The 72,089-nt window shown below is 33.3% G+C and overlaps 2 protein-coding genes, 2 long non-coding RNA genes and 1 other non-coding gene across 21 annotated transcripts; 2 read left to right on the top strand and 3 right to left on the bottom strand.

Annotated features, from left to right (window-relative positions):
• Positions 1–17,031: 17,031 nt before the first annotated feature.
• LOC114264256 (uncharacterized) lies at positions 17,032–18,636 on the bottom strand. The gene is made up of 4 exons (XR_014347075.1): positions 18,444–18,636; positions 18,034–18,119; positions 17,722–17,867; positions 17,032–17,310 (listed from the first exon to the last, which is right to left on the bottom strand). It is a non-coding gene; the product is annotated as an uncharacterized LOC114264256 (long non-coding RNA).
• Positions 18,637–30,617: 11,981 nt separating this feature from the next.
• LOC114265551 (uncharacterized) lies at positions 30,618–43,646 on the bottom strand. Of its 8 annotated transcripts, none has more exons than XM_082899632.1 (7): positions 43,356–43,646; positions 40,673–41,907; positions 40,496–40,569; positions 40,148–40,349; positions 39,837–40,034; positions 39,320–39,446; positions 32,352–33,014 (listed from the first exon to the last, which is right to left on the bottom strand). In XM_082899632.1, the coding sequence occupies exons 4-7, from the start codon at positions 40,163–40,165 to the stop codon at positions 32,890–32,892; spliced, it is 468 nt and encodes a 155-aa protein (XP_082755758.1). In that variant the 5' UTR covers positions 40,166–40,349; positions 40,496–40,569; positions 40,673–41,907; positions 43,356–43,646; the 3' UTR covers positions 32,352–32,889. The 8 variants fall into 8 exon arrangements, 5 of the variants coding, with proteins under 5 accessions (XP_082755762.1, XP_082755758.1, XP_082755760.1 ...); XM_082899634.1 differs by having other exon boundaries at positions 40,778–41,907; XM_082899633.1 differs by having other exon boundaries at positions 41,688–41,907.
• Positions 43,647–44,897: 1,251 nt separating this feature from the next.
• Positions 44,898–67,428, top strand: LOC114275438 (K(+) efflux antiporter 2, chloroplastic-like). Of its 10 annotated transcripts, none has more exons than XR_014347068.1 (9): positions 44,898–45,034; positions 45,144–45,242; positions 58,354–58,397; positions 65,054–65,106; positions 65,247–65,337; positions 65,835–65,973; positions 66,083–66,142; positions 66,265–66,406; positions 66,564–67,011. XR_014347068.1 is itself a non-coding variant. In XM_082899627.1 (9 exons), exons 5-9 carry the CDS (start codon positions 65,537–65,539, stop codon positions 66,581–66,583), a joined length of 402 nt encoding a protein of 133 aa, XP_082755753.1. In that variant the 5' UTR covers positions 45,149–45,242; positions 58,354–58,397; positions 65,054–65,113; positions 65,247–65,337; positions 65,419–65,536; the 3' UTR covers positions 66,584–67,011. The 10 variants fall into 10 exon arrangements, 6 of the variants coding, with proteins under 6 accessions (XP_082755753.1, XP_082755752.1, XP_082755756.1 ...); XR_014347067.1 differs by having other exon boundaries at positions 65,054–65,133; XR_014347066.1 differs by lacking the exon at positions 44,898–45,034 and adding an exon at positions 67,150–67,428 and having other exon boundaries at positions 45,149–45,242; positions 65,054–65,113; positions 65,247–65,577; positions 66,564–66,785.
• On the bottom strand, positions 49,599–60,234 carry LOC145804725 (uncharacterized). Its single transcript, XR_014347070.1, has 3 exons — positions 59,989–60,234; positions 51,537–59,894; positions 49,599–49,954 (listed from the first exon to the last, which is right to left on the bottom strand). It is a non-coding gene; the product is annotated as an uncharacterized LOC145804725 (long non-coding RNA).
• On the top strand, positions 65,468–65,571 carry LOC114275843 (U6 spliceosomal RNA). The gene has a single exon (XR_003633881.2). It is a non-coding gene; the product is annotated as a U6 spliceosomal RNA (small nuclear RNA).
• Positions 67,429–72,089: the final 4,661 nt, after the last annotated feature.

Below are 72,089 nucleotides of genomic sequence, written 5' to 3'. Positions count from 1 at the left end.
AAATCAAATAATGCCAAAATTAAACTGCTTTACAGATACAGAGTCGCCACCTAAATATTTTGTTTTGAAAAAATTTAGGAAACCCTGACTCATGCCAAAGGCCACGTGTCATTATCACCAAAATTACCTGGGCTCGGGAGCTTAGGTACGAGAGGAGAAGGTCTTGAAATGAGCACCCCCGCTCGCCTGATCAAAAGATCGGCCTCTACTAATCATGATATGTCATTTATAAACATTTTGTGTTCTTATTCCAGTTTTTAGACTAGCTTTACTATGTGACGCACACATGCAAGTATAGGCTAGTCGCAAGACTTTGAACAATTTAACTCATGTTTGTTTGTGAAAATGGTTTGAGTTTGCCACCCTCAAGTGGGCTTAAAAATGCGGTTTTCCACCAAACACAGTGGGCTTAAAACGTGATTTGCCACAACAAAGTGGGCTTAAAACATACATTTGTTGAATCATTCCAAATCAAACAACAAGCCTTCATCCACAGGCATTCATGCAGTTTAGCATTTAAGCACATAGCCTCATGGCAAGCATGCGAAACATGGCATTATGACAATCACACTCATACAAGTATGCTAAAGCATAAAAACTTACCGAGTACTCCGAGCCAAAATAAAAACTAGTTAGAAAGGTGCATAATCCTAACTATGTGAGATGTCTAATGCAACACATGCAATAATGCAATTAATAGGCTCGGCTACTAATATGGCATATGATACAATTTGAATAACATGCGATTAAACACATTTTCAAAGAAGATATTGAAATTGCAATGTAGTTTGAATGATGCGTCGAGCCTCGGTGCATGCAAGACAAATGAATGGATGCAAACATGCAAGAATAAGGTATGCTAATTGAAATATGATCCATAATCTAACCATCAAAAGTGATTAAATAAAAGGGAGAAAGACGTGGGGTTGGAAGACATACACACACGCACGTACACTTATTACAACATTACGTCCTCGCGAAGGAGGGTCCGAATGAATACGCTAATTAAGCTAACTATTGCAAACCGAAACTAATTAATTATTTTAGTTAACTAATTATTACAATAATTGAAACAATTTAATTAACTTATTCTAAGTTAATTAAATATTACAAAACGAATTAATTAACTAAACACTTTAACTAACTAGTTACAAAGAAAGTAAATTAGCTACCATTAATTAACTAAATAAAGCAATTAAATGGCCTCGAGGGGCGAAGGATGCATGCATGCTCGGTTTCTCCACTCAAAAATGCCACCGCCTTATCATTGAACGCCTCTGTTTGCACATTTTGACCACTGAAAATTATGCCAACTCCCAGAACACCTCTGCTCCTCTCAGGAACACACTGAGCATCCTTCTTCATTGATGGCCGGTCGGCTACCCCTTCCCTGAACTTCTTTTTTTGCTGCAAGAGAGAGAAAATAGAGGCAAAGCAGTGTATTCTCAAGGAGTGTATGTACTGCTACCCTCCTTATTATCACACAAGCTCAAAGGAGTGTAGCTCTTGGCCCTCAAACCATCAACCAAGCATTTTCCATGCATGATGGCTGAGCAACCAAGCTTGTACAAGCTTAATGAATGCACAAACAAGACTAAAACAACCACCACCTTATCATACATGATCAAGGGTGATGGTGACCAAGGAAAGTGGCACATTTCATCACTTCGAGTATGAAATGTCTCATTTTCCTCGTGTTCAAATTAACGTCCGATTCGAACATATGCAATGCAACACAAAAGATTTTTATCTTGCCTCTTTTACTTGTTCATTTTTATTTACTTATTTTAAATTACCAATCCATTCTTTAATTGATTAGTCCAAAAGTGAGTGTCCTCTAATGGAAAATGGGCTTAAAGCACAAGTGCCTTGGGCATGAAAGAGACCTTATACCGTTAATAATGAACCCTCAAAGGGATTAAACCATTAAGCATGGATGTCTCAATTTCACATTTAAGCAAACAAGTGGTTTAAAGCAAACGAAAAAGTGAAGAATAGAGGGAGATTGCAGAGATTTCAGTGCTGAAATGGAGTGCAAAATAACACTAAAACATGCTTTCAACTCAAAAGAATGATGATCAAAGCATTAAAACACCAAGCTAATGAAAAACTTAACACCACAACCATGCCATACAAGGCTCAAAGGACTTAACCAGCCCAAAATAGAGCTAAAACAAGTCAAAACAGTAGCAGAAACATGCTAGACCAAAGCTAAGTTAGGTTATAAAAACATGCTAACATGTAAGGCAACTAGGCATGTAAGCAAGACAACAAGGAAGGGAGGCTCACCTCTCCAATTTGGACTTCAAAAGAAGGTTTTTGTCACTGAAAAGCCTCTGAATTTCAGTGGTAAAAAGGCCCAAAAATTTTGATTTAAAGGTGATGAATAATAGCACAAAAAGCTTCACAAGCTAAGGAGCAAAAAGAGGGGACAACCCCCTGACTCACAAAGACTCAAACTATCATTTTTATGCCTCAAAAACGGAGTTTTTTACACTTCAAAAATAGCCTCAAAACAGTAGAAAAAGATGGCAAAGCAAGCATGCACAATAAGCTTAAATAAGGTAAGTTCTATACCTTTGAAGCAAAGCACAATTCAGCCACAAATTCAAGCTCAAACCCCCTTTCAAGGCTCAAACACAACTCTGAGGGACCTCAGCTCAATGGTGGTCAAGTTTGGTTAAGGGTTAGTGTGCAAAAGTGTAGAGAAAACTAACTACAAAGCACAAAATATTAAGTGAGAGAGAGAGAGAAATTTTTGGTAAAAAATGTCTAACCCTCAAAAATGGGGGAGGGCACCCCTTATATATAGAAAATCAAGGTTTGAGCTTGTATACATCTTGTCATACACGTGTATGAAGATGCAGCTCAGTGAGCAATAGCTGGCACAGCTGGCAAACAAATAGCTGAAAAAAGGGACCAGTGGCCGTCGGCCACCACTAGTAATCCATGGCCAACAAGCCAGGAGGCTGGCCAACAGGTCACCCTCTCCTCCAAGCAAGAGGTATCAAGCTCTTAGTCCAAAAACATGCACAAAACAGACAAGATTTAGAGGCTCAAAGATAAGGCGTTCCGCCGAGGACTTCAGGCGCTCAAAATGAACACAAACAAGCACAATCATCAAGTGCACAAACAATGACGTCCAAGTCTTGAGGACGGTCAAAAATGGGGGTCTACACCACTGTAAGTAACAATATGGTAAAGCTATGTTCAAATATGATTGTTTTCTGAATGATTAGCTGTACTGCTTTTTGAAATAGTATCGTTTACTGAATGAATGTTTGTCCTAATTTATGAACTATACTCGTGGCATCCATAGCAATTGACTGTTATTGTTACTGTTACTGCTATTGTTACAGAGATCTCTGTCAATTCTAATTTTTAGAACTGCTGTTTACTGTTTGATGGCCATGGAATTGACTGTTCGGCCTTTTAAGACCTACTGTACTGTTTAGCTATTGGATGTACCACGTATAACTGCTATGATTCCTACATGATAGATATGATATGGAATATGAGATATTGATCAATTAAATGATTTATTGTTGTAATTGACTATTTTAAACACTGAAAGGACATTCATTCTTAACCCCTTTACGCATTTGTTATTCACTGGGCTTTAACTCACTATTTATATATATGTATGTAGGTGATCAGGCACCTGAGAGGAGTTAGCAACGTCGACCCAAATTCGTTTTGTCAAGCAAACCCGTTGCATCTCACTATGAGACTTCGATTCATTGTTGTCAAGGCTTTTTGGGTGATCTTTTTCAACCCTTTTTGGGAAAGCTTTTTAATGTCTAAGTTAATGTTTATGCTTTATTTTTTTTTGGCTTTGGGGTTTCAATTCCCTAACATGTCTTGAATGATTTGGACTTAAACTTTTACGTAAATGATGGACATAGACTCAAACTTATGTGTGCATTGGTATATATATATGGAGGCTGTTTGTTCATTTAAGCCCTCACAGCTCTTTGGACATCATGACTTAATTTGTACAGGCTTCCGCTGGCCCCTATTATTGGTTAATTATTATTACTGTTAAATAGGCCTTTGGTAATCACGGATTACTGGCTGGTTATGATGCTAAACGCTTAGGGGCGGGCTTGGGTCGTGACAAAGAATTTTCTTATTCATTGCAAAATGACGTGAGTCAGTGGGAATCAAGTCATGATTATGGTCAAGGTTAATTGTGGTTAACATAAATCTCTCATCCTTTTGTAAGGTCGCTCGTACCCTTGCTTTGCAATCAATTTTTGTAGATAGAGATGGCTTTAGAGGGTTTACTTCTGATTTTTTGGTTCTCTTTCCCAATCGAGAACATTCAATCCCAAAATATCTTAATTCCCCATCATCGCCACAAACTTGTTGTTTTATAAGCTATGGAAAATCGAACATGTTTAACATATTTGGCATAAAATGTGTACGTTTCTTGCTTTGAGCTAAAACACATACCCCTATTAGGTTCCTCAACTTCTTCACTCTCATTTAATAAAGGATTCTCACCACTATTCGAATCAATCTCCATTTCTACTCATTCAAAAATACCATATGAAAGCAAATGATTTAATAGATTAATAGAATAATAGAATAACCTATTACTAATTTGTTCAAAAATTAATCATTATTGAGGTTATTATGAATCTGTTAATAACAAATTATTATAATGATGCAAGCTCTTGAATGATGCAAGCTATTCATAACAGATTATTCATATGCTTATATAACAGATTATAATAGATTTTGAATGTATGTTTATATATATATATATATATTTCATTACAGAATACAACTACAAATTTGGCCATTCCATTGAGTGATTCTTTAAATAATAAACTTTCTTCATCAGTTCCAAAACATTAGGAAATAGAACAAGAATGAACAGGGGTAAGATCCTAGCTACAATCTTGGTCGTACTAGCTAGCACTTCACAGATCAAATCTAATGTAAAAAGAAAAAAAAATGAAAATATAGAAAAAAAAATCTGTTTGAACACAGATTTCCTATTGTGTATATATATGTATAAGAACATTGAAACAAAGAAGGACATAACATAGAGACACAAACTAACCTGGAGAAGCATGGAAGTCCATGTCGCAAGAAGACGTCGGACAGTGGAAGACGGAAAAGACGTAAGACAGTGGAGGAGAATGACGACAGATGGTGGAGGAGAGTGACGACGGATGTAGATCTGCAGATTCAGAGTGAGAGAGGGAAGACGGAGGAGAGGCAGACAGTGGACGCCGGATGGTGGAGGAGAGAGAAGACACCGGACGATGGACAAGAGGAACGATGGAGGAGAGATCTATAGCTGGTAGAGCTGGAATAGATCTTGAAAATGGAACATCAATACCTCTGTTTTACATTTGTGCAGGATTTCTAATTTTTTTTCTTCTTTTTTTTACATAGTGCGTGAGACACACGCACTGTATATGCAAATATTCTTCATCTTGCCTTGTTGGCTGCCAGCTTCTTAGTGGTGCTTTAGAGCTTCCGATTTAGTACTCTAAATCGGAACTGATAGCCAACAAAGATAATAAAGATAATAAATCATTTTTTTTTCCTACATACACAATAATAAAGTTATTTTAATTTCTTCCGAGTCTTCTTAATTTGAAATAAAAATATACTATTGACTCGTGCAAAATTATATGAAATTAATAAATTTTAACCAGCAACCTAATTGATCAATCAATTTTATCGCCCAACCAGTCTAACCCAACTCACTCACCTTATTAAACTACACAGGTTGAGTTGGTGCTAGATGTCTAGTTTTTTGGCACATCCCTACACGTAACTACTCTTCCAAAACATAAAAAATAAAAAAATAACCAAACCAACACAACCCAACAAATAAATAAATAAAACAACAACCAAACCAACATGGCCCAACAAATAGAAAAGGAAAAAAAAAAAAAAAACAATTTGAGGCCCCAAGCATTAGTCTAAATATAATGAAGAATTGAATAATAAACAAAGAAAATAAAAATAAAATGTGTTAAAATAATTACTAAAATAAATTATCACATTTAAATTATAATTATTTTATTTTTCTTTTATAATTATCAAATCAATTATATAAAAAAAATCAAATATCATCTTAAACATAATTTTTTTAGTCAGATTAAAATAGTCAAAAAATTAAAAAATTAATTAAAATAATCAAGTTTCCAAACGAATCTATTATAAAATGTGAAGTATAGAAGTTTTATAATAATAAAAAATATATAACTATCTAAAATTTTTAAAGTATTATTGTTCAGGACAGTATCAAATAATGACATAACCAAAAAGAAAAAAAATTACTGGTGAAATAATACATACTCATTTTTATTAAATAATTTGAGAGATAAAAAAGAAAGTCATTAGTGTGTTTTATAGTTCTTCATTTGTTAGGAGTTTCGGGAAAATAATATCGCATCGTACTCAACTTTGTTATATTATTCAAAACACTAGCATATGAGCCGGTGCACGGGTTTAATAAATAATTAAAAATAATTTTAAAATTAAATAATAATATAATTTTGTAAAATATATATATATATATATTGAGAAGGTAATTTATATGTAAATTAGGCCGAGCTATGTAATGGGCCGTTCTGTGAACCACAGTAAGAAAAGCCTTGTAGTTAGCCTGGTCCAAAGGAGTTTTGCAGTTAGCTCGGTCACCACGGTCAGAGTGGCAACAGTTAGCTCGGTCATACCATGCTGAGCCGAGGTATTTTTGACTTTCTTGAGGACCTTGCTCATTGATTAGCTCGGTTCAAGCTTGCCATAGGATAGCACGGTCTCTACGAAAGAAACCGAGGTAAAAGCAGTAAACGAAGAGCCGAGTTATTTGTAGCTCGGATAATTCTGCCAGTTTAGCATGGCCGTGTTATCTCGGTCGTTTTGTCATACCGCCGAGGTAAAACCATCTCACTTGGTTTAAGTAGTGAGGGGTGTTGAAGGATAAACATTATCTTTCAGGAGTGTGACTCCTAGTAGGACTCTACATGGAGGAATGAGAGTCCTACAAGGATTGTACCATACGGAACCTATAAGAGCTCACAACATAACCTTTGGAAGAGGTAACACAATTTTGATTCCTGAATACACAGAGCTTTTTGTCTATTTGTCTATTTTGCTGACTTAGGCATCGAAGAGGTATCCGGCATACACTCGCCGGCTAGCTCACGTTTGTGTTTTCAGAGAGTAAAGCGACGACGTTTGGAGGAGCGCAGACTTAGTCAACAAGATTATACGAGAAGAATATTTCTTGCTCGTATATATATATATATATATATAAATAATTTAGAATATATTAAATCTTAACTATTTTATTATAATATATATTGCAGTTATTATGTCATTAATTGTATATGTTAAATTCATAATAAAAAATAGATGTCATAATTTAATTGGCAATGATGAAAAAAAAAAGAATAAATTAAAAAAATTATATTTATGATAAAATAAAAATAATTTTTGTTTTGTAATTTTTTTAGTTTTATTTTTTTATATGTTAAAGCTTGTCATAAAACTTATAGAAATTGATCAATAAATCTCATATTTTGGACTTGTAATTTATATAGTTCTATATTTTTTCTTGTAATCCATTTAGTCATTTTGAATGTATAATGGCTCATTTGCAGACCACATTGGAGTATCACATTTGGAAAAAAAAAAAATACACTAAATTTTTATTGTGTCATATCATACCCGCCACATTGGAGTGTTACATTTGAGAAAAGTACACTAAACAGTTTTTAATTTTTTTAGAGTATTACATTACATCCGTCACATTGTCTTGTTTGGAAAAAGTATACTAAGGATTTTTATTTTTTTTTTGGGAGTGCCACATTATAGCCGTCACGTTGTCACGTTTGGAAAAAGTATACTAAGGATACTAAAAAGTTTTTTTAGTGTCCCAGCATATCTATCACGTTAGAGCGTTACATTTGAAAAAAATACATTAAAGAGTTTTTTTTTTTTTTAGAGTATCACATTATACCCGCCACATTATTACGTTTGAAAAAATACACTAAAGAGTTTTTTCTTTTTTTTTTGAGTAAAAGTTTTAGAGTGTCACATCATATCTGTCACGTTGTCACATTTCAGAAAAGTAAACTAAAGAGTTTTTAGTTTTTTTGGAATGTCACATCATACCATCCATGTTGTCACATTTAAGAATAGTACACTAAGGAAATTTTTTTTTTTTTTTGAGTAAAAGTTTTGAAGTGTCACATTATATTGGTCACGTTGTCACATTTGAGAAAAGCATACTAAGGAATTTTTTATTTTTTTGGAGTAAAAGTTTTGAAGTGTCACATCATACCCGCCATATTATCACATTTGAGAAAAGTATCCTGAAATTTTTTTAGCTTTTTTGGAGTGTCACATTACTGGAATGTTACGTTAATATCTGTCACATTGGAGTATCACATTATATATGTCACATTAATAAAATGGTATAACTATCCATTAAAACAATACCAAAACAAAAAATAGGACTACACGAAAAGAAACTCTTCAATAATAGAACTTAACATATCAATAAAAAAAAAATTGGGACTAATTATAGTACTTATTTGTAAGATGAGATTTGTTAGTAAATATGCCCTAAAACTTAGACATACCTTTTAGAGAGAAAAAAAAACAATATATATATTTTGATAAAATCGTTAAAATCGATCAAAAGATCAACCAACTTACACAAAAATTAATTAATTAAATTTTTTAAATTTTATTTTATTTTAAAATTTAAATTGTCTTCAACTGTAACATGCACAACACTATAATATTTAATGGGAGCATAGATTTACTTTATATAAGTGAAACAACTCACTTTTTTCTTATTTTCCTGATGTGGGATTGTGTAAAATAAAAATTAATAATTGTTCGGGCGAGAACTTTATTTTGAACTAAACAATATCAATCATTTAATCTTTAATTAGGCCAATTTTTAATTTATTTCGAATCAAATAAATCTAATCAATATATTTTGATAAATTGTTAAGATTACTTTATTTTGAATTAGACAAATCTAACTAATATATTTTGATAAAATTGCTAAAAAAATATTTTGATAAAATTGTTAAGATCACGGTTAAATTAGCGAATCAGTTAAACTGAAAACGGTTCAACCTAATCGGCTAGTAGGGTTAAGCAAGGAATCCGCGAAATTCGTAATCTGATCCAATTCAGTCCAATCCGGTAGGTTTGGATTGATTTTTTGAATCTATGGTTCGGTTTTGGATTAAAAAATTAAAAATATGTAGTCCACGTATTGGTTCCGGATTAAACCTCACGGTTCTGGATTGGAATCAATCTGGACCGTATACAAATAGTCTATATTTTTATTATACACTCTCCTGCATAATATCTTTTCTTATTCCATATAAAACCTAAACCCGAACCTAAACTTGCATAGTATTTTTTTTTATTACTTTTGTTTGTTAGTTTTTAGTTTTAATTTGTAATGGCCTAAATATTTATGGTGAAACCAGTTTTCTTATGGTTGTTTAAATTCTAGAACAGTATGTCGCTATTATACAAAGACATGTTGTTATTGTGGAACTAATATAGTGCTATGTTTATGTTTTTATGAAATTAAAGTGTTATATATATATATATATATATTTGTTATTTAATTATGTGAATCCGTGATCTTAAACTGATCCAATTTGTGTTTAAATATATTGGTTCGGATTGGTTCCATGATTTAAACGGATTCGATTAGTTCAAATTTTTCAAGAACTATAAATAACGGATTGGTCCTGGTTTTACCCTAATTCAATCCAATCTGGACCATGCTTACTTCTATCGGTTAGGTTAAAAGACCAATCAACTTATACAAAAATTAATTAATTAAAACTTTTAAATGTTATTTTAATTTTAAAATTTAAACTATGTTAAACAGAAATATCAATAACATTATAATATTAAATACGAGTATCAAGTTCATTTTATATAAGTTAAACAACTCATTTTTTTCTTTTTTTCTCCATGTGGGATATTGAGATAATTTTTTTTCAAATATCATAATAATTAAATTATTATTATATATATGAAAAAATAAGTATTTATTAAATAAAATCTATATAAAATTAGTTATTATAATTGAAATTGAGTTTGTATAGAATTTAAATAGAAAAGACATGCTAATATATATTTTTTTTTATAAAAAAAAAAAGTAAACCTTTAGATTTTACCACCTAAATAAAAGGAAAATGCTGTTTTTAATAATATATATATATATATATATATGATATGATATGATGTGCTTTTTTTTTTAAACGCGTTAAAATTACTTTACTTTTCTCATTCATCCACTTGCTCAAAAATTTAAACGAAGAAATGCAAATTTATTACGTTTGCAGCCACTGTTAGTACTATCAAGTGCCCACTGATTAATGGATTTCATTTGACAAAAACTAGCCTGGATATATTGGGATGAATAGTAAATCTACATGTTATAGGTTTAATTTTTTATGAAAAATTACTTGTCTGTGAAATTTTGAAAATTAATTATAAAGTGATGAAAATGTTTATAATTTTACTTTTCAATATTTATAAAATTTATTACTAATTTAAAAATAATTTTTTAAACAATCACTAATGTGAAATTTCTCCAATTTTTATGAGGTTATATTCGATTTTAAATGATACAACTAAACGTCACTATATGAGTGCATTTTTTATCTTTTTAGTTTTTTGGTTACACCACCTTTTTATTTTTATGCATATCTTTTCTTAAAAAATCAAAAAATACATTTATTTAAATCATTCCAAATAACTCGTTAATTAACAAATAATTGTCAATACATGGAGTTTAAGCCTCACTTAAAAATATATTATTTTAATAACATTTTAACAAAATTACCAAACGGGACCTTAATCTGCCATTGATTAATGCGTATCATTCAACCCAACAACAACTTTGCTTAATAGATTTCATCGACATAAACGCAGGTCGGAAATTAAGGAGTCTAGTCTTTGATGTGAAAATTTTTATGTAACCAATTCATTATGATCTTTTGTTTTTCTTTCCTTTTTTTTTAATTTTTTATCACAATAAAGTATGTCAACAAAATACATAATCTAACTATTTAAGTTAAAGATTAAAATAAAATAATATTACAAAAAAGTTAAAACTCCAAAAATTTTAATAAAATTTTTTATAGAATTTTTGGAATCTTTACCCTTGCTCATAATATTAAAACCATAGTCTTTAAACCGACATTATTTTGTTTTACTTAAACATAGGCAGTTGAATTTTATTAACTTCTCATGGTATTGTGTTTGACGTTAACAGCTCCACTAAATTTAAAATAAAATAAAAATTGTCCTCAACTTTGATACGTAACCTAAAATTTCCAAGCTCGAATTTGCCCCAAATCCAAAACGACGTATTTTTGAAATTTTTTTTTTTTTCTTTCTTCTTTCTTTCTCACTGTTTTGAAAATGAAGAAGAAGAAAAAGCAAAAGCAGAAGAAGAAGAAGAAGAAGAAGAAAAGAGAAGAGAGAGCAGCTGAACACATCATCATCATCAACAACAACATCATCATCATCAACACTGAAATTAGCCAACAAAATTTTTTTTTTCTCTTCATCTTTAGATCTAGATCCACTAGAAAAAAAAGAAAAAAAAAAAAAAAAGCACATCTTCATCAACACATCATCATCAGCCAACAAATTTATTTCTTCATTTTCAGATCCAAATCCAGATCCATTAGGGAAAAAAAAAAGTAGAGTGTCGATTGGCGATACACACCAGCGATCACCGCCATCACCGTCAAAGCCATCACCGTCTTCATCTTTTCCTCTTCTTCTCTTCTCTCCTCTCTCACTCTCTCTCGCCTCTGTATTCAAAAGTAAGAAAAAAAAAAAAAAAAAAAACCCAGAACGACGTCGTTTTGGGTTTCGGGCCAATTTCGAGCCAGTTAGTTTCGGGCTACCAAGTATTATTGTACTCAAAATTTTCTCAGTGAATGAGAGAGTCTTTTGCGATTTGACCTTAAAAAAATTTCCTCATAAAAAAAAAAAAGTAAAAGAAAAAGTTCATTGACAAAACTTTACATAAGAAATCAATTTTTTTTATTATTATTTTTTAAATATGTGGTTATTTTTGTAGAGTGTTAAGGAATCCCACTGAATATGATAGATGTACATTTATTGCGAGTCTCCCCAACAAGCAGCGCTACGGTTTCTTTCCCGGTGGTAAAACAAAATGCATGTCACTGACGTTTTGAGAAAATATTTAGATGTTGATCAACTTTTCAAATTTCATTTACCACATCATTTGAAGATATTTGAGAGAGAGAAATTGTATAGATGAATCATTTTTCTATTTACAAAAAAGAAAAGATCACATGATTGATAATTGGTGTGGTTTTCCAATTCAAACAAGCCAAACCAAGCAAGCATATATGAGGTCAGTTTATATTTATTTATTTTTTATTTCTATATAAAAATTTGAACAGGACTGAACTGCCAAGTACTTTACTTTCTTACACATTATTAATTCGTCCATCACAAATGACCCTCTAAAATGCATTTCAAATAAAGTATTGGATACGCCATATTGTATTTTTTTTAAAACCATTATATCCTTAAGTCAAATTACCAACCAGAATAAAATTTTAAATTTTTACCCTTAGCCACCACCACCTTCTAGCAACCGTCATTCTACCTAGGGCAGCCCCATTGCCACTCGCAAGCCCCTTAACTAGGAATGGCAGTGGACCATGGCAAGGCTGAGAGTTACACTTTCCGTCTCCGATCCTCGAATGTACAAAATTTTCCGTCCCCGCCCCTGATCCTCGGCGGGAAATCCATCATCCCCCTCTCTTCCTCTCCCTAATAGGGATCAGGTTTCCCCGACCCTAAAAAATTCCTAACCTTTTTTTTTTTTTAAAATTGCAGATCATCACTTCATCAACAACAGATCTAACATATATCTCACAGATCTGAGCTCAAATCTATAATATATCTATATAATAAGGGAGGAAAGTTTTTGAAATGTGTAAAAATGTATGAGAGATACATTTGTATCAATGGTTGAGATCTTTCCTGATCAGCATCTAACGGTTGTCTCTCAAACACTCCTCTCATTTCTACCCAAGTGTATCAAACACTCCTCTTCTTCTGTGTCTCACAGGTCTGCCTCCCACCTAACCCTTCTCCCTCTCTTCTTCTTGATTTCAAATGGGAGTCGAACTTCCTCATCCAACCCTTCTAGGGTTTTTCGAATGGCCACCGAGCCTCCTTCTTCATCCTCATCATCACCACCACACTCCGATTCATCCTCGGTCCCCGCTTCTCCTGCCATCGATTTTCTCTTTCTCTGTCACCGTCTCAAGGTATTCCTCATCCAACCCTTCTATGTATATATTCTATGTCGAATATCATTGCCTAAATTTGTGATTTTATTTTTTGGGTTTGGGGGTTTTTTGGGGTTTGATCAGACGACGAAGAGAAGGGATGTTGAGAATCCAGAGTCCATAGCCGATCGTATGTATCGAATGGGGTTGATGGCTCTCAAATAGAAATGCTGATTGATCTACATCAAGTTGGAATGATGCTAAGGTATAGTTACACAGTTTTCTCTACATCTACCCCCCGCATCCTTGGTGTTTGGTTCTGGTGATTTGTCTACTGATTTTTTTATTTTTTATTTGTTGTTTTTTTGTTAGCTGTTGGCCACATTGGGATTGTTTGGGTTATTTGATTCAACTTTTCATTGTTTAAAATACTGTTATTCAAAATCCATAAAAAATTTCCTCTCTTTTTTGTTTGTTTGTTTAAAATTTTGTGGTGAGGTCAGATTTTTTGTTGGTTTCAGATTCTAATTCTGTCGGAACTGCTCGCTCCCCTTCTCTTTTTGTCTCGAGTCGATCACTTCGCTCACTCTTTTCAAACTAAAGGTAAAGACCACTCTGTTTAAATAGATTAGAAGTGAGTACCTACTTAAATGAGTATACCATCTGCTCCCTACGTTGTTGTCGCCGCCGTAGGTAAGCTCCATGTGCATGGAGTTCATTGTTTAATAAAATACCAATTGTGAATTTGTGAAATTTTATAATAATTATAGAAATACAAATTTCTATATAATATGTCAAGTATAATAATTATAGCTATTTGTCCCCAAGGTATAAACGTTGTTGTAAACTATGTCAAGTTGTAATTCAAATATTGTTTTGCTATGTTTTTTTGTCTTCACTAATAGAATTCAAGTGTTTTCAGCAACAATTTCAGTCAAAACACATCTATTGCATTAAGCTCTGTATTCGTTACATAATCTGCGATCAAGTTGGTTATTGACTTTGAATTTTGTATTCATTACATAATATCATGAATACTCTGTATTCTAAGTTGGTTGGTCTGAAGCTCACTTTGAATGTCCATATCATTCTTCTACACAAGTCAGAATATACAATGACAAAAGCAATTATAGCCTTTTTTTTTAGGAGGCAATTGTAATGGGGACAAAGGCGGCTTAACTACTAGACCACTTAATTCATTGTCTATGGCTTAATTCATATGATTTCTACAGAATTCTGCATATGATTTCGACATGGTTTCAGTTTTAATTTTGATTTTGAAATGGATTTGAATGATTTCGGTTTTGATTTTGAAATGGGTTTGTATGATTTCAGTTTTGATTTTGAAATAAGTTTTCAAATCTCTGTATTTTGGTATTTATGTATTTCTATGTATTTCTATTTATGTATTTTGATTTCGGATCTGTATGATTTCGGTTTGTATGTTTGCGGCTCTATATTTTGGTTTTGAAATTGGTTTCTAGATAAATACCAATCACCAGGAAGCAAGGCTAATCTTTTGGTCAGTTTACCAAGGCTAATCTTTTTTAATATACTCCAGGAAGCAACTGAATTAGCTATATACATACCAATCACCTTTCCAGATTATTTCTAGATAAATTGTAATTCCAATATTCAAAAATCATCCCATAAGAATGTCTACTCCTACAGTATTAACTCAATTACTCATCCCTAGCAAACTCTAAGATCCTGAAAATAATAATAATAATAATAATAATAATAATAATAATAATAATAATAATAATAATAATTTGAATCATCAACTAAGAAAATATTAGGTGTATTATATAAAAAGATTTTGTATATAAAATCTGGTTTGTTTGTTTACTTAATTTGTGTGCGTGTGTGTTTAAAAAAAAAACGGTGTTCCTATTTTTGTGTTTATGTGTTTATAATTTATTATGTTTTCGTATAATTTATTATGTGTTCGTATTTTGGTTTGTTTGTTTGTTTGCACTATCACAAATGTTCGTAATTTTTTAGACTTAACCAACAAGAAAGAGGTCGGTAATTTTGTGTTTGTAATTTATTGCACTGTAGATCGGTAGATCGGTCGACGCAACCAACAAGAAAGAGGTCGGTATCCTCTTCAAAATTTTCCTCCCTTTTCTACGCATATCTAAGGTTTCTCTCTTTGTTTTATGTGTGTCTCTTTGTGCCTTTAGAGATCGGTATCTAAGGTTTCTTTGTTTTATGTTCTGTAAAATGCCTCAAAATTTTTATTTGGGTTTTCGTTGGGTGTCTAATTTTTTATGTGATTTGTTTCTCATTCGGGTTTGATTGTGTGATTTATATGATTTATGTGATTTATGTGATTTATATTATGTGATTTTTATGTGATTTATATTATGTGAACCTATTGTGTGATTTCTGGTAAAATTTTATGTGAACCTATATTATGTGAACCTATTATGTGATTTCTGATTTACAAAATGGGTTCAGATTATCAAGTAAATTAAATAAGGAATGTTGAAAAAAATTTGATTGTGGAGTGAATTATTTTATTGTTCCAAATTTTATACCGTTGGGTTTTATTATTTTATTATTTTATTGTTCTAAATTTTTCACGTACTACATAAAAGATTGGACAGAAGAAGATTAATCCAACATTATTTTCACCGTGCCTTTAGGCACGGGCATACACTAGTATATTTTTTAAAATATAAGCCAACTTGTTAAAAATCTTTTATCTTACAAGTAAGAAAATTAAAACTTATCATATTATTCTATATTATTATTATTTTATATTATTTTGTATACTTTACTAGTTCGGTTAAAAGTGTACTGGGACCACTAGTTTTTGAACTCTAGCCCCAAATGCTAGGTTTCAAGACATCAATTCCATCTGTAGTATTTGATGGGTTCTTGTCAATGGGCCTCAAACACCCCCCCCCCCCCCCCCCCCCCTTTTTATATTTTGTTTTAGGGCTCATTTAATGGCAATGTGGTCCTCAATGGGTGAGCGCTGATAGAAACATACCACAAACCCAATGGCTGGAATTGTTTGATTGAGCCACTTTTAGGCCATGAATGGTCCTCCAAATGTGGACCACTAGGTCAGGGTTTAGTCAGTCCAAAACCATGCCACCAGGGATCAAATTGCAACATTGAATTCATTTGTGTGTGTGCTTTTGTACATGCCACTGACATTGACAGACATGTATAAAATGTACATATATCACATGGGTTGGGTGTTGGGGTGGTGGCCCACTTGAAATATAGAGGGATTTGTATGAGTTTGAGCACAACGACTATCAGAATTTACTTGTCCAAGTTTACTTTAAAAAATTCGGTCCAATTCAAGCATATATATATACTAGTGTATGCCCGTGCCTAAAGGCACGGTGAAAATAATGTTGGATTAATCTTCTTCTGTCCAATCTTTTATGTAGTACGTGAAAAATTTATTCACAAAATAATTTCGGAGAAAAATTGTTCATTTCTTATACCATCACTGTTATACTTACCCAAGCTATCAATCTTTCTTGTTCTAATTGAGGAGAGTTGGTCTCATTTGAACTTCGGCTAAAATTTAAAAAGAATATAATTTCAGTGATTGCAATATTAACAAACCATCTCTCATGTCAACTATTGATAGGTAATGTTTAAAAAGAAAAGGCATGGAAAGGAAAATCATGCATTGCTACTCACTCCCATTCTGCAAAATTAAGTGTATCAAAGCCCAAAATGTAGCAAGAAAAATGTATCAATTAGTTAAATAAAATGTATGATTAGCAAACTCATGAACATATTACACTCAAGTCTCACTAGTATTAGTTAGTTACAACACTCATTTCACTTTACTAAGCTTAAGTCTCAAACTCTTCATATTACACTTCTCTCTTGCTAATTACCAAGGAAGAGAAAAATAGAAAGTAAAACCAAAAAAAAGAGAGAAGAAACTAAACCTTAATCAACAAAACCACCTCTTTGGGCAATCAGCTAACCCTCCAATCAAGCATATATGTCTATGGATTACACCAATCTGAAAACATCAAGCATTAACTATAATAGTTGCAAAAGCAAAAATCATCAAGCACTAATGATTCATCAAATATATTTAATTTCTAAAATTGAGAATGTCAATCTTTTTGAGACATGGAATTCAGCACATAGGTTTTTTTTTTTTTTTTGATCAGCAATTCAGCACATAGGTAGATAACTTTTCAAGATGCAATTTGCCTCACACCATTTTATTCATTTATCTGCACTTTTTGCCTCCCTCTATCTCTACTCTCCCTCATCCCACACCCATACACCCTCTCTGTTTTTTAATCTATATAGCAAATATTTTATGCATCCAAACACGTGGGGTTCACATGAGAAACTACTATATATAAAAAAAAAATGTTTCAGAGACACATCCATATAGAGGGAAAAAGAGAGATTTACTGACCAAGAAAAATGCTCTTTCTTTGATAACCTCCATGGATATCTTTGGCACCGCAATGCAAGGAGCATCATTTCAAAAATCTTCAAACCACAATCTCAAAAGAAAGATTTCATAAACTCACAATTGAGATCCAATTGAGAGCATTCAACCTATTTAGAAGTAGTGCAAACAAAAAATAAAAAAACTGCTAATTTTTTTGGTGTTTCCCAAAAACAATAAATAATAATAAAAATAATTAGTAAAGAGAACATTATCCAAAAAATAGATAAATTCATAAACTCAACCTAGTCAAGCAAAGGAAAACTTTTTCCTTACCCCAGTTCAAAAGTTTAGCAAATGGGAACTTTTTCCTCAACCAAAAGTTTGATCATTCGATTAATCTCTCCCTCACCTTCCATTCCCTGTGAATTAATAAACACATGAAATAGAGAAACAATTTATCAAGCATTTGGTGAACATTGTAGTAGCAGAAATTATATAGTGGTAAAACTAATTATTTTGAACTTCAATTATTGCAAACCATACTGAAATCTTTAGAATGAAATGAATAACAATAAATTTAATTAAAATAACTGGAAATAGGTTGTAATTTATTCCAAGTGACATGAGGAAGTTGGTCTTTGAACTATGGAAATCGAGTAAAAGATTAAATCATTAACTTACAACATCATGAATGTACAAAAAATAAAAAATAGAAGCAAAAAAAGGGATGGAATCTTGATTACCTCTATTGATGGAGCCTTTAGAACTATTCTCCTCACCAGATTCTGATGCCTCCGTCACATATACAAAGCATTAAGAATAAAAACATCAGCCTTACATGAATTGATAATTTCTCTACAACACTCCAACTCAACAAAAAAATTGTGCATTGATGTTAGGAGAAAAGATCTTTCATACTAAAACTAATTCCCTGATAAAATAAAAAAAAATAAAAAAAAGACAGAAAACTCCAACAATAAAAGGTGGGTGTGCCCAACACAGATGAAGGAGCTGAAGGGTTTGCAGAATTCGAAAGGAAGATTTATCTTAGTTTTATATATATTTCATCAACAACAACAAAAATAAATAAATCTATAAATAAAACTAACAAAGCTCCACTGACTTATGGATATAATGTTAAGGGGATAAAGAGATATGAAAAACTAACAAAAGAGGGGAGGGGGGGGGAGAAAGTCAAAAGATGGCATACAGTAATCTTAAAGACCTTAAAAGGGTTGTGTGAACCCTTTTCCAACAATAAAAAACTAAAAAGTAAATTCAAACATCGATTTTAGTGAATCGAATTGATTCACTTCACGATTTACCGATTTGGTTCACCGATTCACCTACGATTCATGGCTATTTGCGATTCATACAACCTGACGAAAACAAAAAATCACATAGTGAACCCAAATAAAAATTTTGAGGCATTTTGGAGACCCATTTTAGAAAAATATTTCAGAGACCTATGTGAGGCATTTTACAGAACATAGTGAATGCATACAAAGAGACACACATAAAACGAAAAAAGCCAAAAAAGAAAAAAAAAAGATGTTTCGATGGATTTTTATAAGATTATGGGTATGTTTGGTTTGGATTTGTAGAGTAATTTTGGGAAAAAATTTCTAAAAAAATTATTTGGTTTGTAAATTTTCTAAAACAATTTTAATAAACTATATAACTATTTTAATATAAACAGCTAGCATGATGTTCATAAGTTTAGAATTATATAAACTATTTTAATTGAGCCATTTTACCGAACATGGTGTATGCATGAAGACACACAAAATATAGAGGGGTGAAGAGACATATTTTAATTGAGACAATATAAATGAAAAACACATAATATAAATGAGAAACACAATCAAACCCGAATGAGAAACAAATCACATAAAAAATTAGACACCCAACGAAAACCCAAATAAAAATTTTGAGGCATTTTGGAGACCCATTTTAGAAAAATATTTCAGAGACCTATGTGAGACATTTTACAGAACATAGTGAATGCATACAAAGAGACACACATAAAACAAAAAAAGCCGAAAAAGAAAAAAAAAGTTTTGATGGATTTTCATAAGATTATATGTTCGCAAGTAGAATTATATAAGCAGCTAGCATGGTGTTCATAAGCTTAGAATTATATAAACTATTTTAATTGAGCCATTTTACCGAACATGGTATATGCATGAAGACACGCACAAAATATAGAGGGGTGAAGAGACATTTTAATTGAGGCAATACAAATGAGAAACAAATCACATAATATAAATGAGAAACACAATCAAACCCGAATGAGAAACAAATCACATAAAAAATTAGACACCTAACGAAAACCCAAATAAAAATTTTGAGGCATTTTAGAGACCCATTTTAGAAAAATGTTTCAGAGACCTATGTGAGGCATTTTACAGAACATAGTGAATGCATACGAAGAGACATAAAACAAAAAAAGCCAAAAAAGAAAAATTAAAAAAAAAATGTTTTGATGGATTTTCATAAAATAAAAAAAAAAATGTTTTGAGGGATTTTCATAAGATTATATGTTCTCAAGTAGAATTATATAAGCAGCTAGCATGGTATATAAACTATTTTAATAAACTATATAAACTATTTTAAAATAAGCAGCTAGCATGGTGTTCATAAGTTTAGAATTATATAAACTATTTTAATTGAGCCATTTTACCGAACATGGTGTATGCATGAAGACACACACAAAATATAGAGGGGTGAAGAGACATATTTTAATTGAGGCAATATAAATGAGAAACAAATTGCATAAGAAACATAAGTATTGAAAATTTTAAAATCAAAATAACAAATTGTAATTGAGAGAGACAGTTGAGATGAGATGAAATGAACATAAAGATGAGACTCAAACAGATGCTGTAGTTTCAAATTGTGAAACTGAAATCAAAATACATAAGGAAAAAAATGATGAGGTATGGACAGAAACAATATATTCTGTCCACAAAATCACATATTTTTTTCAAAATTACTTGAGATTCTGAACCTATTTGGTATCATTTGCCATGATTATTATATAGATTAATTGTGGAAAAAAAAAAAGCAAAGCCCATTTGATTTCTAAATCAACTCATGACCATTCACATGACGGAAATCAAATCAGTCGAGAAATAACAAACAAATTTTAAGGGGGAGGAGTTGATACATTCTCTTTTTATTAGGAGGTCTACACAATTTCTGTTTAGATTTTTAGTTATTCTTTCCTAATTTTTAATTATTCAGGTAGGTTATCTTATCTCCTGATTTGTAACTCATTTAAGTTTGTCAACTACTTGTAAGGAATTTTCCTATTTTGTTGGGACTTACCATTGTATTGAGGCCTGTTGCATACGCAAGTAAATAATGAGATAGTGCGTGGAGTAATTCCCTAGCACCTTGGTGTATTTTCATTACAGATTTTGGTTCCCTCAATGTAACCAAATTAACCATTCCACCTACCTTTCCTTTTTTACTATCTTGTTAGCATTTACAACTATTAAAGATAAGGACTTCATCAACCAGCCAGCCCATACCAGAAAACCAAAACAACACAATGCCACATGTCATTGTGGATAAATTGTGGGACTCTAGCATTTCTCAATAACCCATAGAATCTTCCAACCCATCTTCGGGTTAGAATCATATTGTGCAATCAAAACCTTCAATTGATCAATAACATTATACATTTGATGATCAAGCACTAAAGCATACTACCCTAAACAGCAAAATAATGGAAACCCACAAATTTCCAAATGCAATCAGACCAATGAAAGTTACTATGTAGTTGGAAGACATTACTTGACTCTTCAGTGTCGTCAGTTCGCGAAATCATCACTGGTGGTAATGCAAGATCTGTAACAGTGAAGTAAATGCAATTTCAACAAAATTTTCATTCAAAAAATCATGCAGACAGACTGAAAGACAGTATGCTTGTAAATTTGAAAACAGGGAAACGAAAAAATGAAGAATAAAGTTAATAAGAATATCTATAACCCATTTACCATCATCAGAAAGAGTGTCTTACATCCATTCCTCATCAATAATATCTATAAGAACACCCAGGCTCAGTTCTGCCATGCTTGGTCCGTACTTCAGATAATCTCCTTTCACAAACACAGAATTAAAGAACAATAAAATTTAATTATAGATAAAATCAAATCCACTCCACAATCACTAAACCCAACGGTATAAAATTTGGAACAATAAAATAATTCACTCCACAATGAAATTTTTTTCAACATTCCTTATTTAATTTACTTGATAATCTGAACCCATTTTGTAAATCAGAAATCACATAATAGGTTCACATAATATAGGTTCACATAAAATTTTACCAGAAATCACACAATAGGTTCACATAATATAAATCACATAAAAATCACATAATATAAATCACATAAATCATATAAATCACACAATCAAACCCGAATGAGAAACAAATCACATAAAAAATTAGACACCCAACGAAAACCCAAATAAAAATTTTGAGGCATTTTACAGAACATAAAACAAAGAAACCTTAGATACCGATCTCTAAAGGCACAAAGAGACACACATAAAACAAAGAGAGAAACCTTAGATATGCGTAGAAAAGAGAGGAAAATTTTGAAGAGGATACCGACCTCTTTCTTGTTGGTTGCGTCGACCGATCTACCGATCTACAGTGCAATAAATTACAAACACAAAATTACCGACCTCTTTCTTGTTGGTTAAGTCTAAAAAATTACGAACATTTGTGATAGTGCAAACAAACAAACAAACCAAAATACGAACACATAATAAATTATACGAAAACATAATAAATTATAAACACATAAACACAAAAATAGGAACACCGTTTTTTTTTTAAACACACACGCACACAAATTAAGTAAACAAACAAACCAGATTTTATATACAAAATCTTTTTATATAATACACCTAATATTTTCTTAGTTGATGATTCAAATTATTATTATTATTATTATTATTATTATTATTATTATTATTATTATTATTATTTTCAGGATCTTAGAGTTTGCTAGGGATGAGTAATTGAGTTAATACTGTAGGAGTAGACATTCTTATGGGATGATTTTTGAATATTGGAATTACAATTTATCTAGAAATAATCTGGAAAGGTGATTGGTATGTATATAGCTAATTCAGTTGCTTCCTGGAGTATATTAAAAAAGATTAGCCTTGGTAAACTGACCAAAAGATTAGCCTTGCTTCCTGGTGATTGGTATTTATCTAGAAACCAATTTCAAAACCAAAATATAGAGCCGCAAACATACAAACCGAAATCATACAGATCCGAAATCAAAATACATAAATAGAAATACATAGAAATACATAAATACCAAAATACAGAGATTTGAAAACTTATTTCAAAATCAAAACTGAAATCATACAAACCCATTTCAAAATCAAAACCGAAATCATTCAAATCCATTTCAAAATCAAAATTAAAACTAAAACCATGTCGAAATCATATGCAGAATTCTGTAGAAATCATATGAATTAAGCCATAGACAATGAATTAAGTGGTCTAGTAGTTAAGCCGCCTTTGTCCCCATTACAATTGCCTCCTAAAAAAAAAGGCTATAATTGCTTTTGTCATTGTATATTCTGACTTGTGTAGAAGAATGATATGAACATTCAAAGTGAGCTTCAGACCAACCAACTTAGAATACAAAGTATTCATGATATTATGTAATGAATACAAAATTCAAAGTCAATAACCAACTTGATCGCAGATTATGTAACGAATACAGAGCTTAATGCAATAGATGTGTTTTGACTGAAATTGTTGCTGAAAACACTTGAATTCTATTAGTGAAGACAAAAAAACATAGCAAAACAATATTTGAATTACAACTTGACATAGTTTACAACAACGTTTATACCTTGGGGACAAATAGCTATAATTATTATACTTGACATATTATATAGAAATTTGTATTTCTATAATTATTATAAAATTTCACAAATTCACAATTGGTATTTTATTAAACAATGAACTCCATGCACATGGAGCTTACCTACGGCGGCGACAACAACGTAGGGAGCAGATGGTATACTCATTTAAGTAGGTACTCACTTCTAATCTATTTAAACAGAGTGGTCTTTACCTTTAGTTTGAAAAGAGTGAGCGAAGTGATCGACTCGAGACAAAAAGAGAAGGGGAGCGAGCAGTTCCGACAGAATTAGAATCTGAAACCAACAAAAAATCTGACCTCACCACAAAATTTTAAACAAACAAACAAAAAAGAGAGGAAATTTTTTATGGATTTTGAATAACAGTATTTTAAACAATGAAAAGTTGAATCAAATAACCCAAACAATCCCAATGTGGCCAACAGCTAACAAAAAAACAACAAATAAAAAATAAAAAAATCAGTAGACAAATCACCAGAACCAAACACCAAGGATGCGGGGGGTAGATGTAGAGAAAACTGTGTAACTATACCTTAGCATCATTCCAACTTGATGTAGATCAATCAGCATTCCTATTTGAGAGCCATCAACCCCATTCGATACATACGATCGGCTATGGACTCTGGATTCTCAACATCCCTTCTCTTCGTCGTCTGATCAAACCCCAAAAAACCCCCAAACCCAAAAAATAAAATCACAAATTTAGGCAATGATATTCGACATAGAATATATACATAGAAGGGTTGGATGAGGAATACCTTGAGACGGTGACAGAGAAAGAGAAAATCGATGGCACGAGAAGCGGGGACCGAGGATGAATCGGAGTGTGGTAGTGATGATGAGGATGAAGAAGGAGGCTCGGTGGCCATTCGAAAAACCCTAGAAGGGTTGGATGAGGAAGTTCGACTCCCATTTGAAATCAAGAAGAAGAGAGGGAGAAGGGTTAGGTGGGAGGCAGACCTGTGAGACACAGAAGAAGAGGAGTGTTTGATACACTTGGGTAGAAATGAGAGGAGTGTTTGAGAGACAACCGTTAGATGCTGATCAGGAAAGATCTCAACCATTGATACAAATGTATCTCTCATACATTTTTACACATTTTCAAAAACTTTCCTCCCTTATTATATAGATACAAATATATATATGTCTTTAGTTATTTGTTTATTAAATTAGATTTTAATTTTGTTTTCGTAACAAAATAAAATCTATTTTTATTTATTTATTTATTTATTTCTAAATTGATTTTTGTAATCAAACAAATTCTCTCATTTCTTTTATTTCTTTATATTCTTGTTGTTAATTAGTGCACAACAGAATTTAATTTATTTAAATACAGTAAAGATTGTCCAACATAATTTTCTTTAGTTAGGATCGTATAATGTTTTATTATAATTTTTTTAATTATAATTCAAAAAATATGAATATATATCTATATATATATATATTTTAATTATAAGGTACTAGCGTATGCCCGTGCCTGAAGGCACGATGTAAATAAATAAATCCTAAATAAATGGAACTCACCACAACTTACCAATTACCAATATTGCTTAACTAAACAAATTAAAATCACAAATCTAACAGAGAAGCAGCAATAAATTGTAAATAACATAAAATTAACTTTTATTAATACAATAGTAAAAAATAAACAATTTCTCTAAAATTAATATTACTATATAACATTCTAATAATTTAATATAAAACTTGTTCCACACTATATAAACAACGTAAAACAACAAAACATACTCAAAAATCACTTTCCGCAGTTTCATATGCATAAATCTAAAAACAAAAACAACAAAACAAAACAAAATTTGTCCAAAATCGATTACCAAGTGTAAAGTTATGACATGTTAAAGATGTAATCCCACAAATGTTTTTTTTTTAAGTTTCAGGTATCTCTATCTGTCCAAATTGATGTACGCATTTTTCAATTTTGAAAACAAATAAGTTAAAATAATTTAAACATATAAGTAAAAATTTATTAATTAAAATAAGTGGACAGATAGGTTAAAAATATGAGAAGATATGTTAAAATAATTTGGACAAATAGGTTCAAAAAAAATGGAGTTAAACCCATATAAGGATAGAACTAATAAGAGGCTGATTAAAATCATAAAACAACCCAAATTGAATTAGTCAAGGTCTGAAGATTACATTAACAACATTTTCTACACTCACCTTAACATTGCTATCATGAACTGGGTGTTATCATCAAATAATGCTTGCAAAAATCAAATCAAGATAATAAAAAAAATACTGGATCAATTATGTTCCAAATGCATCATGTGATCTTAAATGGATTAGGCATGTTACCATTTTTGAGAACAACAATTGATGTTCCACACATAATTGTCTGGAAATTTCTTGAATAATAGATACGAATGAATGAGAGAAAAGAAAATAAGAACAAATAGAAACTTTTCCAGAATAAAAAAGCAATCCTACAACACTTTTATTTGAATTTCATAGAGAAGAGTCTGAGAAATATTGCAGAAGCAGATAAGCAATATCACAAATGTGCATACTAAAGTAAGCAGCATTGGCTTGTGCCCAAAAACTAAAACACAAACTTCCAAGGGGTACTGTACATTGCTATCTGGCAAGATGTCATTCATGTTGTAACTCTTATGCATTAGCTTCACATAGTCCATTGTCTTCCTTTCCCTCAAGAGTTTAAGGTTACAACCAAGTCTTATGTGATTCACAAAATCATTTCACAGAGTGCTGCCATTTGAATTCATTGTTCCTTTCTAGTAATTAATTGATGCAATAGATCCAATAATTGCAAAGTGCAACCGTAGGGAAAGATTTAATGAAGTAAAAGGTCTGTGCCATTTTGATTGATTTGAATGGTGAATTATTGCTACTATCTGTTAAAACATGTCAAATGTAACAAAGAGGATTGATGATAGTAAAAATGGAGTTAAACCCATATAAGGATAGAACTAATAAGAGGCAAGACCACAGAAATTAGAGAGGCTTTAGTTCAAATAGGAACTAATGCAATAAAAAAGGAAAGAACAAAGAGAACAATGGTAATACTATCTTGATCACTGAAAACAACTTCGTTGGAGGCACAGAACAGAATGAAATGGACAGCTCAAGAAAACCCAACTGTCGATTAGTCAAGGTCAGAAGACTACATTAACAACATTTTCTACACTCACCTTAACATTGCTATCATGAACTGGGTGTTATCATCAAATGATGCCTGCGAAAATCAAGTCAAGATAATAAAAAAAATACTGGATCAATTATGTTCCAAATGCATCATGTGATCTTAAATGGATTAGGCATGTTACCATTTTTTAGAACAACAATTGATGTTCCACACATAATTGTCTAGCAATTTCCTGAATAATAGATAAGAATGAATGAGAGAAAAGAAAATAAGAACAAATAGAAACTTTTCCAGAATAAAAAAGCAATCCTACAATCCTAAAGGCATTGATAATTCTAAAGCTAATAAATTTAAGAATGTTAATCCTATCTGTTAAAATCCACCTACTCTCCACCTACTTCACCCACTTAGACCTACTCCACTAAACCTAACCCACTACACCACTACCACCTCACCTACTCCACTAAACCTAACCCACTACACCACTACCACCTCCACTCACCTACTCCTTACCTACTACACACTCACCCTCTTCTATATATAGGAATCATGAATCATTGTAATATATATCAAGATACATCAATCAATAATATACATCAATTTATTTTACATGGTATCAGAGCAAGGTTAAGAACCTATTCATTCTGCTTCACCGGCGGGCGGCAGCCTCGCCTTCGCCGCCCGCCGGATCTCTACACATGACAGCCATCTCTCTTTCTCTGCCCCCGACAAATCTTCCCTTCAGTCTCTCCTCAATCTTCCTTCCTCCGCCGAACTCGATCCTGTTCTGGTGCTTCACTCTCAAAGCTGCTCCAGAGTTTGGTGTCCCTGAAATACTCTTCTGGACACCAAGTGCTTGTGGGTTCTTGGCTTGTGGCAGAACACTTTGAGAGAGGGTTTGATCAACAATGGTTGTCACTAATAGTCTCAAAGGCAATATTTCTTAACCCTAGCGCAGCTTTCTTCAACATCTTCTCTCTCTTCACTCTCCTCAGAATCGACAGCGACCTCCTCGTTCGCCGCTCGCTTCCTCCTCCAATTGCGCTGCCTCTCTGGGTCTGCCTCTGATGGCCTCACACAAGGGTGCTCTGTCCTTGCATGCTTCCTTAGATCCGCATATGTACCACTGAAATCACACGCCTCACAGGCACAGCTTCTTGATTTTGCATTCATAAAATGGCGGGCAGGCTCCTCGACAATCCACCCAGTGATCTGCCCTCGACAGAGGGGACACACCAACTTTGACTTCACCTGGTTCTCTCATGAGCTTCCTCCCATTCTTTCTCATTCTCAGTTTCAGAAGGATTTTTTTTGGGTAATGAATGTCTTGAGCGACTAGAGCTGCAAGGAAAAGGAGATGCCCTGGCTCTATCAAAAGACACAGATGGCATAAACACACACACCCATCACACACAGAAAAGAAAAGCTACCCACGTGATTTCATCTCTCTCGGTGCTGAGAGAGAGAGAACAACACTTTTTCTTTTACTACTTTGTTTCTTTATGTTTTTATTTTTTATTTTTTTTTATCTCTTCTTTTCAAAAAAAAAAAAAAAAAAAAAACATCCTCATGTACCCCACTTTCTCTCTCCCATTTTTTCACTTTCCAACTCACTGGGCACTTGCTTTCGCCATTCATATATTATTCTTATTAAAAAAATAAATAAATAAATAAATAAAAAAGAAAAAACAAATACCAAACCCATTGCAGGTTTTCACCAAACCGTGGGCCAAGCAACCCACGTGATTATATTCTTATTATTTCTTTCTTTTTTTATTTTTTTATTTTTCTTTCACTTTATTTTTCATCTTTTTTTTTCATTATTATTTCTTTGCACACAAAAAAAAAAAAAAGGCAGAAGACGAACTGCACACCAAACTCATTTTATTCATGTCGGGGCTCACCCCGATCACCATTTTACACCACACAACAAAAAAAAAAAAAAAACAAAACAAAACAAACACAAATCGGGACAGTGGGATTTTTCTTCTCTACTCTGCCGCAGGTCTCTTCTTCTTGCCTCCGTCCTGGGTGGCCCTTGCCGGTGTTGCCTCCGTGTTTCCCACTCCACTGGGCACGATCACTACTCCCTGCTCCTCCACTGCAGCATATGGCGGCCCTCCAAATCGGAACATCACGGTGGCCTTCCGCTTCAGCTCCTTATTTTCTGCTTTCAGTACACTTATCTCTGTTCGCGCATCCTTATACATGCGCTGGAGCAGAGCCAGTTGGGCGTTTAGCTGCTGCACCTCATTTGTCCTACTCTGCAGCCGGTGCGACAAGTTTGTGACTGCCGTCATCGTCTCCACACAGGACTTCAAAGTATACTGATTGGCTTCAATGTCAGTTTGCACTGCCATTTTTTGCTCCACCGACCGCATCGGAAAGTTCAACGGAGCAAAACCAGAGGTGTTTGGTTGAGGTTCACGGGCCGCCACACCAGTTGTCTCTCTTGTTGACTCGTTGAGGTCTGGAAAGAGAGTGAGCAGACCACGGGACGAAGAGGCCATATTCTGGGTAGTTGAACGGGAAGACGAGGCCATGTTATGGGTTGCTGAGTGTTTCAGAGAAGGGTTGGTTACAGAGTGTTACAGAGTATTACCGAGTTTCTCTCTCAGCAACCGCGGAGTTTTTCAGAGTTTTTTTAGCAAGTTTTGTCTCTGCCCCAGCCTCAGCATCAACCTTGGTTAAATAGCCAAGGCAGCCACGCGTATCGCGTGCCACTTGACGCCAGACGACAAACGGGCGCGCCAGCCAAGGCACTCACGTGCCTCGCCATCATATCTGGCACGCCTTTTTATGGATTGGGCACGCCTTTTGATGGCACGCCTTTTGAAAGATTGGGCACACCTTTTGAGGGTGCGACTTTTTATGGGTCCGACAAGACTCTGTAAACTGTCCCGACATTGATTCCGGTTAGCTCCTTTATGGGTCCGACAAGACTCTGTAAACTGTCCCGACATTGATTCCGGTTAGTTTCTACAAGGGTCCGACAAGACTCTGTAAACTGTCCCGACATTGATTCCGGTTAGCTCCTTCATGGGTCCGACAAGACTCTGTAAACTGTCCCGACATTTGATTCCGGTTAGCTTTTCCATGGGTCCGACAAGACTCTATAAACTGTCCCGACATTGATTCCGGTTAGTTTCTACAAGGGTCCAGCAAGACTCCGTAAACTGTCACAACAACACACGACCACACAGTGTCTGCTACAACGGTCCGACATGACCCCATAAACTGTCTTCTACATCGGTCTGACACCGCCATCCAGTGTCCTCTACACCGTTATGACACCACCATACAGTGTCCTCTACATGGTTTTGACACCCCCATACAGTGTCCTCTACAACGTTATGACACCACCATCCAGTGTCTTCACCAATGGTCTGACACGACCATACAGTGTCTCTTATCCTCTTTTATTTTTATGTATTTTCTTGTTTTGTTACTCTCTCCAAACTCAAGTTGGTTAGTTCCTATCCCCCTTGAGTTTGCGGGGGGCTGTTAAAATCCACCTACTCTCCACCTACTTCACCCACTTAGACCTACTCTACTAAACCTAACCCACTACACCACTACCACCTCACCTACTCCACTAAACCTAACCCACTACACCACTACCACCTCCACTCACCTACTCCTTACCTAATACACACTCACCCTCTTCTATATATAGGAATCATGAATCATTGTAATATATATCAAGATACATCAATCAATAATATACATCAATTTATTTTACACTATCTAATTCAGCCTGCCTAAACAAAGAATAACTTAGGATTCAACTCTTTCGTCCCCTACAATATATTGAGAAAGGGTAAAATTATTGAATGGACATCCTATAACTTTTAAATGCACAATAAACTTGTAAGAGAACTGTAGTAACCTGTTTGGCTGTATTTTCATTTTCTTTGTTTTCAAAAACAAAAACAATGAAAAGTTCAAAAACATCCATCATTTTCAGATCCTGCAAAAACCAATTCCAAAAATTTGAAAACATTTATGGTTGCCTACCCATCAATATGATAACAAAGTATGGGTTTCATTCTGGCACATATTCTCTAAACCCTAAATTGATAATGAGCACAATCCCCGTATGCACACTAAAAAAAATGGAATGCGGTCCAGCAGGTTAGTGAGAGGAAGAATGGCATCCCTAGTGTTGTCCTGAACTTCCCAATTCCCATTTTGCAGCCTCCACAATCAATCATTTAATGGGAGGATTGGGAAAGGGGGCAGTCCCATTCAAAAATCATGCCTATGCATCATGTTACAACAGCTTTGAGAATTTATTCCTAAGTCTCAAAAATTATTGGCCTATTAAAAGATATAGAAAATTTAAGTCAAGAAAAATAAAAAACCAAAATTAATGTACAATATACAGACAGCGAAAGCGCCGGGGGGGGCGCGGCGGTGTTGGGGGGTGAAGTCCTTTCGGATAAGTAAGTTTACTAACTCTCTGTTTCTGCTTCAGGACATAGCATCCCTCCGTCGATGTCACCATCTTTCTTATCAGAAGCTACCTCAGTCTTCTCCTCTTCCACTATGCTCCTCTGCTGCAACTCCTGCTTCAACCTTAAGATCTCATCATCCTTCTCTTCTACACTATCTCGCAAGATAAGCACCTGCAATAGAATAGAACCCATGTTCAAATTGCACATCTCAATCAAGCAATCTCAGCTGCACACAATGTCATCAGTTCTAGTGTATTTGTAAATTAAGCTCGTCTCATTGCGTGTTCAGTGTTAGATAAAAAGACACATAATTTCTTGCCAATTTGGACCATCTAAACCATACCAAAGATTCTTTAACAAAAAGCTGTAACATTTGAAACATTTAAGACTATAGCCATAATTAAATTAAACCATCAATGGCCAATTGAAAGTTGAACATGCAGCTTTTTCATAAAACCAGCAGCAGCATAATCAAACAGAACAGAGCAAAAAAAAAAACAAAAACCAGAGCAAAAGCCCCAGCAAAACAGCACACAACATCAGCAAAAATTGAAAACAACTCCATTAAACAACTCCCAAAACAACTCTTATTACATAGACATGTATATATATTGAATTAATGGTAGTTTTTATGAATTTTGATGTTTGGTAACATAAAATTAATCTCAATCGTAAATAAATATATATATATATATATAAATAAATATAAAAAAAAATTGCCATGTCCCTTGCCATGTCCATGTCCCCATTTTTTTAAAATCATCGTGTTCCATGCCAGTGTCTGTATCCGTGTCCGTGCTTAATAGGCTAGGGTCACTTACCTTAATTGAGAGGTCAAGGTCAATTCTTGTAAAAGTAAAGACTGATTATTTCTTTCATATTAGCTTTTTCTTTAATTGTTATTCTTCCCTTTATGGACTCTTTTCATATATTAAGAGAGGTTAGTGTCAATTTATAGTCAAAGTAGAGACTAATTATTTATTTCATATTAGGTTTTTCTTTAGATGTTATTTTTTCCCTTTAACCTCTTTCATATATTAATATAGTGGCTGTGATGTTGAGTTTGCGGGTAGGGAGTTGTGGTGCAAATTCTAAAAATGGCATATTGTATTCCCACAACAAACTTAACATAACCACAATTTCATATATTAATATAGTGGCTGTGATGTTGAGTTTGCGGGTAGGGAGTTGTGGTGCATATTCTAAAAATGGCATACTGTATTACCACAACAAACTTAACATAACCACAATATTCCGTAACAAATACCTTAACATGTAACTTTTCTCACCAAAATGATTTGTCACTACAAATGGTTCGTAACATTTTCACCACATCGTTCATAACTAATCAACATAATCACAATGGTTTAGAACTTTCACTTTAGGTGCACACCATAAATTCCCCATTCATAACTTTTACCCAAAAAAATTCATAAATTTCTTATGATAGGAGTGTGCATATTAGCATTTTCGTTGCAGGTATATATAATTGGACTTTCTTACATAATTACTTATTCTATTTAATGTAATTTTCTAATATATTTTGTAAATATTCTCCTCCCAATTGACTAAAATAAAAATTAAAAACTTTAAAAGGAAGCAAGCTAGTAAACATGAGTGATCTCACCTGGATAGTTCTTTTCCTTAGCATAGGAAGGTCTGAGAGTATGAAAAGCTCACAAAGTCTCAAAATTGAAGTCTGAATTCTTCAAATGTATGTATCAACAAATAAATCTTTGCCAAAACCCAGAAATGCTGACCCCCAGAACTCCACAAATCAGCCAAATCACCAGATTGGTTATTGACTTCCTCTGCATTTGCTCACAAAACCCAATAAACCCTCAATTGGGTATTTCAAACAAATCACCAAATTACCATATTTATAGGTGTTGAATCAAGAAAACCTTACCAACATGGAAATAAGGGTTAATGTGTACTATTCTTGTGTAGTACTAATCTGGGTTTGTAGTACAAATCGATTGGAGCATTAATGAAGTCTAAATTTAGCACCTCTGTCTCACATCATTTTTATCGAACAGTTGGTGGGCAAGATTGCTCCTCCTTTAGATTGACTCCACTATTTTATATAATATGATAGAGAAAGAGAGAGAGAAGAGAGGTGTTTTACTTTCAGGTATGGCAAGGGTTTTGGAGAGAGAGAGCTTCTCGTCTGGGATTGGGACCAGACTTTTCTCAGATGGTGTGGCCATCGGATTAGCTTCCGATTCAACTTTCATCGGCCACTTGGGCCTCTGCTGCTGCTGCTCTCTTTTTCGCCTTTCATTGAGGAGAAAGAGGGTGGGTGAGATCGTTCTGTTAAAGCAGAAGAACAGAGAGTGGGAGAGAGATAGAGAGGGACGGTGGGACAGTCGCGGAGTTGGATCAATGGCGACGATGATGATGAGCAACGGCGGTGGTGGTGAGCGGCGGCAGCGGATCAGTGGTGGTGTTTGGTGAAGGATGAAGAAGGGTAAAGGTAATAACAGGAGATCAGGTTTTTTATTTTATTTTGAAGAGAGAAACGTATAGAGAGGGAGTTGAAGAGATATGTTTAGGCAAACGTGGGGGAGAAAGAGAAGAGAGCATTTCGGCGGGAATCAAACACATCTCCACCATTGATATTTATTAGAATGGATCTAAACCCATGATTCAAAATGTATCTCTCATACATTTTAACACATTTTCAAAAAACCTCTTGCCTTATTATATAGATACTATTTGAAATAGTTAATAGTAAATAAAATATTCATAAAACATGTACGGTCAAAGCAGATGAGATGTGCCATCAAATTTTTTCTTTGTTTTTTTCTTAAATAATTACAGAATTTATACAAAAATTTAAAAAAAAAAATTAAAATAAACAATCTGAGATGTATTTTGATACTTAAAAATAAATAATAAATAAATACCATTAACAGCCTAAACGATTTGTCGGTGGAAAGAAGTGGCCACTCCGTCCTTTACGGGCTCTGTCTTCCACATATTTCGTTGCATTCCTACTGAAAAAAATAATAATATATCAAAACAATTTGAATATATAGATTTGGCCTTTGTTAGTCTGTTACTCTTTAGTTTGGTACCTCTCCCAAATAACTACACAAAATATATAATCAAAGCCACAAAATATATGATAAAACCAAATCATCAAGCCCAGCTGAGTAATTATCAAAGCCCAAACAAAAATAACACCAAATCCACTTGAGTGATGTTGCAACCTGAGCTGCTGAGCTGCCGAAATGGTTGGAGTGATGTTGCAACAGAGCTGCTGTCGGATTGAATGACAGTCGGAGTGAGCTCTAATGAAAGCAGAGAAAGAAATGGGGATAGAGAGAAATGAGAGGCAAAAGGTGAGAGAGAAATGGGTACAGAGAGGGAGTTTAAAATTTGAAATCAGTTGGGCGGGAACCATCATTTAATCTCAGCAGTTAGATGTTGGTTAGGTATCTCAGCCATCTCAAGAAGTCAAAAAATTTGAACAGATAGTCAAAAAAGTCAATAAAAAAAAGTCGAGTTTTCTCTAAATGGGCATATGCGGTCGGTCAAGGGGGCTATAGACGATGTTTGGATCCATAAAAGCAAACCTAGCGTAGGTCCGTGCCTAAAGACACGGTGTAAATAATTTTAAGATTAAAATGCAGTTATAATTTATACGTATTATGTTGAAATTTATAAAATTTGTGTCATTTTTTTTATAAAGATACTGAAAAAATATATTGAAATATTTTTATTCTTAAAGAACTTATAACAATTTTGCTTGTATTACACGCTCTACAAAACTCAAATAAAATAACTCCTCCTAATCTTAATGCAAATTAAAAAACAAACATATAAGATTTAAAGTTATATTGCATATCAAAAATATAAAAGGCAGTAAAAAAAAATTTGTATATCTAAAAGTAAATTGAACAACTTAATTCCCAATGGAAGGCATATCAAATATATAAAAGGCATATCAAAAATTTTGATCCAGATGATAAATTACATTAAACTGGATAAATTACATTTTAAGATGAAGTATTATATATCTATCTATTATTGTAGATTAATCTATTATTGCAAAACATTTACAAATGATAATATTAAATTAAAAAAAAATCGTAAACTAAAAGCAAATTGAACAATTTAATTCCCAATGGAAGCCAAGCAACATATTAAAGAAGTAGGATACCTTTAATGGTTTAGCCAATTTTCTATGAACAACAGCTGATTAAAAATAAATAAATCAAATAGAGAGAGGAGCACTAAAGATTTAGCCAATTTTCTTATTTGTATAATCAATTTTACTCCCCAATATTACTATATGTGAGAGAGATTTCATATTAAAAAAATTTAAAATAAGACCTATCAAATACCATGAGCTTCTTAAGACTCAACACACAGATTGCAAAGATCTATGTGTAAAATCAAATAGAGAGGAGCACTAAAGATCTTTGCAATTTTCTTATTTGTATAATCAATTTTACTCTCCAAAATTACTATATGTGAGAGAAAGATTTCATATTTGAAAAATATAAAATAAGACCTACTAAGTACCAATGAGCTTCTTCAGACTTAGCACACAGATTGCAAAGATTTATGTGTAAATTGTCACAAATTTTAGTCAACACTATTACAATGAGCACACAACAGGTTCTAATTGCTTATTTGGAGTCTTTTGTTGTTCCAATTCTATGTGCACTAAACATATAAAGCTGATCAAGAAGGCTTATTCTTTCCAATTTTGGCTACTTGTATTTCAAGCATCTCCTTGAATATAGCTAGCTATGAGACCTAGGATGGTTTTGAGTGGATGTTTTTTTTTTCCCCTCCATTTTAGCATTGGATACTATCATGAGCTAAATTTATATTAAAGAACTGGTAGTTTTGGGTCCAAAATATAAAAATATCATCTGGAGGTAGAGTGTGATCATAGAAAGGGGAAACATTATGGAGTCATCAGCCAATTGCTTTTGTCTCTTGATTATGACTTAGCTTATGCCTAATGGGATTGGTATTTACTAATGAAATTGATCGGTTAAAGAGTTTCATTCCCTAAAGATATGTCATTTATTAGAATGTTACTTTGAACCACACACACATAATTTGTTTAACATGCATCTATTGATACAAATAGGTATTATTTTGTACATATATTAAGACTTTCATAATATGAAAAAAGGAACTTACAATTTTAATAATTTTGTAGGAAAAATGGAATCATTCACAGTATTAATCTGTCAAAGTCCAACTGCACATTTAATAATGGCGTCAGTTCTATTTTCTACGTGGGGATAACTATCACATGGAATCTCTGGTATATTTGTGGCATTTTTGAAGTGTTCATGCACATGTCCATGTGTGATGGAAATTGATCTATATATCTTGCCAGGTGATGTCTGAAATTCAGAATCCAATCCATGTGGAACTTGGTGGTGTGCTATCTAGAAAGAGAGGCATGATTTGTGAAAGTGTAGTGAATTAAATGTGAAATCGAATGCTTATCCATTGAGGCCTCGTTTGGGAAGTTACTATTTTAGTAGGCTATTTTAGTTTTTGGCTATTTTAAGTAGGCTAAAATTTTTGTGTTTGGGAAGATGATTGGATTTTTTTGTGGTTGGATGTGATGTTTGTGAGAGAAAAAGTGAAATGATTATGGGTTTGATGTGATATTTTGTCTTATTAGCTATTTTAACCTATTTTGTCTTTTTGTGATTTTTAGCCTAAATTTGGCTATTTTTTTTCTTCCCAAACACCCCCTGAGATTTCATTACATGACCAACGGGTGAGGCCTCAACCTTGAGGCAGAACCTTAATACAAATCTAGCAAGCTAAAATTATGGAAAAAAAGCCTCCTAACCTAGCAACCCACCACCAAGCTAAGATATGCATATACATATATATGATCAATTACATGCCCAAGATGACTACTAAAATGAAGCATATTCAGTTGACAGAGGACTTGAAAAAGTGAAACTGGAAAAATTCCAAACTATTTAAGTCTAAGTCAGTCTAAACAATTGAAGTTGATAAGACAAAAAAATCCAAGACACTCATTTTATATTATTTTTTTAAGAGCACTGAATTTCATTTTAAATAACAAACATAGAAAAATCAAAATTTTAAATACTGAATTTCTACACAAACAAACAAACAAAAGCTTATTAAGTCTAAAAAGTTGCGAACATTTGTGATAGTGCAAACAAACAAACAAACCAAAATACGAACACATAATAAATTATACGAAAACATAATAAATTATAAACACATAAACACAAAAAAGGGAGTTGTTAACATAATAAATAGGAACATTGGTGATAAAAAAATTCTGATTTAGATGAGAGGAAATTTAGATGTTATTAACCTAATAAATAGGAATTTCTATATATTTATATGTGTACACTTAAAAAGCTTACAAATTTATTAGAATCTATTACTTAAGATGTTGGATTTGGAGTTTGAAATTAATTAAAAAAAAATTGTCCATATCATCATCTGGACCCCTAAAAAGAATAATCAATTATAGAGGTAAAGAACTATATAATGTTTGTGAGTTTTTGGAGCTAAAATAGAGAAAACAATTTTATTTTTCTTACTATAGCAACTCACTAACAACACTGCATGGACATAGACTTCACACCCACTTAAAAATTATTAACATGACTCTGAAAAAAGGGAGTTGCTATGACTCTGAAAAAACCAAATTAATGGCTGAATATTGGAAGTAAATAACCATAAGCACAGAGCCAACACACTGAAAATGCAGTTAATATCCGATAGCAGGAACTCAAAAAATCTATAGCATGGGCCCAACACACTGAGAGAAAGGAGGAGAGACAAAAATTGGTAAAAAACATAGCAAAGCAATAACTGATTTTGGTGATAAAAAATAGAGCAGTCGAAGTGACTATATCATGGGGGTTGCTGCCACAAAGAGAAGGCAAAAGATTGACTATAATTGACCCTGGTAGGCGAAGATGGCAGGTTTCCTCACGCAACATTTGAGATAGTGAGAGATTCATCTAGTTCAGGAGTGGCTAGTGTGATGTTGAGTTTGAGCCAAATAAAGATTATATATTGTTTTGGTGTATGTCAGACACCAAATAAATTATATACCTAGACAAATATCTTGACAGTAAACACATTGAGCAGAATTTTTGTCTCTTATAATATATATATGCATGCTCACATATCATCATCTGGACCAACTATTCAATTAATGATAAAAATTCATGAAATGATAAAAATTCAATGTGAGCATGAAATGATAAAAATTCACTTAATTGAATATTCATCTAATGATAAAAATTGTCTTTCATAACATCTAAATTCATGCTCACATCCATATATATTATTGGAAAAACATATTGCGTAGAATTTTTGGAAAAACATAAAAATTGTCTCTCATAACAGTAAACACATTGAGCAGAATTTTTGTCTCTCATCACTAATTTAAACAGTTGACAGTAATAAAAAACAAAATTTTTAATTACAGAATAAAAAACATTGTGCAGAATTTTTGAGTAGAATTTTTGGTGATTTTGGTGATAAAAAATAGAATAAAAAACAGTAATAAAAACATTGAGCAGAATTTTTGGTGATTTTAGTGATAAAAAATTGAGCCAACTGATTTTGGTGATAAAAAATTGAGCCAACTGATTTTGGTGATAAAAAACATAGCCTTTGCAACTACTCTTTAACAAAAGAAAAAAACAGTTTTTTTCTTTTGTTATTTCTTTAACAGAGCAACAAAAGAGATAAAAAACAAAGCAGTTGGCTCAATATCAATTATTTTTTCTTTAACAAAGCAATTATTTTCTTTAACAAAGCAGCCATGATATAGTCTAAACCATAGCAACCATGGTATAGTCACTTTGTTAACAAAGCAACTATTTTCTTTAACAAAGCAACTGTTTTCTTTAACAAAACAGAGCAGTTGGCTCAATAACAAAAGAACAAAATTCACCCGTATATATCAGTTGGCTCAATATCAAAGCAAAGCAATAACAAAAGAAATAACAAAAGCTGAGAGAGGAAAAAGAGTGATGTCGAGTAGCCAAATGTTACCAAAGCATTGAGCAGCCGAGCAGAAAAAAAAAATTAAGCAAAAAAAAAATAAGAACCAAAGTAATAAACTAACCGAGCAGCCGAGCAAGATGTCGAGTAGCCGAAGTGAATAGCCGAGCAGCCGAAGTGATGTCACAGCCGGAGTGAACAACGGTGAAAGTGGTCAGAGTGATCCACAGAAGCTCTGATGAAGGCAAAAGCTGAGAGAGGAAAAAAAAAATTCAAGAAGAAGAACAATTACCCGAATCAATGAGAGAATACTAAAGCCATGTTTTCAATTAAGATAAAAATGAGAGAATACTGAAGTCATGTTTTCAACACTAAATAATAATACTGAACTGGTTAAAGTCATGTTTTCAATAACTCTATTGAACTAAGCAGTTAAAAATACTTTTCCATATATTGGTCTGTGCAAAATTTGTCTGATATAAATACTATAGATTTGTCTGATATAATCCCTATAACTAAATATATATATCATTTGAAGGTCTAAGAACAGTGATGCGCTTAGTCTCGGGAGGTGGGGAAACATGCTGCAAATCATACAGATGCTAAGAGAACAGGGAATTTGGTTCTTGCAGAAACTTAACGAATAAATCTTTGTTAGAACTTAAAACTTCCAACACATCTTGGAATTGTTTGGATTGGCGAAGTTTTTCATCTGTGGCTAGGCGTTTTTCTTCGATGAACTTCTGACGAACTAAGGCCATCTTTTTCTCATTTGTATTCTCATTATACCTTCTTTTCTGTGGTGATTTATCTCTTACATAACTTCCTTTCTGTGATTGCTGTCATATTTCATAAACATCCTTATACTCATTATGCTCTGGACACTGATGGATCTCACATTGCATTTGCATGTCCAATCCATGTTCTTGCTGCCAATAAGCCAGAGGAATACCTGAATGACTTCGTGCATAGTCTCTTGAATGACTTCTTTGCGCAGCAGAATCAGACTGTTGCCATGGAAGGGTATCAAGCCCCATCAACTTGGCGACCACACTGGGAGGATTATGCTTGGACTCAACTTCTTTCGACATTTCATGGTCTATGGGTGTTCCATTTGATCTTCTATTTGAAGCATTTCTCAGCTCAGACACTATCTGCATGCCATCCACAGACATAAAACAGATCAAAGTAATGTAATAATATTGTAGTACAGATCTCAGTACTGAACAGACATCCTGCATAGATTTTAGTCAACTGTCGACCATCATTACAACGACTTAGTAATAAACTTAATTTATACCACTTTGTCCTCTATTGGATCACCAATAGGACTCGTCCTTGCTGAATCTGATTGGCTCCTTGAGAGTGGCAAACCTGTAAATCAATTACTACCAGGTCAATAAGGGCTATAATGGTTTACAAATGCAGAAGTCCAGCAAAGAGAAGAAGTATCATCAGGTTTAAACAAAGGAAATACATTAAATACAAAAAGGGAATAAGTGTTTTCCCAGAAGGTACTCAACATCAACTTCAATGAATTTAAACTCAAAATGGGCAGAGCAGACAAATCACCAATGCTGACCTGTAGAATTGGTTAAAGTCTGAGCAGAATTTCTTTTCCATATATCTATAACTCACCCGTATATACCAGTTGGCTCAATATCACCCGTATAACTCAAAATCCAAACCCAATACAATAAGATAAACCCAAAAACAGAGCAAGAAAGGGAGATAGAGAGGGAAGGTAGATACTGAGGGGAGAGTCAGTGCAGAGTAGGAATAGGGAGACAGACGGTAGACAGAGAGGGAGACAGAGAGGGAGATAGAGAGGGAAGGTAGAGGGTATGGGAAGACAGATGGTAGATAGAGGGTATGGGGGAGATAGAGGATAGGTATAGGCAAATCAAATGAAATGTGTTGGGCGGGAACCACCCATTGATCTAAACCATTGATCTAAACATTTTAGACATCTCAGCCGTCCAAATTAAATGTATCTCTCAGACATTTGTATAGATTTTCAAAAACCATCTTCCCTTATTATATAGATGTGCTTATTACATTCAACATGACTTAAGGCAAAAAATCAATGGCCAGTCGTCATAAGACTTTACTCAATTAAATTATGGGTTTTCATACACAACTGTCTCAAACTCTCAAAAGAAAGACAAAATCTCAAACTCATGAAAGTCACAAAAACTTGAGTTTGCAAAAAGACCCACAACAACACCAAATCGTCTCCAAACTCATTTGCTTTATTTCTCGATGCATATACGATCTTTATCTCCGATGGTGAGTCATAAATCGCCAAAATCTGAATTGGGTTTTGCTTATAAATTATTTTTTTCAAATGGGTCGTTTGATTTTTTCTGAATTTAGGCGTGTAGATGGAAGAAGAGGACCCATGATCTTCATATATGTGTATATATCTGTATCTATGTGTCTAGATTAGAGCTTTTCAATTAGGATGGTGAAAGAGAATAGAGATATCAGGCCTGTGTTGTTCAAATTTGGTGTGGCTTTGGCTCTCTCTCATCAAGAACTAATAATCCGCCACTGTTGCCATCTTCTTTCAAGCAGTGGGAGAAAACCTTGGGAGTAATCCCTCAGGATGACAACTGTGATATGACAGACAGAACCTGTCGACCAAACCCAAAAATCCCATCAATTGCTTTATCTGGCATAATTAAGTCCCCAGAGTGATTGGTGCTACACCTGTTCACAAATTCCAAAACAGCCAATCAAATGTTCAAAACCCACCCAACAAAACTAAAGATGAACATTGATATGGGGACAAAACAATGACAATAGAAAAAAGAGGACAGAAGTTTTGAAATGTACACTCAACTCCTCAATCCTGATATGTTGCCAAGCCATTGCAGATATAACATATAATATAAGTTACATTCTGCTAAGATCATTACTTCTCTAATCCTCCTTCAGTTGACCTTCATTCTTCTTTTTACAGTTACCATTAGAAATTTTGGTCCTCATCCCATTTATAATCCTCTTCCTCTTCCTCTTCCTCTTCTCCATTTACCAATGTAGAATCTACTAAGAGAATGAACACCACTGATTTTTTGTCGTAGAACATAAGGCCACGAAGTTTTAGACAAAAAGCCACTAAAAAAGCCAATTCCCAAATGAACCCTAAGTTAACTGATTTTTTTTCAATTAGAAGATTGGTGAAATCATGTTGAAATAACCAATGTCACATTTGATTATGGTTGTTCTGTAAACTAAAATAATAAAAAAAAAAAAAGGCTGCTAATTATGGAAACCACATATTAGTCTATCACGAAGGCTTTTTATTTCACTCTTCTGACCATCTACTCTCTCCATCTAATAGTTATTTTATGTCCCACATTGACACAGACAACCTTCAGAAGTCATAACAGCTTACCCGAAAACAATTGGGGCGGAAGAGTTAGTGACCAAAGACGGCCCCATAATTGTGTCAAAATACAGAAAATTAGATACATAAAAACCAGACGTCATAACAGCACTGATTACTCTGAGCAGAGCATTCAGCAGGCAGGATCAAAGAAATTGAGCTTAATCTGCACACACTTGACATTTTATTAAGAGAATTGTCTCAGCCAACCCACCAACAAAACTACTCCTATTAAGTCTTAAAACTCAAAACCCAATAAAAATTATCTTTTTTCTGGCAATAACAAACACAATTGGGTACAAACAAATCAACATAATTTGAAACACATCAACTATACATAAACACAATTACAAACTAATCGAAACCCAAAATGGAATTGAACCCAAAATCGAAATGGTATTTTTCGGAGAATGATTTCTGGTGGCTGAGCGTAAATCTAGGGTTTGAGAGAGAGGAAGAGAGGAGAGGAGCAAACAGAGGAGCGAACTTGGTGAGCCAATCGAAGCACAATCGGATCAAAAACTCAAAAGTGGAAAAAAAAAAAAGGGAAACAAACACATATTACTAAACCAAATCTTACAAACTTGATTTAGAGCAATCCAAATACCTAAAATACCCTAATTAACAAATCAATTTAAGGTTTAGAAAAAACAAAAATCAAAATCAAAATGAGTACTCTGTTATATGATCAAAGCCCCAACTCTTCTGGATATATGATTAAAGCCACAAAACTATACTGAAATTGTTTTGGGTTGTAAGAGAATCTTACCTTGCGATGAAGAGGAGCGTGACGAATGAGGAAGAGGAGGAGGAGCGTCGGTAGCGAAGAGGGTGGGGGTCGATGAAGAGAATTGAAATCAAACGGTTGATGAAGAGGAGTGTGACGAAGGAGGAGCGTCGGTAGCGAAGAGGGCGGGGTTTTTTGCTTCTGTCGAAGAAGAACAGAGAGTGAAAGAGAGAGAGATAGAGAGAGGGAAGGTGGGGAGGATGTGGTTAGACGTGCGTGGGTCAGACGTGCATGCGTGAATGAATCAATCATCATTCATTTGAACCAATCTGAACCATCGATATAAGATTAAGAATCATCTCAGCCGTTAAATTGAAATTTATCTCTGATACATTTTCACACAAATTCAAAAACTCTTCTCCCTTATTATATAGATATATATATATATATATGTCTTTAGTTGTTGTGGACTAATGTATTGGATTTATATATCTATAACTATTATATAAAAAAAAACGTAAGTTAGCAGGTAAAATGAATCGAATGCTGTGGAAGTTATTTTTTATTGTGATTGTCAAAAAAATTTGTAGAATTTATTAATAAAATTATTTAAAATATTCAATTAATTGGATATCGATAATTACATAATTAAATATTAATTATGTGAAAAAAAAAGTCTATTATCAAATTTATATTGATTATGTAATTTTAAAAAAATAAATATCATCTGATTATGTGACTATGAATGCTCAATTAATTTAATTTTTTTTTATTAATGATTACAGCATAATTAAACTTCCCAAACAGAGTTCTTATTGACCTTTTATTGTAATGGTTATTTTTCATTTGCTCTATTTGAGAGTATCTAATATGTCTTCCCATAGTCTCTCCAAATAGTTGACAAGAGACACTATTGTTGGTAGTGACGGAGGGAAGTGAGGACCGGGGGTCACGCGCCCCCCCCCGGATTTTGGGCTTTTTTTTTTTTTGTGCAAATATAAAGAAAATATTTTAAATAAAAAAAATTACAAAAATATTATTAGAGGGAAATGTCAATGACATTTTAAAAATTATGAGAACAAGGTTATTTTAATTGAAAATGAAGAGACTATTATCTATGAAAATTTTTGAATGTAACGGTGATATTATTATTAACATGCAAGTATAAGTAATTTTCATGTAACGGTGATATTATTTTTAACATGCAAGTATAAGTATTCTCACTATAAAGATATGAAATTTATTAGATTGTTAGTTATATTTGACATGTGAGGTTCACTTTCTATGTGTTTATATTAGTTGGTAATATCACATACTAATGATGATGTGGTATTACCATTATATTGAATTTTTAATCAAATTTTGTATAAAAAAATAATTTATCATTATATAATTTATTTTAAGACTTATATCTATATTTTTTTATATTGTCCATGATACACTAGTTATAAATAACATTATTTTTTTGATGTTTCTCGAAATCAATCGTAAAAACTTGCGTGAAATATTTTTGTAAAACTTTTTGATATTGTAATTAATAAGTGCCTCATCTAATTTGATTTTCTAGCTCCGCCACTCACTATTGGCTCAACCAACCAAGAGCCAGCATGTGTTTGTCCAAATGTTACTATTATTCGGACCAAAGTTTTATAGAAGAATGATGGAGGCAACATTTTTTGGAAGTAACAAATCCACTTCTCACTCAACAAAAAGAATTTCAGGTGAGCCTTTGCCTTGCTAAAAATTTTAAATTACTTTATATTTGATTTTATGTATTCTGCTTTGAATGGAAAGCTAATGTGATTTTTTTTTTTTCTTTCGTTTTTGCAGTGTTAACTCTTCTTACTTTTGATAAATCATGGATATAATGTGCTAGCTATGTGAAAAAATTATCCAAAGAACACATTTACTATTTCCGAACAAGGAAAAGTAAGTTCTTGTAAAAAGCCTCTAATGCTATGTGTGCTTTGATAAATATTTATTCCGTTGATTTTGTACGAAATAACAGTCATTTGTATGTGCTTTAATAAATATTCATTCCTTAGTTTTTCTACGGAATAACATTCCTTTATAATAATAAATGATAATTTTATTTATAATATATGTAAGATTTATTTAGGGAGTAGTAATAGTAAATTAAACTTGAGAATAGAATCATCATTTTATTTCAATTGTATTTTATTGAACCAAAAACTACCTCGGAGTTAGATCCCACTAAATTTTTATTCCTTAATATATTTTTTTTCACTTTTCCCTTATGATAATATTTTCTTGTTAGTTTTGCTCACTTGATTTTTTTAAACGTGCATTCTACGCAGTTTGTGACAATCTTTTTCACTCATGTATATCCACACTTAGAAATAACATTACTGATAATGTTTATTCAATATTTAATTGCATATTTCATGTTTGATGAAAGTTATATGATTTTTCTTCATTTTCATACTTGCTTTTTAATTGAAATATTTTGTAAAATCCAAGCTAAATATGCATGGGCAGAGTTTATATGGTTCTAATGTTTTTAGGAACTGTAATATTGTATATAATCTTCTACTCCACAAAGATCCATAAAAATAAAAATAAAAATAAAAAAAGCCTAAAAAGAAAAAATGGTCTTCCAAAATAATACGTAAAAACATGTCACTTATGTTATTTTGTTAAACTTCTATTGGGTGAAATTAAAAATGGTCCATATACTATGATCTTCCAAAGTACAAATGATTATTATTATTACTTTTGAACATATTAGGACATTCTCTAATTTAATTTTGAAAATTTAAATTATTAGATGGTATTTTTTAAAAAAATTGTCCCAATATGACATATTTAGTCATATTACATGGTTTAGCTATATTTTTAGAAACTAAATTTTTAAAAGAAGTTATATAAATAGATGAAATAAGAATACTACAATTGACATAATGTATCCTATGAAAAGATTAGATTATTTTTTAAGAGCAACAATACCTTTAATAGTTGCTCTATATATAAACTTGATTAATTGACAGATTCAACATTTTGAGCACCTTGATATGCAGAATAATATTAACAATTATATAACTGGGAATGCAACTGTGTGTTTTCACATATGAAGCTAACTTAAAAAAGCTAATAGCAATGCGGGGTCCAACTAGTATAAAATAGTAATATAAAAAATGTTTTAAAAAAATACCTAAAAAATTATCTATAATTTAGATTTTGCAAATAAAAAATTGATCAAAATATTTAAAAAATTCACTAAAATAAAAAAAATATATATTGAAAACTCAAAATCTAATATTGAAAATTGAATAACCAAACAGATAAGAGCAACTTCAATCATACTTTTTATTTTTCATTAGCTAAAATATAAAAAATGTGTATTCTTTATTTTGCTTAATTTTTTTATTTTTTATTTTTATCTATATACTCCAATGTTACTCTTTATTTTACTTATCTATAGGCACAAACTGTTTAAAGAGTTTCCCAAAACTCTTCAAATGTAATTTTGAAATTTTTTATTAAATTAATTATTGTAATAGCTAGTATGTTTAACTGAATAAAATATGATAAAATTAATTATAATAGCTAACATGTGTTTTTTAAAGAGTTTCTTAGGTTTTGGACAAGGAATAGTTTCATTTTTGTTAGTTGTCCAAACAAGCAAATTGGAAATTGTGGATTTTTTATAAAAAAAAGGGGGAAAAAAAAGAAAAGAAAAAAGCCTTAGGCAAATTGTATTAATGGGCTTGAGGTTGGGCCGGCCCTTAAGATGGTGAATCAATGTACAATGTGCCCGCATTAAGGCCCCCCTTTTCAAAAGAATGAAAACAGAAATGAAAATTGATTTTGTGTCTTACACCGGTAATTAAGTTCTCATTTTGTCATGTCATTCACTAGGTAAATAATTTTATCAGATTAATAAATGAAAATAAAATTCCAAAAAAAATCTTTAGAAAATAAAAATATCAAAAAAATTATTTTTGTACAAAAATGAAAATTATAGGTGTTTTTAAACTTACAATGAGTCTGGCCCAATAGGCCCAATTCAAATCCAATATTATCTCTTTATATACTATTTCGATTTTTACGTACTAGTTTTCTCTCGACAAACCCTAATCCGGCGACATCTCGTGATTGGCGGTCATTGAGCAGAGCTTCATAAGAAATAGGTATATATATATATATATATATATATGTATATGTGTATGTGTAGTGCGAAGTGGAATTTATATTTGATTAGATCGAATTGAATTGAATGATTGTTATGTTTGAGTGAAGAAGAAACTGAGAAAAATAAGCTTGTGATGAGAACGTTTTGGACATGAGCTGCAACAACAATTTGCGCACCCATAAGTTTGGAGTTGTTGATGCGAGGAAGAATGTGTCAAAATGCTAATCTGAGGCTCTTTTTGTCTTTTGGGAATTTGTTGAACCCTTTCCAATTTCTTGAATCTTTCTTATACTCTGTTCTAAGGTTGTTTCAGTTGGAAATATGGGAAATTCTATGTTATGACGTTGATGCTGTTGGTTATGATTTGTTGATTTTTTTTAATGATCGAGTGTTTCGACCAGTTTACACGTATTTTGATTAATTTTAAGATTCACGTAAAACGCTCTCGAACAAATCTGTGCTCAGGATGTGGTCCAAAGAAATTGTTAACAGCTAGTAGGAGTTAGTTATAAATACTTTGGCCTCTTTTGGGAAGTGGGTTAAAAATCACTTCTCAATTTTTAACCCATTTTGAGTTACATCATCTTTCATATTTTTTAAACATTTTTTCAAAAAAAGCCAGAACAAGCTGAAAAGTCAATTTTTAATTATTTTCCCAAAGCACCCCTTTGGTGTTAGTTATTGCCATTGGAGGTAGGAATGGCAATTTGAAATCGACCCAACAGGGACCTGCCCCCCAACCTCGATTAGAGCGGTTTTTTCTCGAAAAATACCCTAATAGGTCGAGAATAGTATTCGAAAATGAATCCCCGATGATTTTTGGAACGGGAATGATGATACGTTTTCTAGCCCTAGCTCGTCCTTAGCCTCGACCCTGACCCCGTCCTAGTTTCCCCCGAAGTAAAATTACTATTATACCCCTATATCCTCCATTCATATGTATACCCCTCTGGGCTCTATTTATATTTATGATCTCTCATCTGTCTCTCTATCTCTCTCTCTCTCTCTTTCTCTCTGTTCCCTCTACTCTCTCTCACTCTCGCATCTCTCATATTCCTCAGCACCACCGCCACTATCCGCGACGCCAGAGTCGCCGTCTAGCTAGCATCATCACTTCATCTCTCATCGATTTTGCACCTCGGTCCACCTCATCACTCTCGCACCTCTCATTCACCTTTGTCCATCTCGCACTGCCGCTGCATCCCCTCCTCTCATCTTTGCCGTCCACCTTCGTCATTCGTTGCAGTCACCATCACCTCCGTTGTCCTCTCTCTTTCTCTGTGACAGACTCAAATATACAGATCCCATATCTGTTTGATGACACAGAGATCTCAAATCTATGTTAATGATACACACTCAAATTTGGGATATGTTGTTGTTGATGATTTTGTTGATGATGTTGATGTTGAAAATGAAACAGATTGGGGATGATACTATTGGTGATGGTGTTAATGTTCAAAATGAAAAAGATTACTTCTGTTTTGTTTTTTGTATTTTTTTTTTTTTTTTGGTCAGGGAATTTTCGGGGTCAGGGAAACCCGATCCCCGTTAGAGGGTGAGGGACGGGGACGGTGATAGGTTCCCCGTCGGGGATCGGGGACAGGGACGGGAGAATTTTCATCATCAGGGATCGGAAACAGGGAGTGTGATCCCCAACCCGACCCGGCCTGTTTGCCCTAATTGGGGGTTAGTTATACTTGGTTTTAGTGTTGGTTAGTTATGATTTATACACATTGTGATCGTAATATTAGTTATAATTTAGTTATAGAGTTTTGTGATATTAGTTATGACTTAGATAGCTGTTAGGGGTGTTCACGGTTCGGTTTGGGACGATTTGCGGTTCGATTTGAACCCACCCGCATGTATGCAGTTTGAGGAAAAGTCAACCCGCAACCACCCGCACTGCGGTTTGCAGTTTGTGCGAATAGGGTTCACGGTTGTGGGTGGTTTGCTGATTAAACTTTTTTTCAAATTTTTTTTTGTTAAACCCTTTTTTTTTCCCCCATTTTTTATCAATAGTTCTTTTAGACCTTTTTCCTCCCATTTTCTAAAATGCTCTAACATTAATAATTAATGAATTAAAACTTATAAAAAAAAACTTATAAAATAAAAAACACAACAAAATCAATTCGTAACCTAAACAAATCATTCAAAATCTACCTTCATCATTAACTTGCATTCATCCTACATTCATCATTCTTAACCCAAATTAAAAAATCTTACATTCATCATTCCTAACCCAAATAAAAAAAAAAAAAAAAAAGAGTAATTCTTCATTAACTTACATTCATCCAAAATGCAAAAAAAAAAAAAATTAAATTAAATTAAAAAAAAAATTCATTAACTTACATTCATCCAAAACCAAAATGCAATTAAAAAAAAAATTTATTGCCAAACTTCATTCAATTCAAGCCCATGAAATAAAAAAAAAAACATTTCTTAGATATCAAATTTCATCATGAATCATCCAATCCAACTTTCATGAACCCTGCACAAAAAAATATAAACTTTAATATTCAATCTTCATAATTCTTTTGAGAAAAAAAGTGTATAAAAAAGTGTATATCATATTCATTACCCACCTTGGTAATCACTCGTAAAACCAACCACTAGTAAGTGGATAATATACAAGGAGGAGCCACATTTAACTAGCTTCAACAAATTAACATAAATATTATGGCCTTGACAATGCAAATATTTTTCTTCACAACTCTTCTTTTTAAATATAAAAATGACCCACTATTGAACAGCAAGAGTTTTCATCTACTTCATTTACTAATTTCTGATAATTTCAAAACTATAGCTAGCAAACTAATGTCACAGACCTCAAAAAAAAAAAAAAAAAAAAAAAAGAAAAAGAAAGAAGGAACTCTACATGTTAAACTAAGCACATGGGTGAGAAACATAACTTGATTTTGAACAGTTTTGGCCCAACAACTCAAAATTACAATAGGATGTTCATATATACGAGTCTCATGTTAAGATAAAACTATAGCTTTTACATAACCATGTGACAAGTAGAAAGCAATAAGCACTATCCAGCTTTTGTTCCAAGTTAATAAGTGGGCTTCTCAAAAAATCAATAACCCTTCTCTTACCATATGGGATAAATCACAGAGATCTTAGTATTAAATCTTGAAGAAAATCAAAACAGGTATATGGTTATTGTCATAACCATAAAAGAACCACTTCAAGTCCTCCATCCACAGCCAAAATGAATTGGACTTGGAAGTTCATGTTTCCTCAGGAAAGGATCATAATATGCTATTATCCATTCTAGGCGAATTGCCAGCAGTAAACTGTTATAATGATTTCTTCTGTCAACTGAGACATTATAATGACAGCAAAGTTTTCAAGTCTTTACTGTTTTAGGGTTAATGGTTTTCTTATTCAAAGAGCTAGACAATGCAAGAGTCCTAGGCTGCAACTCTTGTGATCTTTAAATTTTACTTTCTTATCAATAAATTCCTACAATATCTCCCTGTTGGCTTCTCATGTTTTCAAAAAAATATGAGTAAGTCAATTCAAGACACCAAACTGGACTGAATATTTCTTATAATTCGTGTCCTCCATATAAAAACTTAACAAGTTGTGCACTATCATTGTTTAGGTGTTAGTGAACTACGTGTGCTCAGATGATGATACAAAGAAGGTGTAGGGAGGTTATAGAAAAGAACAAAACAGAATAATAATAATAATAAATTCTAAGCAACTGTAACTAAATCCTGGACTTCATTTAAAGGCTTAAATTTAAGCCAAGTTTAACCCATTATGGTGCAATTCAATACAGATCCAATTTCCATACAGATTCAAAAAAAAAAAAAAACATATTTAATTCCAAAAATTATACAGACACAGACAGATTTATGAACTGATACTCCATTTAATTCAACAGATTTAATTCCAAAAATTAACACATACATTAAATCAAAAATTAAATTAAAAAAACACATACATTCCAAACAAACACAGACAAATCTGTTGCTACAACAACAAAAAAATTTAACAGATCTGATATGTTGCAAAATAAATCAAAGATCGGGGTGAGAGAGAGAGAGAGAGAGGCTTACCTGTGATGTGAGGTTGATCGGTGCGATGAGCGAGTTGGTCGATCGGTCGATTTTGCGATGAGAGAGAGTCGATCGGTGTAGATGCAAAACTACAGAGTAAGAGACTATGAGATGAGAGAGTGAGGGAGATAGATCAGAGACAGAGAGATCTGATATGTTGGAAAAAAACCAAAGATCGGGGAGAGAGACATAGACAGAGATTGAGATTTAGAGAGGGGCTTTACCCGTGAGGTGTGCGATGAGGTCGATCGGTCGATCTTGCGACGAGAGAGAGACTCGATCAGTGGGTGTATGCAGTGCAAATGAAAATCGCGAGAGTGAGAGCGAAAGACAGACCGAGAGAAGATAAAGTGAGAGAGTTTGATTAGGTTTTTTTTTTTTTTTAACGATCAGATTTGAAGGGAAAAAAAAGGAGATTTTTTTGAACGGTCAGATTTAAAATAAATAAAAAAAAAAGTTTTATGCGGGCGGGTTAAGCGGGTGCAGGTCAAACCCGCAACCCGCCCGTAACCCGAAAATTAGATAAAATCCAAACCGCACCCTACCCTAATGTGTTTGCGAAACCGCCCATACATGCACGGTTTGGATCGGGTAGGAAGGTTTGGGCGAGTCGGATAACCCTATGCCCAGCCCTAACAACTGTATGAGTTAGTTATAGGCCCCGTTTGTTTTGGGTGAAAGAGAGGGTATTGGGATTGCTAATAACAAGGTATTAGTAATAGCCTTGTTTGTTTTGGGAGAAGGCCTTGGGACTATTAGTCCCTTGGTATTACTAATACCCTTGGAGAGGGAATTGGTAAGGAGGAGGTAGAGATGGTATTAGAAAAATAGTGAGGGGATTAGAAATTTTTTTATTTTTTTTATTTTTTATATATGGGAAATTTTTTTTAAAATATAATTTTTAATTTTTTATATTTTTTTATTTGTTTTATTATTTTATATAAAAATAATTTAATAATTTCTCACTACTAATCCCCTCACTATCAATCCCCTCCATTCTATCTCTAGAAACAAACGGGGCCATAGAGTTTTGTGATGTTAGTTATGATTGAGATTGATTATATATTATGGGTTACATGCTTATGCATGTGGTGTTCCATTATTTTTTAATTATAACTTTTTAGAATTCAATTATGACCCACAAATGTTTGCATATGGCAAAAGAGTGTGTACTATAGCATAATTCTGAAAATATTTTTGGTTTTTAATATTTTTTTTTTATTAAAATGGCTTATTTCTTTCTCTTTTTTTTGGGTGTTAAAAAGAAATATCCGGATGCCAATAATATAAAAAAATGCTTTAAAAAAATACCTAAAAAATTATCTATAATTTAGATTTTGCAAATAAAAAATTGATCAAAATATTTAAAAAATTCACTAAAAATTAAAAACTCAAATTTGATCTTGAAAATTGAATAGCCAAACAAATAAGAGCAACTTCAATCATACTTTTCATTTTTCACTCGCTAAAATATAAAAAATGTGTATTCTTTATTTTGCTTAATTTCTTTCTTTCTTTTTTTTTTATCTATGTACTCCAACATTACTCTTTATTTTACTTATCTATATACACAAATTGTTTAAAGAATTTCCCAAAACTCTTCAAATGGAACTTTGAAATTTTTTATTAAATTAACTATTGTAATAGCTAGTATGTTCAACTGAATAAAATATGATAAAATTAATTATAATAGCTAACATGTGTTTTTTAAAGAGTTTCTTAGGTTTTGGAGGAGGAATAATTTTATTTTTTAGATGTCCAAACAAGCAAATTGGAAATTGTAGATCTTTTTAAAAAAAAAAAAAAAAAAAAGCCTTAGGCAAGTTGTATTAATGGGCTTGAGTTTGGGCCGGCCCTTAAGATGGTGAATCAATGTACAGTATACCCACATTAAGGGCCCTCTTTTCAAAAGAATGAAAACAGAAATGAAAATTGATTTTGTGTCTTACTCTTACACCGGTAATTAAGTTCTCTTTTTGTCATTATTCACTAGGTTACTAATTTTATCAGATTAATAAATGAAAACAATATTCCAAAAAAAAAATCCAATTTTTAGAAAATAAAAATATCAAAAAAATTATTTTTGTACAAAAATGAAAATAATAGGTTTTTTCAACTTGTACATGTTAGGCACAGTTTTTTGAAAATTATTTTGAGTTTTTAATGTGTTCAGTGAATTTTTTCATATATATTTGTTTAAAAACTTTTTAATGCACACAATCTAAATGTATATAAAATGTATGTTTGTGAATAAATATGAAAAAAATAGTTTGAAAACCAAACACAACACACAAAAAAAACACTAAAATGGGCCCAAAAGAGAGGATCAATAAAATGGGCTAGAGAAGCAGATCTGGACTGCAATGAGTCTGGCCCAATAGGCCCAATTCAAATCCAATACTCTCTCTTTATATACTATTTCGATTTTTACCTAGTTGTCTTGTATCTGAGTGTCGACGACAAACCCTAATCCAGCGACATCTCGTGATTGGCGGCCATTGAGCAGAGCTTCATAACATAAGAAATAGGTATATATATATATATATATATGTGTGTGTATGTGTAGTGCGAAGTGAAATTTATATTTGATTAGATCGAATTGAATTGAATGATTGTTATGTCTGAGTGAAGAAGAAACTGAGAAAAATCAACCTGTGATGAGAACGTTTTGGACATGAGCTGCAACAATAATTTGCGCACCCATAAGTTTGGGGTTGTTGATGCGAGGAAGAATGTGTCAAAATGCTAATCTGAGGCTCTTTTTGTCTTTTGGAAATTTGTTGAACCCTTTCCAATTTCTTAAATCTTTCTTATACTCTTGTTTTAAGTTTGTTTCAGTTGGAAATATGGGAAATTCTATGTTATGAGGTTGGTACTCTTTGGTTAAGATTTGTTGATTTTTTTTTTTAATAATCGATTGTTCGGATTAGTTTACACGTATTTCAACTAATCTTAAAGATTCACGCAAAGTGTTCTCTCCAACAAATGTGAGCTCTGGATGTGGTCCAAAGAAATTGATAGTAGCTCGTGGGAGTTAGTTATGAGTACTTTGGTGTTAGTTATTGCCATTGGGGGTTAGTTATGCTTGGTTTTAGTGTTAGTTATGATTTTATACACATTGTGGTGTTAGTATTACTATTAGTTTTAATTTAGTTATTGAGTTTTGTGATGTAGTGTGTTAGTTATACCTAGTTATGATTTTATACACATTGTGGTGTTAGTATTAGTTATGACTTATATAACTGTATTAGTTATAATTTAGACGTAGTTATTTAGTAATTTCAGAGTTGGCATCCAAATATTTCTTTTTAACACAAAAAACAAAAAAAAAAAAAGAAGAAGAAGAAGAAGAAGAAGAAGAAAAAGAAATAAGTCATTTTAATAAATAAAAAATTATTAAAAACAAAAAAATATTTTCAAAATTATGCTGCAGTACACACTCTTTTATCATATGCAAACATTTGTGGATCATAATTGAATTCTAAGAGGTTATAATTAAAAAATAAATTGAATAATAATGGAACACCACATGGTATATATACAACCAATGAAAGTCATAACTAACATCACAAAACTCTATAGCTAAATTATAACCAATCTAAGTCATACTCTGAAATTACTAAATAACTACGTCTAAATTATAACTAATACAGTTATATAAGTCATAACTAATACTAACACCACAATGTGTATAAAATCATAACTAACCCCCAATGGCAATAACTAACACCAAAGTACTCATAACTAACTCCCACGAGCTACTATCAATTTCTTTGGACCACATCCAGAGCTCACATTTGTTGGAGAGAACACTTTGCGTGAATCTTAAGATTAGTTGAAATACGCGTAAACTAATCCGAACAATCGATTATTAAAAAAAAAAAAAATCAACAAATCTTAACCAAAGAGTACCAACGTCATAACATAGAATTTCTCATATTTCCAACTGAAACAAACTTAAAACAGAGTATAAGAAAGATTTAAGAAATTGGAAAGGGTTCAACAAATTCCCAAAAGACAAAAAAAGCCTCAGATTAGCATTTTGACACATTCTTCCTCGCATCAACAACCCCAAACTTATGGGTGCGCAAATTGTTGTTGCAGCTCATGTCTAAAACGTTCTCATCACAGGCTGATTTTTCTCAGTTTCTTCTTCACTCAAACATAACAATCATTCAATTCAATTCGATCTAATCAAAAGTAAATTTCACTTCGCACTACACATACACATATACATATATATATATATATATATATACCTATTTCTTATGTTATGAAGCTCTGCTCAATGGCCGCCAATCACGAGATGTCGCTGGATTAGGGTTTGTCGTCGACACTCAGATACAAGACAACTAGGTAAAAATCAAAATAGTATATAAAGAGAGAGTATTGGATTTGAATTGGGCCTATTGGGCCAGACTCATTGCAGTCCAGATCTGCTTCTCCAGCCCATTTTATTGATCTTCTCTTTTGGGCCCATTTTAGTGTTTTTTGTGTGTTTGTGTTATGTTTGGTTTTCAAACTATTTTTTTCATATTTATTCACAAACATACATTTTATATACATTTAGATTGTGTGCAGTAAAAGGTTTTTAAACAAATATATATGAAAAAATTCACTGAACACATTAAAAACTCAAAATAATTTTCAAAAAACTGTGCCTAACATGTACAAGTTGAAAAAACCTATTATTTTCATTTTTGTACAAAAATAATTTTTTTGATATTTTTATTTTCTAAAAATTGGATTTTTTTTTTGGAATATTGTTTTCATTTATTAATCTGATAAAATTAGTAACCTAATGAATAATGACAAAAAGAGAACTTAATTACCGGTGTAAGAGTAAGACACAAAATCAATTTTCATTTCTGTTTTCATTCTTTTGAAAAGAGGGCCCTTAATGTGGGTATACTGTACATTGATTCACCATCTTAAGGGCCGGCCCAAACTCAAGCCCATTAATACAACTTGCCTAAGGCTTTTTTTTTTTTTTTCTTTTTTAAAAAGATCTACAATTTCCAATTTGCTTGTTTGGACATCTAAAAAATAAAATTATTCCTCCTCCAAAACCTAAGAAACTCTTTAAAAAACACATGTTAGCTATTATAATTAATTTTATCATATTTTATTCAGTTGAACATACTAGCTATTACAATAGTTAATTTAATAAAAAATTTCAAAGTTCCATTTGAAGAGTTTTGGGAAATTCTTTAAACAATTTGTGTATATAGATAAGTAAAATAAAGAGTAATGTTGGAGTACATAGATAAAAAAAAAAAAGAAGAAAGAAATTAAGCAAAATAAAGAATACACATTACAGTGACCTGAAATGTCAAAGTCAAAGTCCAGCAGCCCAGTCGAAGTCGAAGTCGAAGTCGAGAGAGGAAGACACGACATAGATTAGGGATTTCATTAGTCAAATTTGGGTTGTATTGTATATGAGTTGTAATCCTCTATGATTGGAGCCATTCGAACACACATTACAGTCATTAGATCATAATAAGGAATTAAACAATCAAGCGCGCCTAGGCTCGAGCCTTGCGCCTCTCGCGCCTGGTTCAAGTCGCGTCCAAGGCGAGCGACTTCCTCAAAGCACCAAGCCTGGGTCCTATTAAGGCGCATACCTCACGCCTTGCGCCTAGGCGCGCTTTTCACAACACTGGTTAACACCTCGAATTCAAGTTTCTTAAAGAACTAGTTTGCCTGGAGTGAAATTCGTCTCTAACTCCTAATCCGGGAACCCGATTGGAGTCCCGTCTTCTCCCACAAGTCTCTCGTGCCTAGACGGTCGTGTGTGCCAAGTTTCGTGCCAATCCGACCCCAATTGGTGATTTTGGCGAGTCAACACCTCGAATTGAAGTTTCTTAAGGAACTAGTTTGCTTAAACCGAAATACGGCTCTAACTCCCAAACCGAGAACCTGATTGGAGTTCCGTCTTCTCCCACAAGTCTCTCGTGCCTAGGCGGTCGTGTGTGCCAAGTTCCATGCTAAACCGATCCCTTTCGGTGATTTTGGGACGTTAACACTTCGAATTCAAGTTTCTTAAAGAACTAGTTTGCCTAGAGTAAAATCCGTCTCTAACTCCTGATCCGAGAACCCGATTGGAGTCCCGTCTTCTCCCACAAGTCTCTTGTGCCTAGGCGGTCGTGTGTGCCAAGTTTCGTGTCAATCCGACCCCGTTGGGTGATTTTGGGACGTCAACACCTCAAATTTAAGTTTGTTAAGGAACTAGTTTGCCTAAACCGAAATACGGCTCTAACTCCCAAACCGGGAACCCGATTGGAGTTCCGTCTTCTTCCACAAGTCTCTCGTGCCTAGGTGGTCGTGTGTGCCAAGTTTCGTGCTAAACCGACCCCTTTTGGTGATTTTGAGGCGTTAACACCTCGAATTCAAATTTCTTAAAAAACTAGTTTGCCTAGAGTGAAATTCGTCTCTAACTCCTAATTTGGGAACCCGATTGGAGTCCCGTCTTCTCCCACAAGTCTCTTGTGCCTAGGCGGTCGTGTGTGCCAAGTTTCGTGCCAATCCAACCCCGTTGATTGATTTTGAGATGTCAACACCTCGAATTTCGTGCCAATCAAGCTATGATTGTAGAAGAAGATTATGGGTACTGGAATCCCACACCATATTTTGGTGGTGGTGGTGGTGGTGACACCGCACCAATTCCTCATGCAAAAGTTTCCTGTTCAGAAGAGACCTGAACAATCATATGATGCATTAACCTATCCAGGTCAATTTTTTTTCTGTATTAGTTCTTCCCTATTAATCACCATTCAGAAACAATATCAGAAATTATAATGCAGGCATTTTCTTGCAGGAATCCCACAATGCAGACTACAAATTCTCGAATAAAAAACTAAGGTATATGTTTTATTATCCTATGAAACTGATCCATAACGCCTCCCCATTTTTCTTTATTTTCTTTTCTTTTTCCTCGTGCCAAAAAGATTTAGGTTACAATGTTCAGTTGTCCTTGAAAACATTAACTGGGGATAGCCTAGTGGCTGACACTTTCAATCAATTCCATGGCTAAACATGATGGTACTGAACAAATAGTAGCATCCCTTGACGAGATAATAAGAAATAAGCCTATGTGTTTCTCTTTTATAAGTCATCTGCTTATATTACTTTATTTTGCACAGGACTTTAAATAACAATAATCTACTAGTGCTAGTCCAACTATGATTGGATAGAGGCCCATTCTCCATGCAGGGACACCACTTGGTCTTTTCCCTCCTACCCTTTTTGACCAGTAAAAATAAAACATAAAATAGCATAAAGATATTTTAGGATTTTAGTACGTACCATCATTGTTAGTTTCATTGGTTATTGATGTCCTCCTGTATGATTGTATCACAGCAGACACTTAAATGAAGAATACATATTGGCAGGTTCACAGAAATTAAGAACCTCATATATGACAATCCAATATCATAATACTAAAATAATCAGCTTTAAAACAGAGAGTTCAAATTATTAGCAGGGTACAATCCATTCAAGTGATTCTACAATTAACTGATAGAGGAAACAAGAAGGCCAATTTAGACAACTCTCAAATTTGACACAAAGGCTTAAAACTAGAATTGTAATGAGCATATTATGCTACCAAAGAAATAAAAAATGTGATTACTGATGCACTGACCTAGAAAGTAGCTCATTAGATTCCAAGATGATAAAAACTGAAATCTAAAACCAGATTGAAACACAAAATGTCAAAATAAAAGATCACATATACTTGTAACAAGAATCCCACAGAAAATTAGACCAAGGGCATTTTTTGCATGAACAAAATTTAAATAAGATATCAATGAAACAAGGGCTGTCATTTGAAGTCATAACCATGCACGGATTTCAACCAATACTAAAAACCAGGATTTCTATTTCAAATGTTTAAGAAAGGTTACTTTGAATTCCAAAGTAATTCAAAAAGAAAAAAAAAAAACAGATCTGATTGCATAACAGAAATGAACAGATTTAGTTCTAATCACAGATTTAATTCCAAACAGAAATCAACAGATTCAATTCCAACACAGAGATCTGTTGCCACACAAAAAAAAAAAAAAAACACAAATCTGATTGCCTAATAGAAATGAACATATTTAATTCCAATAACAGATTTAATTTCGAACAGAAATCAACAGATTTAATTCCAACTCAGAGATCTGTTGCCATAAAAAAAAAAAATCACACACAGATCTGATTGCCTAACAGAAATGAACATATTTAATTCCAAATAAATAACAGATCTGATGAGATGTGAGAGAGAGAGAGAGAGAGAGAGGCTTATCCGTGAAGTCGATCGGTGAGGAGTCGATCTTGCGAGGTTGATCGGTGAGGAGTTGATCTTGCGAGGTCGATCTGTGCAGACGAAAATGAGAGAGTGAGAGAGAGACTGATGAGATGAAGTGAGAGAGAGACTGATGAGATGAGAGAGAGAGAGAGAGAAGCTTACCTATGAGATCGATCGGTGCAATGAGAGAGTGAGGTCGATCGGTGAGGAGTCGATCTTGCGAGTTTGATCGGTGTGGAGTCGATCTGTGCAGATGAAAATGAGAGTGAGAAAGAGACTGATGAGATGAGATGAAATGAGAGGAATGAGAGAGCTGTGTGCATATTAGGGCTTTTTTTGGGGATTTTTGGTTGAGGGGGGAAAAACGAGCGGGAATGGAAAAGGGGGAAGGGATTAGGGATTTTTGACGTTGGGGATTTTGGGTTTGAGAATTTTTTTTATTTTTATTACAAATGAATATTTAAATAATAAAATGATTTTTTTTTTTTTTTCAACGGAAGAATTGTTAAAAAAATTATTTTTTATTAAAATAATTTTTTTTTTTATAGTTGATGAATTTTATTTTTTTTTACATTTAGTAAGGTTGAAAATTTATTTGTTTCATATTTATTTTAATGAATAAAAAAATTTTTTTTTTTATTTGGTAGAAGTAGGGATAATATTTTTCATTAAAATAAAGTTAATTTTTTGTGGTCAATGAAAATAATTTTTTTGTGACTCATTTTTTTTTTTTATACTAAAAATCAATAACTAATTTTTTGTGGTAGAGGATAGAAATGGCAGTAGTGGTGAAAGTGGTGGATAAGAGGTGATAGTGGTGGTGGTAGTGATGGTGAATGAGATAAGTGGTGAAGTTGTGGTAGTGGTAGAGGAGATAGAATAGCGGTGGTAGATGAGAGGTAATGGTAGCAGTAGTGGTGGTAGTGGAGTGGTAGCGATGATGGTAGTGGATCGATAAATCGAAAAGGAGCTCAGTAAATAGAGAAGACGGAAGTGAGAGAGTGAGCAACGCAAACAGAGAAAAAGATAGAGAGTAAGAGACAGAAAAAGAGATAGAGAGAGAAGAGAGATGAACGAGAGAGATAGAGAGAAGAGAGATGAACGAAAGAGACAGAAAGAGAAAAGAGATGAGAGAAGAGATAGATAAATAGAGAATATGAGAAGGAGAGAGTGAGCAAGGCGAACATAATGAGGGAGAAATAGACAAATAGACAAGCATACAGAGAGAGAGATGAGTGATGAGTGTGAGAGAGTGAGAGTGAGAGTGAGACAAAGAGAGAGAGATAGACAGAAAAAGAGACAGAGAGAGAAAGAGAGAGAGAGAGAGAGAGAGAGAGAGATAGAAAAGGTGAGAGAAACAAGAGATGAGAGAAAGCTAGACAAAAAGAGAGAGAAATAAAGCGAAAAGAGATGAGCGAGAGAGAGACACAGAAAAAGAGAGAGACATAGAGAGAAGAGAGACAGATAGACAAACAGACAGAGAGAGAAGAGTGATGAGTGAAAGAGAGAAAGAGAAGAGAGAAATGAAGATGAAAAAATGGATAAAAAGATATAGACAAAGAGAGAAAGAGCGAAAAGAGATAAATGAGAAAGAGACAGAGAGAGATGAGCGAGAGAGATAAAGAGAAGAGAGACAGAGAGAGAAGACAGATGAGAGAGATAGAGAGAAGAGATATGAGCGAGAGACAACGAGAGAAAGAGAGAAAGACAGAGACAGAGACAGACAGACAGACAAACAGAGAAGAGTGATGAGTTAGAGAGAGAGAGAGACAAAGAGAGAAAAAGATAGAGAGTGAGAGACAGAAAAAGAGACAGAGAGAGAAAATAGATGAACGAGAGAGATAGAGAGAAGAGAGATGAACGAAAGAGACAGAGAGAGAAAAGAGATGAGAGAAAAGATAGATAAATCGAGGAGAAGCTCGATAAATAGAGAATATGAGACGAAGAGAGTGAGCAAGACGAATATAATGAGGGAGAAATACACAAATAGACAAGCATACAGAGACAGAGATGAGTGATGAGTGATGAGTGAGAGAGTGAGAGTGAGAGAGAGACAGAGAGAGAGAGATAAACAGAAAAAGAGAGAGAGAGAGAGAGAGAGAATGAGAGATAGAAAAAGAGAGAGAAACAAGAGATGAGCGAAAGATAGACAAAAAGAGAGAAATAGAGCGAAAAGAGATGAGCGAGAGAGAGACACAGAAAAAGAGAGATGGGCGAGAGAGATAGAGAGAGATATAAATAAGAGAGAGAGAAAAAAAATAAATAAATGAGAGAGATAGAGAGAAAAAAGATGAACGAGAGAGATAAAGAGAGAAGACATAAGAGATAGAGAGAAGAAAGATATGCGAGAGACACAGAGAGAAAATGAGAGAGATACACAGACAGACAGAGAAAGAAGAGTGATGAGTGAAAGAGATAAAGAGAACAGAGAGAGATAAATACAGAGAGACAGGAAAATGAAAAAATGAATGAAAAGAGATGTTATATTAAAAGAGTAAGACGACATCGTTTTTTTTATTTTTTTTGTGACAGAAAAATACCATTGAATTTATTCAAACTATTTTGTGACGTATATAGATGAAGCTGTCTCAAAACCACAATCACTATGTTAGGTTAGAGTTTTCCAAAAACTATTTTGAGAAAATTATACTTTCTTGTTTTCCGTGTTATATTATTTTTACTGAATTTTTTTAATTTTTAGACATACCTAACATAAATACACCTAAAAAGTAAAAAAATCTTTTAAAAATTCACTAAATACCAAAAATACAAAAGAAATACAATAATTCAATACATTTTTTTTTATATTTGTATGTATTTATTAATTTTTAAAAATATTTTTTCATAATTTTTTTTTTTAGATACATTTAAGTAAAGTGCATCTAAAAAAAATTTAAAAATTTAAAAATATTCACTTTAAAAAAAAAACCACAAAAGTGACTTTTTGCGACGGTAAAAAATACCGTCTCAAAAAATCAGAGTATTTGCGACGGTAAAAAATACCGTCTCAAAAAACAGAGTATTTGCGACGGTAGCAAAATACCGTCTCAAAAAAGAAGAGTACTTGCAATGGCAGAAAATACCGTCGCAAATACTCTCCTTTTTTGCGACGGTATTTTTCAACCGTCGCAAATACTCCGTTTTTTGAGACGGTATTTTTTACCGTCGCAAATACTCTGTTTTTTGAGGCGGTATTTTTTACCGTCGCAAAAAGTTACTTTTTGCGACGGCAAGTGTACCGTCGCAAATAGTTCCGTCTTTTAAGCCCCATTTTCTTGTAGTGATAACTTCTCCTATGTTAAAATTTAGAGCCGAGACCCTCTCTAAACATATTGGGAGTGTGGACATTGAAAACAAAAATGCTCAAGAGTTTCCTCAGTTGCGTAACAGCGTGGGCAACTAAGATCTGTCGGTACACCCCGTAAATGAAAAAAGACCTTAACAGGGAAAATTCTATGTAAAATTTTCTAGATAAAAAGAGCCCATTTAGGTGGAATATTAAAATTCCAAAGCTGTTGCCAACAGTCCCGTCTAATACTTGGGCGATTTAAGGAATAAACAACACGGTCGGACACCACCTGATAGTACTCGGACTTGACTGTATACCTGCCATCTCAAGTCAAATGCTAAATCAATTTATAGTCTCTTTCTGCCATAGGAAGATGAATATTGCAAATATGCTTGGCCAAATCATCAGGAAAAAGGACTCGAATTAAAGGTGCCCTCCATTGATGAAGTTGAGAATCAATCAAATGCTTCACTTTAAGTGAATAAAAACGCTGTCCCAAACCTCGACCCATCATCACGTTACTTGTTGTAGGAATCTAGTTATCCTCAAACGGATCAATCTTCTTCCCATTACCTACCACCCACAACAAACCTTTTAGAAGAAGCTCCTTACCCCAAAGAATACTCTTCCAACCCCAAGAACTCCCCCATTTTTTCTTTGCATAGACAAAACCCTCCTTATGACAATATTTAGCCACTAAAACTCTGCTTACAAGAGACTGAGGTTCAGTTAAAATTCTCCACGCCGTTTTGGCCAAAAGTGCTTGATTAAGAGCACCCGGATCCCTCAAACCTAGCCCTCCCCTCCCGTTTAGGTAAACACAGAGACGACCAACGTTTCCCCACAAGTCCCGTCCCATCAATTTTCTTCCAAAGAAAATTAGTTACAATACTCCGAACTTGGCGAATAAAATAAGCCGGGGCCTTAAAGACAGACATGAGATAAATGGGGATAGATAGAAGGGAGCTTTTCACCAAAACACACCTCCCCGCAAAAGAAAGAATTTTTTTTTTCCATCCCTGTAATTTAGCTTGCAATTTATTTAAGACTCCTGCAAATAAGTCTCCTTTTCAACTACCCACACTACTAGAAATATGACTTTCTGCGTCTATCTTTTTGCGACCGTTTGTTTTGCGGTCGCAAAAAATCTCTTTTTAATTGACCCAACTGTGTTCTTAAAAATAAAAAAATAAAAAACCCCCAAATCACTAAAAAAACTTGACCCGTCCCCCTTTTTTCCCCTTATTTCCCAAATCTGAACTCTCTCTCTCAAAATATGTCTATCGCTCGACTCTCTTGCTCAAATCTCACTGTCTCTCTCACTAGACTCTCACTTTGAAGAAGATTTGAAAATTTTGATCGATTGTTGATGAAGAGTTGAAGATTTCAATCTGCAGTTGATGAAGATTTCGATCGATCCATAATCGAGATTTGGCACATCTTCATCGATTCATCTTTGTAAGCCTAAACACTTCTCTTTGTCCCTCTCTGTAATGTTTGGCACATCTTCATCGATTCATCTTCATCGCTCGAATCTTACTCTTTGTAATGTTTGACGTATCTTCATCGATTAATTTGTAATGTGTAAATTGAAACATTAATCGATTCAACTGTCTGTCTCTCTCTCTGTAATCTTGCTCTCCTCTCTGCTCTTCGTACTCTCTCTCTATATATATATATCCATGTAATGTATCACCGATATGTGTTGTTCAATTACAACAGTGTGTAAATTACAACAATATCACTTGAATTGTTCAAATTACTGGAAACACTTCATCGCTTGAATTGTTCAAATTACTTCTCTCTGCAAAATTGTTGAATATGCTGTTCATTTCATGGCTGCTACATGTGCTTTGAATATCAATTAGACATGTTCTATTTAGGAAAGAAAAAATTCTAGATCTAATATTTTTTTAACTCTCGTTTCTGTCATTACAGGTCAAGCCCAAACCTAACTCAGCTAGCGTATAAGGACTTCTGAGAGACTTAATGTTGACAGTTATTCCCTTGCTTACTTTGTTTGCCCTCAGAACCTAGTATTCCATACTACTTATTTGTTTAGGATTTTATTATATTTTTTGTTTCAGTTTACATGATTTAGTATTCTTCTTTTATTTTTTCTTTTTTTTAGGTAAATGAGGAGGAAGCTTCTCTTTTTGGCATGTCGTGGTTGCTGTTTGCAAGTGTCATATATGTACCTATATTCCAAAAAATCCCTGGAGGTAACTGAATCTCATGATCTATTATTGTAGTAGTTAAATTGAAGCCTCATCTTTGACTTATTTAGTGTAAGATGGTTGCAGCATGTGGCATGATTTCATGTTTGGATGTATAAGGTACATGCACTTCATGATTGTTCCTATATAGTATCAGATAAATTTGGAATGGTACATAGAGGATTAGCATGGCTCCTGCAAAAGGATGGCATACAAATGCCACTATCTGAACTCTTTTATATCCAGGTTTTTTTACTTGGCATTTCATAGCTCATGTTTCATTATCCTTGTTTGTTATTGATTATGCTTTTGTAAACGTCTAGAAGTAGAACACTATAATTGCTAGGAGTACAATTTAATGGGTTTGATAACAACAATCATACTGTTCTTGGACTCAGCCATCATCTGCATGTATTTTCTGGCCATTTTCTTCTTCTAATATGTGTTTGGAGTTTTATTTGTTTCATTGATAATGTATGTTTTTTATCTGTTGCAATGTTTAGGCAGTCCTGTTCTTGGATATTTGACTGCTGTCATATTGATTGGACCTTATGGTCTCTCTCTATTATTCATCATGTACATGAAACAAAGGCGATAGCTGAATTTGAAGTTGTTTTCTTGATGTTTAATATTGGCCTGGAGGTAGAATCCATCAAACCTTGAAGTTAATTTCTCTAGACAGCTATTTGCCATGACATTTGACCTGCTAATAACACAAAGAAAAGCTAAGCATTTTGTCTTCATTTTGCAGCTTTCTGTTGAAAGACTGAGTACTATGAAGAAATATGTTTTTGGTTTGGGCTCTGCTCAGGTGGTTGGAAAACTTGTTTTTCAAATATTATCACTTGTGTTTTACCACAAGCCAGCAGTTTTATGTGCATTGATGCATTTGTATCTTAGTTTTGTTTTTTGTAACGTGCACAACAAATGCAGGTCTTGGTGACCGCAGTGGTGGTTGGCTTAGTTTCTCGCTTTATTGCTGGTCAGCCCAGTCCTGCTGCAATTATCATTGGGGATGGCCTGGCATTATCTTCCACTGCTGTTGTCCTTCAAGTAACAGTTAATGAGCAGCTTTGTAAGTTCTCATGCTATCCCATTTTTAGTTCTTATGTCACTTTGTTCCATTAGGACCAAGTAGTCAGGACTCAAAATTTGTTGGTTGATATGCTTTTATTAGGCAGTTGAATAATTTTATAATATTTTATTTTATTTTTATTGTATTTTTTCTACAGGTATTGCAGGAATGAGGTGAGAGCATGTCACGCCATGGACGAGCTATAACTACAGTTCTTACAGGTGGTTTTTTGTTCAGAGATGTTCCATCTAGTGCTGCTCTTCCAATTATTCGACCAGCTCTTGGAAGGCAGCACTCCATATCAGACAGAGCAAAGGTTGCAATGCAAGGATACTTGAATCACTTCCTCAGCAAAATCGATATTGTGAACTCTCGCAAGGTATGCCAGGGGTCTTCTATTTCAGAGATGGTTGATGCTTCTTTACTGTAGTTATAGCTTCTAGTAGAAATTCAGATATATGTGAATGATTCTTGGTGTTTTCTTTTTCTATGAAGTTGCAACTGTGTATTTGGTGGTGCTTGTATTAGAGCTGAAGTTTATTTTGCACTGCTGGATGTTGCTTTGTAATGTGTTTTTCAATGTGGGAAGTCTTGTTAACAACTAATGCTATTGTTAGCCAAAGACCATGTTGCTTTAGCTTAATTCAGTCCAGTATGATCCCCCTTGCATTTACTTTATGTTAGTGGGCTGAAGGGTTTTCCTTGTGAAACTTCCACTTATCAGGCTAAAACACTGACTGCAGATGTTATGCTGCAATTTACACTCGTATGCAATAATTAACATGAATGCAGCTGGATAAATGAGTGATGAGAGAGTGGTTCTGCAACTAGGGTGGATGGCCGTAGAGCTTTTTGATCTCCACAGAGAAGTAAGAGTTTAAGTTGTTGGATTTGGTTGCATCATGAGGAATCCGGGGTAGTTTATATTTTGTTGAGGGAAGTGATGGAAAATAATACATGTGTATTAGAATTTTTGCAAATATCACTTTATATTTATTGTATATACTATATATATATATATATATATATATGAGAATATAGGTTGCTAAAACATTGTAGGTATTTTATTTATTTATATTTTTTTTGCGACGGTAACAAGATGGTCGCTAATACATTGTAGGTATTTTTTTAATTTTTTTGCGACGGCAAAATATTAGTCGCGATAAGTAGATTAGGCGGTCGCAAATAGTTTGCGACTGCTATTTTGCGGTCGCAAAAAGTATTTGCCACCCCCACATTCGCGACCCCCATTTGCCGTCGCATGAGCCGTCGCAAAAAGTCTTTTGCGACTGTTTTTTATAATTTGCGACGGTTTATAGCGGTCGCAAAAAGTGGTTTTTTTAGTAGTGCCACATATAACGAAGCTCTCAAATAGGTGGCTAACTTCGCAACAAACTTGATCCCCAAACAATCCGTAAGAAATTGGCCATGTGAAGGCAACATATTAGGACTAACAAACAATTCTGATTTCTGAAAATTAATATGTATCCCAGATTGGTGACAAAAGGCCTCCAGAAACCATTTAAGACACCAAACCTCAGCCATGACAAACGGCATAAAGATTAAACAATCATCTACAAACAAAAGATGAGAAATCAAGGGCACCCGTTGACAAATGGAAATCCCACGACACACCCGTTGAGAAGCTAGATTATCAAACCCCGAAGACAGAGTTGGAACAACTATTAAAAACAAGTAAGGTGATAACGGGTCGCCCTACCTCAACCCACAAGTCAGTTGAAACCAATCAGACTTTGTGAGTTTACCAAGATCGAAAAGGACACTGTTGAGAGGCATTGAGAGATGAGTCGAATCCAATAAGCACTAAAACCCATAATATCAAGAACCTGACAAAGGAATTCCCAATTCACCCTATCATAAGCCTTGTTCATGTCTAATTTTAAGGCAAAAAAAGATTTACTATCCATTTTCCGCGTTCAAATAAATTCCAACAGCTCATGAGCAAGCAAAATGTTATCAGAAATCAAACGCCCTACAACAAAAGCATTTTGAGATTGATGGATCAGAGCAGGAAGAACCAATCTAAGCCTGTTAGCCAGAACCTTGGAGATAACTTTATAAAATCATGCACCGTTTGCGGAGGTTTGTTTTTAGGAATTAGAGCTATATAAGTCCTATTCTTTTTTCTGATCTTGGAGTGCTTTATTTTTCTTATTAATGAAGATCTTACCTTTCGCTCGAAAATAAAAATTAAAAAATTAAAATAAAAAAAAGAAAGAAAGAAAAAGAAAGACCTATTTTTAGTTATGCATTGATTGGAGAAAACTCTTTTACAACTTGTTTTGCAAAAACCACTCACATATACACACTTTGATCACTCACTGTGCATTGGTCATTTCTGAGACGGTATCATCATCAACCAAGTGAGAGATCTCGTATTGCCATAATAGAAACAATTGAGTCATCATTTTTGCGGCTCATTGGCTTCAAGGTCTTAAAATATTGATTTCAGTAAATGAGCAATCCAAAGACTGTTTATTTCGAAGTAAAATATTTTACACGTGAAACAATTTTATGCACAAAAAAAACATTCCTTTCCATTTTGTAGTGTTTGGCGGATGGCTTGTAAAATATTTTTTAATACCCAGATTTCACATGCAATTACTTGTAGATATTTACTCGGAGAACAAATTCATTTGAAACCGAAGTCAATTTGGAGCTTTTCATGGAAGTTATTTTTGTTAATACACCTAGGTTGCGTTTGCTAGAGTTTTTTAAATATAATTTGAGAATAGAGTTATATTTTGAATATGTGAGCTTTGAAATTATGATTTGAATGTAGAAAATTTGTTTGGTGAATGAGTTTTGAATTGAGTGGGAAATTTTTGATGTGACATATTATATTTGATACAAAAATTTACAACTCATAATCAAACACACAACTTAAAATTTTATTCAAAGTTCATAAATTTTTTTAAAAAATTCAAAAAATATTTTTAATTAAATATATAAAAATTAATGTGTCAATTGCAAAAAAAAAAAAAAAAAAAAAAAAAAAAAAAATAATAATAATAATGCACTGTTTCGGTCAACCAACCGGACAACCGGTTAGTCCAAATTTTTCAGCCTTAAACAGAGTTTTCTAAAGTAAGTGTAAAATTAATTTCTAAAAACTGTAAATAAACACGGTGTGCAATTCAAAAATTGAAACTAACGTTCCAAAACTCCACCAAATAAAGCCTTAAACTTTCTCTCATGTCATAGTGAGTGTAACGACAAGGACAACGGACTTTCAAGCCAATTTTGATTGATTTGATGCAAATTTTGTTTTTCAAACTATATCTCTATCTTTGAGAAGATCCGTGATTTTTTGTGAATCGTAATTGATATATATATATTTTTATTGTATGATTTGTATAACCTTTTGGGGTCTTGTTTTTGTATGTTGTTTTTAATATAAATATTTTTCATGTTCTCAAAAAATTAAAAAAAAAAATTTAAACAAAATAAAAATTATGCAACCAAACACAATAAAAACAAACGAAACAATTTTATGTCAACTTCATATCCAATTATGAAAAATGAAGTCAATGAATGAACTTTTTCAGGTTTTTTTTTTTATTTCACTTTTTTACATGTATTTATTTATTACACAACAAATATCATATATCTGTTCTCAATATATATATATATATATATATTTCATATATCATGTATAATTAATTTTATGTCATACATCAGCCCCATTTAATTGCAGACCCAAAAATGGAAAAAGAAAAAAAAGTGGAGAACAGTCAACTTTTGTATTTTTTTGTATTTTGTATTTTTTTTTTTTTTTTGTGAAGGAGGCAAGTACATGCAACATCACCATGAAGTTAACAAACATGTTTCAAAATAAAATAAATAAAAATGAGTGTGAAAGCTAATCACAACCATTCACTAATGATCTGGTAAGGCATTTAATAATAACTTAATAAAAAAAAATTACATTCTATTAACAATAAACCACCAAACAAGAAGAAGCTCTAATCATTATATGAAAAAGAAAAGAAAAGAAAAGAAATGGCCAAAAAATATGAAGAAACTGAGAGAAGCCCAAAGAACATAAATTGGACTATTTATTAACCAAACAAGGCCTTAATCTCACATCAGAAGGGAGGTGGCCCACCACCAGGAGGCCCAAAGGGCCGGGGCCCACCGAAACAACCTTGAAACAACCAGCAACAGCAAAGACATGATAAGCTGCAATTTCCAAATAGCATATTTAGATCCCAATAAATAAATAAAAATAAACTGAATCATATAAGATAATTAGTATTAATCTGGTGATGACATTATAATTATCAATATTATGAAAAAGGGGGCTAAAATATATAGTTTGCTGATCACATTCGAGAAATGGGAAGACACTTGCCAAGAAGATACCACGTTGCATAAATCATTACAAAAGCCACCAAAGAAACCACCAGGCCCGGGGTAGAAGCCAGGACCTCCCGGTCCCCAACCTGGACCCCCAGGTCCTCCCGGGCCACCCCATCCCGGACCTCCAGGTCCTCCTGGTCCACCACCCCATCCGCCAGGTCCTCCTCCTGGCCCACCACCCCATCCGCCAGGTCCTCCACCACGGCCTCCTCCTCCTCCACCACGGCCTCCTCCCGGCCCACCAGGTCCCATGATCAGCTAGCTCTCTTTGCCGCTACAACACTGTTCAGATTGCCAATGCTTCTGCTTCCCACCACCACACAATGAACCTCAAATGGATATTTTTTAAGTGTATGAACTATGGATCCTATCTTCTTGTTGAGATAGTAATATATCCCTCAATAAGCTTATGAAAATGGGGCTTGGGTGGCTCATATAAGGTCAAAATTGCAAAGAGTTTAGACAGTTTCCTTAGCCATGAAGTTCAGCATTATCTTTTGTGTCTAACATAATAATGTAACAACCAATATTGATCATCAAACCTGCCATTCAAACAAAAGCAACTACACTTCTCCTCAAAACCTAACATTCCAACCTCACCTTTTTAGTTAACTAGAAGTGTAAGTCATAAGTGTACAACTGGAAAGGTTATGGTGGGTTAACTAGAAGTGTACAGCTGTATATCCCTCTTTGTATGTCGGTCTTTGCAAATCTTTCTATATATCTTTTTATAATTGCTTTTGTGAGGCATATAGAGGTAGTTATAAGGGATAAATAGGTAATAGACAAAAATTGTGACATAAACACCAAGTCACACCTTTGTTTCATATAATAGAATAGATATATATTAATCAAATTGGAATATTTGCTCATTCTTCCTAGCGGAAAGAAAAGAAAACAATGAATGAGAATAGTGTGAAAGTCCAATGTGAATATGAAAAAAAAGGGGGAGGGGGAATGAATGAATGGACAGATGTGCTTTTGGATACCTGTATAATATTTGTCATTTATATCTATTTTAATGTGATTGATTTATATAGTAAAATGAAACACTGTTATGTCGGTATTTTACTCAATCGTACAAGAGATGACAATTGGTGATTGGATTTAGTGGACGGATTTAGAATTTAAAAATTCTAGAGTCAAGGCTTGAAATAGTTAGATTAAGCCTAATAATGCATGCTTTAATTATGTAGTGCAAATATGACCCAAACCCAACCCAATATTTGGGCACCCCTAATTCAAATCCTCCCTAGTTGTTGTGCCCACCAATCGCAGTAATCACCAATTGCCACCTCCT

This window comes from Camellia sinensis, chromosome 12 (assembly GCF_055761805.1).
Source record: "Camellia sinensis isolate YWXY chromosome 12, ASM5576180v1, whole genome shotgun sequence".
NCBI lineage: Eukaryota > Viridiplantae > Streptophyta > Magnoliopsida > Ericales > Theaceae > Camellia > Camellia sinensis.
Note: the sequence above shows the minus strand (reverse complement) of the source record. Positions and strands in the feature narration are given on the sequence as shown.

What these genes read in the sequence shown, in the direction of transcription:
- LOC114265551 (XM_082899632.1), bottom strand. An exon ending in GTTCTAACAAAGATTTATTC is followed by an intron (nt 39,447 to 39,836) that starts GTTAAGTTTCTG and finishes TTCCTCTCTCAG; the next exon opens with CTTTTGCCTTCATCAGAGCT. An exon ending in ACATCTTGCTCGGCTGCTCG is followed by an intron (nt 33,015 to 39,319) that starts GTTAGTTTATTA and finishes GAGCAAATGCAG; the next exon opens with AGGAAGTCAATAACCAATCT.
- LOC114275438 (XM_082899627.1), top strand. Translation starts at nt 65,537, where the DNA reads ATGGCATACAAATGCCACTATCTGAACTCTTTTATATCCAG. An exon ending in TGTTTAATATTGGCCTGGAG is followed by an intron (nt 65,974 to 66,082) that starts GTAGAATCCATC and finishes TTCATTTTGCAG; the next exon opens with CTTTCTGTTGAAAGACTGAG. An exon ending in AACAGTTAATGAGCAGCTTT is followed by an intron (nt 66,407 to 66,563) that starts GTAAGTTCTCAT and finishes TTTTTTCTACAG; the next exon opens with GTATTGCAGGAATGAGGTGA.